The sequence below is a fragment of the Erigeron canadensis genome, chromosome 8 (genome assembly GCF_010389155.1).
Source record: "Erigeron canadensis isolate Cc75 chromosome 8, C_canadensis_v1, whole genome shotgun sequence".
Taxonomy (NCBI): Eukaryota; Viridiplantae; Streptophyta; class Magnoliopsida; order Asterales; family Asteraceae; genus Erigeron; species Erigeron canadensis.
In genome coordinates this window covers 31,490,878-31,562,966 of record NC_057768.1, presented here as the reverse complement: position 1 = coordinate 31,562,966, position 72,089 = coordinate 31,490,878, and the positions used below count along the sequence as shown (strand labels likewise).

Sequence of the window (72,089 nt, the reverse complement as noted above, 5' to 3'; positions counted from 1 at the left end):
CTCTGCAAAATCATGAAAGTTATTCGGCCTGAGAATGAAAAGTGAAGTATGTGAGCATACTACACCATGGTCTCATTCAATATCTATAAAAAGAAAGAACCCAAACACTTACTTTGGGAGTCCAATCTTGTCATCGTATCTACGACTTTTATAAAATTTAATTAGATGCAGTAAACCAGCCCAATCAGTTTCCTACACAAATAAATTGAACGATGGGCATCAATGACCAGTACAGTGATCTCGAGAGAAGTCAGAGAACAGTAAAATTCTAATGAATCAGCTTACAAAACTTTTTTTGGAAAAGCTGAAGTGACAAACATGTTCCATAAAAAATGATAGAAGGATGTTTTTACCTCGCATGCTGTGCTAGCCAAGGCAAAAGCCGCCTCAATACGAACCCTCCAAAATGCCTTTGACAAGGCAAATAGGTCACCATTAAATTCTCTATAATAAACTAAAAGCATGACTAAACAGGTATAAGAATATATGGTAGCAAGAGCGAGAGAGTACCTGAGAATCACAAAGAAGACTGCTTAAAGCATTGACGATAGAGAGAAGTCGAGGAAACAACTCTAGTGCTGAGATTGCTTGTGCTTGGGCAATAACATCCTTATCCCTCTCCAATTGATTTATCTGATAGTACATTTATATTTATCAATAGTTCGTTTAAAAAAGGAATGGGGGGGAAAGGGGGCAAGGGCATATCTATGATATAAATGTTTGTATCAGAACTTATCCTCATTTTTTTTCCAATAGAAAACAATTCGGTTACAATTTGGTAGTAAGTATAAAAAAGAGAGTTCTTTTGGAGTTCATGTAATCATCATTAACACAGTATTTAGAAACTCGAATCAACTAAGCATATATCAAATGGCCCAAAAACAATTTCAATACTTCATATAGAAAATTATAATTCAACAACTTGATTCATAACAAAATGATTTAGGAGGCCTTTTGCATTAAAATACATATTAAACTTTCCATCTTTACCGAACTTCGGTTGTTTTACCATTTGCCCCATTAAGACTAAACATACCCAGAATCAAACCTTTCAAAGATAGATGTTGCAAAATGGCAACCTTTAACCAGTTAGTACTCGTTAACGGACAATCAGATACGAGAACTTACCCACATCTGTACAGGTTGGTTAAAATGAATCTCAGCAAGATACTCCATTTCAGGGTCTGCCCTGAGCCATTGCAGGGGGGAGTCAATGCTGCTAATAAATCATCACATGAAACTAAGCACATAAAAAGTAATATATACCTTACTTAAACTAAATGCAATAATTACATACCTGGAACGCATATCTACAAACGTGATTGTGTCTACATTATCATCAGACCCGTCATGCTTCGACCCTTTCTTTGGCTTTTGGAATCGTTTAGCTGCAAGTTTTGAATGGCATTGTATTTCTAGCAGCTGCCATGTTTCTCCCGCCATTGGTAAAACGGGATGGTCATACATTCCATCAAGTTCATGAACCCGTATACTCATCACTCCAGGCCAGCCGACGTCTATTTCCCGCTTTACAAAATCCGGTTTAGCATTGGAAATTGAGGAATTTGAATCTGGTGTGGCTGTACATCCCCGCAGTGCTGCTAATTCGACTAGGTTTTTCCGTTTGTTATATGAAAATCCCATCCTTGAAATGACCAAATGAAGAGAACATATTAGATCATAAGCATAAAGGTGGTATATATAATAAAAAAACAGAGAAGCGTGCTTCCAGTTTATTAACTCATACTTCAGGACAGGGCAACCGCTAGAACCCACCCAACGAGAAAAAAACTCTCTAAGAAATGGACTCTCAAGATTTCCAACTTCATTAGCCAAGTGGCGAAACTGCATTTCAAAATTTCAGCTTGAGTAAGTGAACCTTTAACGATAAGACAGTAGGGGTAGCAAGATGACAAGTCAAAACGGGTTTAGACTGAAGCAGGTTATTTTTTTTAGTAAGGGTCTAAATGAAACGGACCTGTCCTAGTTGGATTGACCCGCAAATACTTTTGATCTATTTGAGTATTTATAAGTAGTTAAAGTGCTGATTATCATTACAAAACCAATATTATTGCAGTTATAACTTTAAAAACATAAGGCTTTTAGCTAGATTCTCTGATTTGGCTCGTTTAACCTATTGAGATATAACAAAACCAAACATCGACCTATTCATAATTAATATGCCAACTCTGATTTAGACACCTCAGCTAAAGTAAGGAATAGATCCAATTCCAGCATATCGCATATACATAATACCATGTACAAACAAAAATCTGCAGTATCTGTGATTTGATGTAGACATTGATTGCTGACAGCATAGTTAAGAAGAATCTAGAGATATAAATGTGTGTGTCAAGTAATTTGATACAAGACCATTAACTAGGCATTATCGCTACCTGACCTGAAAAAAGGTTATCCCTCATTGTATACCTATTACACGTTTAAGCAATTACTTTCATCAACTAGACAAGAACGAGTAGCAGAGAGTTTCATGATATACGCGATTACACACCTCTCTTGTGCTAAGAGTCCTCAAAGGGCGAGTTGCATCTTTAGGAGGTGCGACCAGATTCTTTAAAACCTGGAAAGTAGGGGGAAAAGCAACCAGAGAAATTTAATAAGCAAAATGAGAGAGAAAACTAGAAGTGGATGGTATCATGGCATCAAAGGCAATTCAGTGTATATACTTTTGATCACTATAATATCTTTACATTAATCAATGATGTTTAAATTTATCATCTTACTTTACAAAATGACTCAGGGCCCATCTGCTTTTCCAACATTTGCAGAACTGCCACCTGCAACGAGGAAGCAGCAATCAAGAGTAAGAATATATTCGAACAAAAAAAGAGGTTTTGGATGTAATCTACTAAAACTATACAAAAAAGAATAACAGAACACTAGCTTACAGATTTACAAGACCGGATTTTCCCATAAAAACCAATGCTCTGTGTTCCATACAGAGCCTTGGAAGCATCAGATGAACTCAAGGCAGTTGCAGCACTATCATCTGCTTTGCAGACAGCACAATTTGCCTTCATTCAAGATACAAAGTAAGCATCAAATTAACACATATAACATTCAAAGCCGCAACACTTCAGCAAGACGTTTCTGAATCATATATTCAAAATACAAAAAGCAATATAGATCTCAAAGCCAACAGAGAAGAAACCATGCCTTGTAACGCCTGTAGCGTGCTTCATTGTTTCCAAGAAATTGCTTAATGAATGAGTCTGTCAAGAACCCAGCGAGTCCCTCCAATAACCACTCTGGAAAAAGAAACTAGATGACAATTGCATATTTGCATTACTTCACGCTATGAATACACAAAAGCAGAAATGTGTTACCATCATTTGGTGTCTCTGCAGTGATATACACTCCAAACCATTGCCTTGCAAGACCATACGCAAGTTTTACTCTTGTATCTATCGTCTGCATAAATGATGATTAAAAAATGAAGATATACTTAAAAGTATATAACTAAACTATATTACTCGTTCAGCTATAAATAATTACTTGATTAATAATCTTCTTGTCAAAGAGGATTTGTGAGCTAAAGATATTCATTGATGCACCCAGGCTTAAAGAAGATACTGCCATTTCTGGATCAATAAAAACTTGTGTGTATGACCCAAATGGAAATTCGGAGGAAAGATAATGCTCATAATGGCTGTTACATAAGTGAACATAAAAACACAAAACATGAGACAAGAAAATTAAATTGAGTTAAATCTTATGCTACAAAGTTAGCAACAAGCAAACCTATATGCGGTATGGAGAAATCCCACAGTGTTTCCAAGCTTTTGTAAGTCAGCTGGTAAACACATGTGTGTTACAAGATTTTTATAACGATCAGGAACGATTTCAAATGAAGCAACAGCCAGAGATATCCACTGAGCCGCAACAGGTACACTCAATTTATAGACGTATGTTTTACGTGGAGGAACATCATTGGTCAAAACCTGCAGGAAGTAACAAAGGTATGACACACCAAATGGACAAAAAAGGTCAGTTACCTAATGTACTGCATGCATTCGTCTCTATTTTCTTGTGTTACACACACTGAATAGTTATATGTGTACGTATGTTACGTCTCTTTGAATTCTATATGATGAATCAATAATTCAATATCAGAAGTATTTTAAACAAGTGGCAATAATGATGATGAGTAATAATGTAGAATTCTTAGTCACGCTGATCACTAGATGTTGTCTAGTATTTGTTCTATGCGATCTAAAAAAATTTGTAATGGCAATTGGCATGTCTTCATATGGAAAATAGTCCCATGTTGTACTTACTATACTAAGGATACCAAGTAGAATAATGTATGTTCTTTTGGTATGCTTGTAAGCATTTCAATGGTTTCCATTTTTAGGTCATTGATCCTTTTTATAGCATAAGAAAATGTATATTACCCATGAAATTTCGGTATATTAAATACTAGTCCTAATACCCATACGATGTACGGAATGATTACAATTTAAAAGCAAAAAATCATTATACATACATAATAAGATATTAGAGAACATTAAACATGATAAAATTATGGTGTCAAAACTGTTGAAAATTTAAAACTTGCTTTTTTGTAACACAGCTCATCCTAAATCAATTAGTTTTTTATCTTATTGAAAATTTGGGAATATGTTGGATACGATATGTTTTTTAGAATTTCTATAAGACGTTCAGGTAACTAATAATTGAATATATTTGCAAGGCAATAAAATGCCAAGAAGAAAACATAAGTTACGTATAAATACAACTTATTATCGACATAAGATATATACCATATTATTATTATCATAACTTCCTACATATGGTAATATATAGAATTATTTTAGTTAAAGATACGTACTTACATAAAATTATATTTTAACTATTAATATTAGTATTTGATAATTCTAAGGAAACTCAAAATTAAAATTTAAAAGGGGCACATGTCGTTCAAAGAATAAGCCAAGTGTCCATCAAAAAGAGTTTCAATCCTGTTTTAATATATTGGTATATGTCTTGAACATGAACTGAAATATCCAAACAACAAATTAAGAACAACTAAAATCCACAACTTTCAAAAAGCGAATTACAACACAAGTCCATGTGCCAGCGTGCACACAAAATTATACATGGAGAAGAGGTAATAAGATATGGTCAACACGGATACCACAATAATATCCATGGACAGGTGAGAACAAAACCATTAGTCAATCGTGGTCCTTTTTATTACATCCGGCACATGACAATATCATAAGAGTCCTATTCAGATACAGGAGACTATAAAGATGTTTCATATTTCATTTAGAACAATCAGATAAACTACTTCACATGAACATGTAAGAGGAAAATACTGTTTGGTTACCATTGGTCTAGTTTTCTACATTGAACTACTTTTTCTCACCTGATACATCAAGGTGCCAGTGCTAGCGGCAACAAGGTTGCTAGCCACCGTGAACTCCAAGTCAAAGCTGAATTGTAGATAAACATCAAAGTCTAAAGAATATGGTAAAGCAATATGTGAAAGAATCAAATCAAAAACATTACTCTCTTACCAACAACGCTGTGAATTATCATCCATGCAAGGAAACCAACAACGAGCACGTCTTATCTGGTTATTTGTGTGCATAACATCTCTATCAATATGTATTCCTGTTTCTATCTTCTCCACCCAGTAGTCAATATGGATCATTTTCACATTCTGCAGCCAGCATAACCCACATGAGAACAAATTAATATAGATAAACAACAACATAATCTAAGACTATACAAATCATATACTGCAAAAGGATAAAAATGGTATGTCGATTTTTTTACACGTGTTCAAGTATATACATGACATGTATGCAACTGTAAAATTCTTAAGCTTATGGACACTAGTTACCAAGAATATGGCACTTGGAACTTTGGATGCTAGAACATTAAGCAAATTCTGGTACACAACTTTTAACATGGTACAATGTTTTTAACATCAAAATGTGATAACAAGTGGTAACATATACATATTAATATAGCAACCTAAAACCAAAAGCCCAAGGTTTCTTCATAATGAACAGAACCCAGGCATCATTTCTACACTTCTAATGCATTCCAACCCACATAACAAAATCAATTTGAATAACCTGCTTGGGTTCATTCGCTGTTTGTGTCCCATTTTCTTGCACCGTCTGATCTGGCAGCTCTGCCACTGGTTTCTGAATCTCATTCGAACACATTATCAACAAATTAGGCACCGGTTCTCTTTCAAGATTTGTAAAATAAACTAAACCCGCAGCATCAGCAGCAGAGTTAGCTGAAGAAAGAGAGCACCATCTGTCCCTATCCGTTTCGTGGTAGTGTGGGAATATTTCAAACCTTGCTGGCTCTCCATCCACCATGACATTCTCGATCATCAAATTATCAGCATGTAATCCTACAATACCATTCTCTGGTACAACTACTTCGAGCTCAGTATACCTGACCAAACATAAACACATAAAAATCATATATTACTAGATGAAATTCAACATTACACTTCTGAGAGCAAGTTTTGCTCCTGCTGAGTCACTTACATTACAATTTCAACCATTGTACATCTGGCAATCAAAAAACAAGATTTACAAAGGAATATACAGTCATTCAAATTTATTTAATGCAGCATATCACAGTTTTAAGCAGCTAGTCCTGCTCTCGCTACACCATATATTAATAGTCGTAACTTCCTATTCCAAAAAATTGCACATTTCATTGAAAATCTAAATGCCCTGACCATAAGATACCCCCTCAACATTTTTAACCTTGATAGTAGCTCTCTCTTCTTGGGGTAGACTCTAAAGTATAGAGTTCAATCCCTCACATAGGGTAGCTTAAAATTATTTGGCATGGTTGAGTAGAGTAAACTTGCTCTTCAAACAAAATATATACATAGAGGGAGATATCATATAATATATAATCCCTTGCGCAAACTCAACTACGACCTTCCTAGTGTTCAAACATCATATTCTGCCACACCAGTTCCAACATCCGATTGGTGATCAGTTCAAACATCGCTAAGTAAACATCTTAGAGGTAGCCAGGGGTTCATAATCGATCCCGTTAATACCTAGGTTAGGTCGTATACATCTAATTCAAACACTCTCCCTCCCGTAATACATCTCTCTGAGCTCCGGCAGAAAGACGCATACAAAAACACCGCTTTCCTATACTTTCCGCTCTCGAATTCAAGTTAAATAACTAACATTTAGCATTATATCACCAAATTAATTACTGTAACCTAATCCTAATTTCATCAGTTTTATAACCTATACTCTACAATAACTTCCGTACAGTTGAATATAATTAGGGCACAAAACCTATACATACATACACACGTATATATACAAATTATATGTATAAACACCTTTTTATATTTCAAAAAACTTAAAATGAATAAATAAATTCTAACCCGTATATACGACGCTTTTCTATATCGATTGAAAGGCAGAGCTTCTGATGTTTAACCACAGCTTCTGAATTATTATTGTTATTATTATCGCTTTTCTGTTCTTCGTTTTTCTGTTTTTTAGGTTTCGCCATTTTATTTTTACATATACAGTGTATGTATATGCATATATATATAGATGCAGAAAAACACACGAAGCGCTGGAAAATGGGGGAGATTTATAGAGAGAGAGAGTGGGGATTTTTGAATCGGATCGGGTTTGGGTTTGGGTTTTGAGTTTGAGCCCTAGATTTAATTGGTGAATTGTCACCGTTGATCTGATATTGTGTGTGATCGGACGGTGGAGATAGGGTGTATGATGCGAAAGTGGATGCAGTTGGGCTGGGCACGACCGCAATGTATCACGTAAGTGGGCTGATGTTTTGATTACCAAAATATTTGTAGCATGAGTAGAGCCTGGCCCATTAGTTTATTTTTAACCCATGTTTAAGGGAGTTGGGGCTGGGGGTGGTTCAAGTGTTCAACCACCGGACCGGAAAAATCGTACCTTTATTTTTCTATTTTTAGATTTTTGCCTTAAACTCTTGATTTTAATCTTTGGGATGACAAACCTTAGGATTTTTTTTCTTCTAAATATTTATAATGGCTCATGTTCAAAATCTTGTTATTACTTATTTATGGTATATATAAGACTTCCTCATTATACGATGGAATTAACCTAGGTTGTATGTCGATTTATACTTTTAAGTATACATAATTATAACCACTTAATAGTTAGACCAATTATGCGAGACTCGACATCTGATCTAGTTCTGCAAATTCTTTCATACATTGTTAATTCAATTTTTTAATAAGCAAGGAAGGGATATACTATTTAGATGGGGTTATAAGAACTCCCTTTTTTTAGCGGTTGACAAGAAGGAATTTTTTAACTCCTGTATCAAATGTAATACATTTTAAATTTTTATATTCATTTCAAGTTCAAATAATCAAATTTTAAAACTTCAAACTTTTTTATCTGAATACTTTGATTTGTTATTCTAAATATTGAAATTATACATAAAAAAGACCTCATTTAAAACAATTGGCTTAAAACTTTTATATTGTAAAAGGCAAAATAAATATAGTGAATTCACTGCCGGCTCAACGTTTTTGGGGGCCTCAAGCGGGATAAATTTTAGTGCCCTAATTAACGGCATGATAAACTACGGTAAACATAGAAAGCAAAAGAAAGGCACCTGCCTTATGGTGGAGATACATGTGAAAGACTAAAAACGTTTGTACCACTAGTCTGAATACTGCCTTTCATTACTCAACCAAGTATATTGCTGCCTTTATTGTTTATTTGTTACCTGCTATTGTGATTATAAAAAATACAAAGATAAGCATAAGAACCATCCACTTTAATTGTGAAATAAGAGATTACAAAAGATTAAAAAGAGGAAGAGATGAAGAATAATGACATGAGATTAAAGAAGTGGTTGTTTTATGATTAAAAAAAAGCCCTAACTATAACTTCATTTAATTTAAATATATAAAACTGAGTATAGTAGTGATTGCCCACTCATATTGGTGGGCCTTAGGTTTGTGCCTAGCCCACTTATACTATCGAGCCGGCTCTGAGTGAATTAGTGATTGCCAACTGTTTTTTGATCGAGTGGTGGAGCCGTGCAGGGTTGTTTCACTTGGATGAAGTCTCGGGTTCAAGCCCCATCTTGTAGATGTTTCTCCTTGTAGTAGCCCCGAGTTCTTGAGGTTGGTAATGAGTATAGCATGAAAGTGTGAATTAAGATTCGCATAGTGCTTGCTAGATGTCATTGTGGACTTTTGAGCTATCAAATTACATTAAACTCGTCGTTAGAAAAAATAGAGATAGTAACTTCTTGAATGAGTGAGCTTTCTCGTAACTCTTTTAAGGGAAATGATCCATACAACAATTTTTAGCGTAATACAACACTGTATGCATTACACAGTCGTATAGTACAACCATGTAATGCATATATTTGTTGTGTATGACAAAAATAAGATTTGTAGGGATCACTTTCCCTCTTTTAATTGTTTCATTGGCTTTTTTGTTTTTTTATATATTACTTGTATATACTTAATTTCTTATAGTAAATTATCTCAGTTGATATTACTCCAATAAATATGTCGCTTGTTAACACTCATTTTTTTGAAAACTTAAAAAGTGTAAAAATAATTGTTTATTTTGTTTACACTTATAAATGTGTGAAAAGAACTCACATTTAAAAGTGTGAATAAAATTAAAGAGTCGAAATCTTTTCACACTTATATATGTATATACAATAAGTTCACATTTTTAAGTGTTTAAAAATATATAATTGTTCACACTTACAAGTGTGGAAGTAATTTGTGACACCAAAATTAGCTTTCACACTTTTAATTGTGAACATGTTGTCTATACATTTATAACTGTGAAAAAAGTAAAACTTTTTAAATTTTTTCATACTTTTAAGTGTGATATTTTTTTTTTACATAATTTTAAGTGTCAACAAATTAACATATTCGTTCACAGTTTAAGTATAAGGAAATAACATTTTTGTTGTAGTATGCTGATTCAGTTTCATTTTTATTTTCATATATTCAATATATATAATAACATTTTTGTTGTAGTATACTGATTGTAACAAAGGGTATGTTTAATATAAAGAAATGATATCATGTCTTTAGTTTGATCAGAAAAATAAATATTAAACACAGAGAATTTTTATTGTGAGGAAATCGTTTTGGTTGCATTTTGATTTCTCAAAAGATGGATTCATATCCAATTTCTTAAGACAAATGCATTTTATTTTCAAAATCACTTTATGTTAATTATATATTCAAAACATTTTAAGTATACTTTATGTAAAAGAATATTAAAAAAAAATTAGAAATATACGCTTATACATAAAACCAACACCTAATAAAAAAAGGAATAATAACATCTGTAATTATCCTTGGTTAGCTTAACAGGCCTATAAATTCTATGTGGTCATGAGGTGGGGGCACATGCGTTACCCACACAGTCACACACTTGTGGGTGGTTAATGGTGCATACAAACGGGAAAAAAGGTGCACTTTGCCCGACAAATACCTAACCCATCCTTAAGGTGGTCTATAAAGTTTTACATATTTCCGTATATGTTGGAGTAGTCCGGGCCGGGTTCATGGAAGACTCTTTACCAACTCTTATTGCAACTAACAATTAATATTCTTACCCGATGACTGATATCTCTAATATTATAGCAACGCGTAGCCATAGCGTCAAGCTAATTCGACACTTTTTTTTTGTGTTCTTTTGCTAGGTGTGTGGTTACTCCACTTTGATGTGTCACGAACTCACGAATCCACATAGAGCAAGATGAATTTCCAATTAAGTTAGTTTAGCTTCACAGCTTAAAAGTATCAGTGTATCACAACTTTAAAAGTGCATCAAGACACATGTAAACTTATCTACAAAATGTAATCCATAGATGGGTAAAATAATTGATGAGATCTTTCATGTTCAGGAATTATCAGGTTAACATGAGAGGCGAGTTTTTAATTCGGATATAGATGATTTAATCGACTCCATCGAAGTATCTACTTATACTGTTTTTTTTTTTTTTTTATAAAACTTCAAAGTTCAAATATATATTTACTTAGTAAAATTGGAGCATGAAATCTCCAATGAAGACACTACACGACTAAGTATATATTAAGCCACGTGGTTATCATAAGCCAGATACATGAATTGAAATTTCGAAACTATATAGCGAAATGTGTCAATATATAATGTATGCCCATGCATAAATAAGTGTGATTATACATATATTGATCGGTAAAAGATTCAAAATTAGGAATGGAACATTAGAAGGAGAAGTCAAAGGTTTTGACAAAATAGCTAGCAGGTTGCTTGAAATCAAAGGAAAGACTCATTGGAAGAATGGTCGGCACACACATCTTAGCTCTCAAATTCCACATTTCCAGTTTTCCATCCACATATTAATGTTAGCGTGTGTTTTCTTTCTTCTTTTATTTATTTAACCATAATAATGGCCAAAGAAATTTACTTAAATCAAGTACTTGTCTAAGAACTAGTATGGATGCATGAAAGGTTTTTGTGGTCAGAAATCTGATTAAATTTTATAGAATTCTTTCTATGAAATTAAGCTATATATAAGTTTATTAATTTTTTTTAAAAACATTTAACTATAATAATAATAATAATAATAATAATAATAATAATAGGATAATTAGTAAATGAACCATATCTTGTGGCCTTACTAAAAAGATCAGAAAGTTCTTCATGATCCAAAACATTGAGCCACGTGCTTTTACTCATATTTTTCATAGGATTAGTTTTACTATAGTTTAAGGTGTGGGAGCTCAAATATTATCGTAGCTCCCCACTAATTTCTTATAACTTTTATGAATTTTTAATAAAAATGATGTTTATATACTAATAATACTTCATTATTATTTATTTATTTACTGAATTTGCATAATATAATAACTAAGATCTTTATTCATATACATATTTATACTCACTGTTCAAAAAAAGACCCACTGTTGAAAGTTACAGAGAAGAAAATATGAAAAATACCCTACATTAAAACAATACACCCCAATAAAGATCTTGTGCGTCATGCTTATTAATTCGTATAAAAAATATAGTAATCATTATTTTTATTGTATTTTGTATACTTTAATTAACATCGTCTTTGTCAATTCTCATCGACACTTATGAGGTATACATTTATACAGTAATATTTTTGGTAATCACGACATGAGGAAGCTTGAATCATAGTATCTACCGCGACTCACAGATATTATGCTAGTATGTATGTGTGTGTATATATATATATATTAATCGTAAGTTAACTTTTAGGGTCATCATACAAACGTCAATATATATAAGTCTTTTAAACTTATATAACATCATATTGTAAGGCCGGACATTTATTTTTATTATTTAGATATAACCTGAAATGAAAGTAGTCTCTTATTTAGGTAGAAATAAGACTGTCTATATTTTAACCCCCTCCTATCGTTGATGTATTGAGATTAAAAAACTCGTAGAAGAAAGACATCGGGTGTTAGATTTTTTCATTTAATAAACTATGAAACATAAATACAAATAACAAGTTAGAAATTCTATTAATTAGAAAGAAAAAACACTAACTTATTTAACCATGCAACCACCACATTTTGCCTTAAGTATTTCTTTATTCTGTTAAAGGCTTAATTAAGCAAGACATACAACGTATCATAAATTCATAATTATCTCCCTGTCTCAATTTACACATTCACTTATTTCTCCCATGCCCTCTTTATCAATCTTCTTCTTCTCCCACCCGCTATGGTAGTCGGAGCTCAACGCATACTAACAACACTCTTTCTAATTGCTCTGTCCCTTCTCTTATGGTTCACAACCACCTCCACTTTTAATCAGCTAAGATATTTCGAAATCGACAACGTTCATATCCACAAGTACAATCACCACCATCATCCATTGGCTCGTCGTGCATTACACAACAAAAAAGCATCACCATTATCACCCGTGAAATTTGACTTTTCAGTATTCGTTTCTAGGCGGCCGAACCACCATAGGAAAATTTCTCCTAGCCCTTTTGTGGCACGGTCTAATAAGATTGATCCGCGATATGGAGTCGAGTTGCACCTTGTTCCAACTGGTCCAAACCCGTTGCATCACTGAGGTTATATTGAAGATTTCATGTTTTTGTACTTGTTTACGTACGTTGTTACACATAATTACTTGAGAGTATTCATATATTCTTTTATATAAGTTTAAACTAGTTCATATATATATAATTGTTTCGCTTCGTAAATATATGTTATGTTCTTTATAATAAGTCAGTCATGTTTTGATATAAAACTATCATTACTAAAGAAAAAAAGTGTCATTGTATGACATTAGTTTTAGTGACACACTCAGACATACACATTACACAGACAGATTTACAAGAATTTGAGTTTTTTAATGTTAAATTACACAAAAAAGTTTCATCCATTTAATTCGCATATTTTGCAGACAGTGTATATATATATATATATATATATAGCTGTTACTTTTTTCCAAATGGGTTTTTGACTTTTTGTGCCACCTGAAATGAAGAAATTAGCATAAGGACTAAATCGATTTAAATGTACTTCCGATATCTTAAAAGGCATTAAAACAAAAACGAAAAACCTAGGATCCATTTTTTTAAGTCACTATTAAGTAACTGAATTATTTATATATAATATTTGTATGTATTAAATAAAAAATAAGTAATTGACGGTTATTTTTTATTTATTAAATAAAAAAACCATGAAATTTGACTAAATGCATCAAATTCTTAATTATTAAGTTTATTAAATTTTTAATTATTAAGTTTATTAAGTAAAAAAAAAACCTTAGTTATATAAATTGGGTATTATGTATGATCTAAACCAATCTAAACCATTTTCATACTTTTTTTTTCCTATTTTTTGGAAAAAACTAATGTTATACTACAATGTTCTTATCTTCTCTTTCATCTTTACAAAACCTTCTTAATTAACATCAAAATTGATGAATTTTGTTGCACATTGATGGAAAAATTGTGAAAATGGGTGTGTATATATATATATATAGGAAAAAAGTGAATATGGGGTTGTTACTCATCTAAGCTTAGATGGGAACACCTCACATTCAAATATTTTAATGATTTTTTGTATTTTAAATAAGGGATTAGTTTCCTAGAATGTAACTATCTTTGACCGAATGTCTATAGTAGGAAAAAACTAAAGTTATGTGTATTGTATGTAAGCAACTCGAAAAAATGTTTATTGTATGTAAGAAAACATACGTGGCAACCATATACAGGTGTCACTTGTCAGATTTTAATTGGTTGAAACGAAATTCTTACATACAATAAACATTATTTCGAGTTGTTTACATACAATACACACAACTTTAGTTATATCCTACTATAGACATTCGTTCAAACCATGGGTCTGCATGAATTTTATGATTAAAAAAACCTAATGTGAGTTGTTCCTCATCTAAACTTAGATGGGGGACAACCCCATATTTACTTCTTATATATATATATATATAAAGGAAGTGAGTATGGGTTTTCCCCCATCTAAGCTTAGATGGGGAACCCCTCACATTTGGTTTTGATAATATTAAAATATTAAAATATTTGTATGTGAGGGGTTCCCCATCTAAACTCACTTTTCCACACACACACACACACACACATATATATATATATATATATATATTACTCGTATGAAAATAAAACGTAGATAAATATGACTATATATATATATATATTAGTGGTATGAAAATAAAACGTAGATAAATATGACTATTACGTAGTGATATACCAAAGAAAATGTGTGAAAGTGGGAAAAAGGTTGTCGAAAACGTACATGAAGTCTTCCTGAAATTCACTACTCTACCTGATCAAACGTATTATATATGCACAAATTTTGAAAGTTAAATGAGTTTCAAATCAAAAGATCACATTTACAACCAAATATATCGTTTATGACCAGCTTAATCACACTTTAAATAAAATGTGTTGTTAATTTGTTATACGGCTCATTGTAAATATTCTACAAAGAAGAATTTTCTAAAAATGGTAGTATTACATACGTATATACAATCAAAAATCTAATTTAATACTAAAGGTATCATATATGGACAATGTCTCCATTTTTATAAAAAAAATCTAGATGCCTTATTAGTTATTAGCAACTAGCACGGTAGCTGGGCAATATGCGGTGACAACGATATGATAATGATGGCGATGACTATTGATGGTGATGACGTTGACATGTATTGTAAATTAATGTAAAGATGTTAGTGGAGATATTTTAGATAATAAGGATTTAATGTGTAAATTATTAATTAAGATCAAATCGGGTAATTTCTTATAATTAAATCTTAAAAGGGATTTACTAAGATCCATTTTTTCAAAATAAAATTCCTAAAACTATTTCTGACATTTAGAAGGAGAGGGGTGGGGCCGTGGGGGTAGTGTTAGTGTTAAGTATTAACTATATAGTAGTACCGATATGGCTTTACAAAGGTTGTAACGAAGGTCATTTTGAAATGCTATCGAAAAGAGAAGCCCAAAAGACCCAAAATATTGGGTCCAGTATATATATTGGGTTGATTTTATGAACAATGAGACTTTAGAAATGTTAAGTTTTATCGACGTTATATGAGTATGTTTGAAATTTATAACATCATAAGGATAAATAGATTATTTCTTAATCTATATTCATTTTCTAAAAAGATATATTACTTAATATTTTTTTATTTTATTTTTTTGAAAAGTGTAAAAAGATATATATATTAGTTGAAAAAGTTGAAACCCTTTAATTTTATGCAAGCAAAGTAAAGACTAAAAAGTATAATTAAAAACCTATCACCACAAGAACTTCACGATGTGATAGTGATATATTACATGTCGAATAAGGAAACACCTTAATCCATAATTGAAAGTTTAGTATTTTTCTTTGAAAGGCAGCAACGGATAAATGGCTAACATCCTCCACGCGGATGTGCCCACGCTGGTTCGTCTCCTGACGATGGCTTAAAGGGTTTGCTTCCCATGTGTTAGATGAGCAACAATTATATTGATTTAGGGTCTGTTTTTTTTAGCCATTAAGTAATTGAATTGATCAAGTGACTAAATGGATAAATAATGTCTGTATATATTAAGTAAATACAGTTGTTTTTTGTTTATTAAGTCAAGAAAACAAGCACTTTTGATGACTTAATGGATTAAGTATTTTTGGTTAAGTCATGACTTAATCTCAAACAAACACCACCTTAGTATTGGCTCCGTTCTTTTTTTACTTAATATACTCCGTACTTAATAATTAAAAACTTAATGCATTAAGTTAAATTTCATGTTCTTTTTTTGACTTAATAAATAAAAATAACCTTCAATTACCTATTTCTTACTTAATACATTCAGCCAATATTTATACATTCAGTCACTTAATACATTCAATCACTTAATATTTATACATTCATATTTATTCGGTTGATTTTAATTTACTTTTTAGCGGTGATATTATTATAGGTTGTCCTTAACGTGCATAAATAGTTGTACATTTTATCATAATATTTAAAGAGTGAGTTTTTGATATGAAATGTATAACTTTTTTTATACATGTTAATGACATCTCTTAAGGCTTTAGTTAACATTTCCACAAGAGAAATGTTAAAAGATATTACATCAAATATCTAGGACTATAACGTCATAATTGTCAATTTGTCACGATAACTTAATCTTATGACGACGAAAGGGAAACCATAGAAGGTACGCTAGTCTCCGCCACAAAGTTCATTACACTAATACTAATATCTCCTTTAAAGAGAAGACAATTTAAATCAACTATACAGCAAGTATTACCAATACAAGTAATGAATTTAGTAATTTAACAAAATTAAATTGTACATTTTAAGCAAAACTTTAAACATGGGATACAACACAAAAGTGGATAATGCTAAGGAATCAGTTGGGGAAGTGGGTCAACTAGATTAATTGTTGCTGGTGGGATATGAGGATTGAGGAGGATGCAAGAAGTTCGCCTAATCTATCCAAAAGCCTAATCTATCCAAAAGAAGTTGACTCCAATTTTCAACTGTCAACAACCTTTTAACATTTAATTATTCTAATTTTTTTGTAGAAAAGTACAATTTTCCTTCTACAATTTTTTTCTTTTTATTTCAATTTCATGTATCAAGTTAAATACTTGAAAAATTTATAACGAATTTAATACTTATTGCAAATAAAACTGTGATTTTGACTTTTAAAAAATTGAATATGATAAACAAAGCCTCAATGCTATGGTTATTATACATGTATAAATCTATTACCTAACACTTTTATACATGACCTAACAAGTTAATTACGAACTGTTGTTGTCTATTCTCATCCCTTGTTTACATATACATATATGGATAAAAACTTTATTAGTTTATATTTTTGTTTTTTTGTCGAATAGGTGTTGTGGCTTTGTCAATTATTTCCCTTAAATGTTGATAAAGTAGTACGAGTATATAATATAATGTTAAATCGGGACTTGATATAATAAGATACCATGTTTCATTTCGGACTAACTCGTGGTATTAATATTTAATTTCCTTGCAGTTGTTTGGTTACCCTCAAAGTGACCAAAAAGTTGCATCCATGACATATGTTCTAGAAAAACAAAATATTTATGTACCAATAATTAACGTATTTAGGCTTTTATTATTAAAAAGAAGTTATATTGGTACAATAAATTTTAGCCATCTACAACAAATCCTGCATAATACAGATATACACTGCGTAATACAGTTTGTACCTTTGTTTTAGATGGGTAAATTTTATTGTATAAATATCACTTCTCCAATATTAATGGTAAGAAGATCGACCTGCAAGTAGACAAGTAGTAGTAGTACTACTGTAGTAGTAGTAGTAGTACGTAACTTCATGAAGGGCTTCAACTTTAATCCCCGTACGTTATGAGTCAAGCAAGTCCATTGACTTCATCAGTTGATACTTCTTGTTACCAAATAATTAAATCAAGTTGTCAAATTTTTCCGTTAAAATATATATATCTATACTATCTTATAAAACATTTTGTTCTTTTTTTAAATCTTAAAAAATGATTTGAACTACTTAAATTATCCATCTTTTTTTTCCCACTAAATTAAACATCTCTACCTAATATACCTATAATAGCCTTAAATCTCTACCACTCATTTTCTTCTCTCTCCTCAATTCTCAACCACTCATTTTTTATCTTTCCTCCATAAATCATTTTATTCTTCTAATGCATTCAAAATCGTTTATTTCAAAAACCGTTTATCGATAAATTATAAAAAATTGTATGGGTGTTCTTAAAATTTCATGCTCTTTCGTTAGAGATGTCATTTGATATACTTTCGACAATTTTTTAAATCCGAAGGCAGAGCCCGCACGGCTAAAGCATTTGACTATCACAATTTATAACTTATCACCTCATAAGACCTATCACCCCCACCATCTCACCGCCGCAACGCGCGGGCACTTTCTCTCGTAAATTTAAATTAACATCTGAAGATCGTATATTTCCCCAAGATAAAATTTTTCCAAAGGTATCACCCAACAAAACGGGTGAGGATTCCCTCAAGTTAATCTCAACTTGAGGGGTAAAGTTAGGAGGATTATAACCATTAGATTTAAATCAATGGTCAAGATTCAATATTCACCTTTAAATCTCAACCAATGATTTTGATCCAATGGTCAATATCATTGCAACTTTACCCATCAAGTTGTGATAACTTGAGAGAATCTCTACCCGATACCGTTAGCTCCTCAGCATCACCAATTCACCATCGTTTTTTTTTTTTATTATTAATGTATATATTTTTTTATCATTTAAATTTTATCCACTATTTTGATCTCATGTTTATTCACTTTAATATCTCATATACCCCACAATTTAACCGACTCAATCAAAATAAACAAAACAACCAACAAAAAAAGCGGTGAAAGAATCACCCACCCTTCATCACCTATGTCATTCACCCACCCATGGTAATTGTTCACCCTCTTTGCTTATACGCTTTTATGTCACATTAGAATCACATTCTCATTCTCATTGTCTTTTACCCTCCTGACGACTTAACATTCACCTTCAAATTTAATACCTAACAATATATCTAATGAAAACTAGAAGAGTGCCCGCGCAATGCAGCGACAATAAATGCGACGGTTGGAGGTTGGGTGGTGGCGACAATGGGTGGTGTTATTAACGGCTTCGGCAGCGGCGGTAGTGGTTCGATGTGATTAATGTAAAGTATTTAAATAAATGAATGAGAGAGAGAGAGAGAGAGAGAGAGAGAGAGAGAAACTGGAGTTTGTTGAAAGTAAGGATATTTTGGATTTTTTAAAGATAAAAAATTTTTAAAAAAAATGAGTGGTTTGTTTTATAAAAAAATACCTAATATATTAGGAATGTTTAAGGTTATGGGGTATTTTGGGTATACAAAAATGTTATATTGCTTATAATAAAATAGACAATTTGCTAGGATTATAGATAAATTAAAACATAACAAATAATATAAAACAAAAAATAAACCCATGATCTCGCCTAACAAAACCAATTCATCTAACACTTTTCGTTATTGATTTCACATATACCCTTTAATGCTTCACTTTCTGACCACCTTTACGTGTTTACCTATCTTTTCACTTAGCTTTTAACAATGCTCTTATAATACATATAGGGTTTGGGTATTATAAAACAGATATTAATATAAAATAAGTAAAACAAGATTTTGATCCTTAGATCATGATTAAATTGATGCACGAAGATTCACGAAGAAATTGATGCCTGCTGATTTTCATGATACACGATAATTTTTTGTGAAGAAAAATCTATTATTTTATTTGTTTTACTTTAATACTTGTTTTGTTTTACCTAAAACCAATACATATATATGTGCATACAAAAATGATAGGAAAAAAAACTAATGTATATGTTCTTATATGATTGTTTAAAGGAAAAAAAATATGGATGTACAAAATGTATAATAAAAAAAGAAATTTGAAATAAACTTCAAATAAAACAAAATAACTTTCGAAAATTCAATTGGAAAAAAAGTCTTTATATTATTTAAACTAGAGGTGAATCCACATAATGCAACAATAATAATGTTGTTGTGGTGGTGGGACGATCGGTGTTAGCGGCTACGGTGATTAGTGTTGGTGGCAACGAGAGATGTGAGTAATTGATGTAAAAAAGTAGTGTATGTATTTTAGGAATTTAAGAATTAATGATTAGATATATAAAAAGGTGTTAGCCATTTAAAACAAAAGGAGGACATATTGATCATTGCATATATATTTGACAAATGTAACTTTCCAACATGGAGATCAACACATTTTATATTTTATATCTATATAATTAGTAAAATAATAGTTAACCTAGTCTTTTAAAGGTCTCTTCAAATTTAAAGCTATTTTTATAATTTGTCACATAGGTTTTTATCCTATGTGACATCTCTATAATTTTTGACAATATTTATCTCTATTTTATATATGTCTTTTACAAAATTCAAAAGCAAAGAAAAAAAAAATCATAAACTGTATAAACTTAAAATATACTTTTAAAACTGAAAAATATTTAGTTTTCAAAATAGTTATATTCAATCCTACGTATTATAAACTCTAACTATAACACATTTATCATTTGATATATTAATTTAGTTTTCTTTTTTATTATCTTTTTCTTGGTGATCATGTAAAAACAATTTTCTTTTTTATTTAATATAAGGTTTTTTTTTAAAAGGTTTTTCATAAACATGGAGGACTTTTCTTTTTAATTTTTATATATGTTCTTATTATTATGATTAAGGTTGAAGGAAATGTTCATCAACTTAGTTGGTAAAAACCTCCACAATGCCCAATGAATATTTTGAAAATATTTAAGTGTAAACATCAATTGTTTTCATATTTATCTTTAATAACATTTTGATAGTGATATATTATACCCATATTTAACATTGTTTTATTTATATTCACATGCTTATGAAATTAATAAGAACAATCACATTGAACTAATTAAACAAAATATTTGTTATTGTGTATGTCTACATCAAAACATTTAAATCAACACTAATTGAACAATAGCTTATAATAATATGTGCATTGCGCGGGGTAAAATACCTAGTAATAGTATATAAGTGTATATATATAATACTAAAAATAAACTGAGTAATTCTCATAATAAAAGTTTAAACATTTTAACAAAGGTGAGAAATCATTATAGATAACTAATTGGATAGTCACGCATTACTGTGGTCTCAAATATCTCGTGTAAGAATCCGTTTTCAGTTTCATTGTTATAATTTGTATAAATGGAATATTTGACAAAATACTTAAGGTAAGTATTATAAGTAATTAATATTTAAAGAGTTGACTAAATGTATAAGGTAAGTATTAATTACTAGTAAGATTTTGTTGAGGTAATGATACAATAGTAATTTTCATTATACAAACTAGCATTGTACCCGCGCGATGCGGCGGTGGTCGTGATGGCGACGGTGTGGTGGTGGAGGCGAGTGTTGGTGGTGGATGCGACGTCGAGTGCCGTAGATAATTCATATAAAAGTAATTGATTTAAAAGGTTAATGACTTAATGGAGATATTTTAGAAAAATAAATGATTGATAGTGTAATTTAATTATTAATGTTAAGAGAATAGTGTATGTGAAAATATTTTAAAAGGTTGTAGCCTTGTAGGTGAAAATATTACATAGGAGAGCATTTTAGACATTTCCCCCCATGTAACTTTCAACATGAGGGGTATTTTCTTTAATATAGAATATAGATTATACTATTTATAAAGATTTTATTAGGGGCATGAATTGAAGGGGTTTTCCACACATTTACGACTATAATTGTTATGCTGTGAATTTTTAAAATGTAATTTTTATAATTTTGACCTTAACCAATATTTTTTAGGTTAGATAATACATGATAAAAACTACTAAGTATATAAATTGACTGTTTTTTATAAGTGGTTTTACTGATATACTTTCCATCAAAGTTATAAAATACTAAAGAAAACATTTTAGGTCAAAGTATACAAATAAAGACTTTAAATATTTAAATATTTAAATTAAGACACTTTTAGTGAGGCGGGAAAAATATTATTTTTCTCAGCTAAAATTAGTCTTTAGAAGTTAGAATTATAGATAGCATGTATTAATATTAATTTTAATATGTTGTATAATGAAGTTTTTAGGACTTCGCTTAACATGCATAAAGAAAATTATACTTTTTTGCATATCAAAATCACATCTTCTGAATTTTATGATAATTATATCACTATAATGCATTTTTATTTTTTATTTTTAAAAAACATCATTTAACAAAACCCACAAATATAATCATTAGTTTGATATGTAGAACATATAGCTTTTATAGAATAGCAAACTCTATTTTATTGTTTATCTACCTTAACTTTTTTCAAAATATATTTTATTTATTACTGTTAATATATACTCATAAATTACTACTACTAAGCTAAGAGTACAATCTAAATCAAGTTATAGCCTTACAGGTTACATACTGCTCTAAGATTTTCATGCCTGTATCACACAATTATAAGTTTTGTGATTATCTATATACGGAGTAATATTATTACGATTACCATACTATTACGATTTACGAATACCCGATTATATAGCTATATATTTATTATATTTATATTTATATTTATCTTTATAGAAGTCAATTCAATGGAACAATAATTAGACTTTAAACATATATAATATAGGATTGAATTATTTAATGTTAGAAAAATATATAAAACGCTTGTTAATTATTTTAAGGACAGAATAAATCAACATGATGGCTTTATATATTATTACTCACAATTTCACTTCATATATATATGAAGATGAAGATGATGTAATGTAATGTAATGAAACACTACAAAAATTTTGTTCAGAAAATCAACAATAGTGCAACTTGAGTCAGTCAAACTTTACAAAATCACCGGCTATAGCCAGTCACCTGTTACATTCTGTTTTTCCCCTATATATAGTAGTATAACACCCTTCAATTTCTCATACTACAATATTTTCCAATCACACTCTTTGCCTCCAACATGAAAACCATAACCTTACATCGTTCTTCCGGCCAAGACTCCACCGGTGGCAAGACTAAACAAATCGCTAACGGCTTGTTGCAATCGATCACAACCTTATGGTTTCTATGTGCTAGACAAGCGGTTATAGCATCAAGAAAGTTTAAGGATAACTCAAAAATCTCCCCTGACTCACCTATGATTCGAAGACCCAAGAAGCTTATTGCTTCAATAAGTAACAAGGCGATCAAATTGCGCCAACGGAGAAATAGGACACGAGAAAATGGGAATTTCAGAGATGATCATAACATGGTTGGAGATGAAGGGTTATGGAAAAGGGAGATTTTGATGGGAGATAAGTGTCAACCATTGGATTTCTCTGGTGTTATTTATTATGACCGAGATGGAAAACGGACTGATGAGTTTCCCATGCGGTCTCCACGAGCTAGTCCACTTCCTAATTATGTCCCAAAGTTTAATTGGGTCCCGCCCCATGAGCGATAATTTTACAGAATCGTTAGGATTCACTAAATTATCGCTCTTTTAATATGGTTTTGGATTGTTGTTATATGAAATTGTAAGTTTTTCGCAATTTTTTTTAGTGAATTCGTTTGGTATTTTCATCAAGCTAACACCTTTTTTACTCGATCTCTAATTCCGCTTTATATGTTGGATGAAAATTAAAGCTCGATGTAATTCAAGCTATGAACACGAAATGATATTATGTAATTGTGGTAAAAGTATTTCTAGCTTAATTAGTAGTAGTAGGTTTTAATTAAAAAAGAAAAGAAAAGAAGAAGATAATAATAAAAATATCAAAAAATTAATTTGGTGGGAAATTGATGAGAAAGTCGTTGATAATAAAAGTTGAAGTCAAATAAAGGTTTGCGAAGTTTGTGTGTCACCACAAGAATACTCCTTGTAGGGATGGGATATGACTTGTTCAAATTGATCAAAAGCACAAACCATGTGTCAATAAATTTATTAAGTTCTCCAAAACTAAGAGTAATCAAATCTTTTAGCTTTAAGTGTAATTAAAAGCTTGAATATTGATATTAACTGATTTATAACTTAAGTTGTATTTACAAAACAAAATGAGTGAAGGCGGATAGATTTACCGATGGTTTAAAGATTTTTCGAACTTCAAATTAATTTGATTCTTGAAAAAATATTGTTTATTTATATGTTAACATACATACAATTAATTAAATTTGATTTTGTAATAATAAATTTACCATATTCATAGTTGATAAGTCAATGGTATATTTTTGTGTTTTTAAATTTATAGCACATTCAAAATCTAATAGTAACTAATTAGCTCGGGTTCACCCCGGACACATATCAATAAAAGTTTATGAAAACATATCTTCGTCATTGAAGTTGCGAAAAAATTGATTGAGCCTATTCCTAAGTATCTATGTGACAATTTACTAAAAAAATACATATGGTTACCTCGTTTTAATCAAATATACTTAGCGTACGTAAACAACAAATATAAATATATTACTCATAAGATCTTGAATAATCTACCTTATTAAACCATGTGTAAATTAATAGAGTTTTTAAAACAAATTAAAAAAAAAATTATAGAAAAAAAAAATTTAATATCATAAATAATAAAAATGAAATAAGTTTTAAGAAGAAAAATGTTTATGACATCAAAAGTATTTAAAAAAAAAAGGAATGAAGCTTTAAAAAAGAATGTAGAGATGACAAATAAGCTATCTATACTCCTTTATAAAAGTTATCACAACCCTCATTTTTAAAAATAGTTATATATGGATTTTTCTAAATTATCCTTAATAAACACCCACTATGGAAAGAGTTTTTATAAAATACCAAATTTGTTCTTAATGAATTAATTTACAGTCTAAATCTTTATTTTAATATCTAACACTTTAAGTCTTTATTTTTTAAAAGTTTCTACTATCACAATTACATCAACCTACACACACTTGACACTGTCACCACCACCAATAGTACCATCACCGACATCATTAGACCGTCTTCCTCACCACTATCATCGCATTGCGCGAATACAATGCTCGTTTTAATAATTTTTTATTATTTAATATAGAGATATGGATTTAGATATATCATCTATATCTATATCTATATCTATATTATGTTATAAAACATTTGAGCTAGTATCTAATACGTATTGCACACTAACCAAATTTATTGTTGCTATATCAATAAGTAAAAAAATAATAAATAAAACAAATATTTAACATATTATCATAATTTAAAAAGTCAACAAAGCAATAAATTGTAATGTAAAAAACTCCGAATGAGAATCAAATCTATAACATATTACTAGATTTTAGACCCGTGTCCAACACTGGACACGAGACTTATGACATTATTAATATTAGATATTAATACATGTAACTCATAAAAGTTTATAAAGTGAAAGTTGAAGATATAAGTAGATACTGAGTGTTCGATTCAAATGCCAAGAATGTTAAACTTATAAAAGAAAACTAATGTAATAAAAGAATATTGGAAGTATATACTCTCCTTCATCATTTGAAATACTTATTTATAGACGAAATTTGTTGTAGTGTTTTTTGATTTGTCATCTTTGTCATATATTAGCACCTTAAAGCCCCATCTCGACTTAACTCGAGATACTGTAATATACAATTGTTCGTGTGTGAAAACCGGACTCTATAGATAGAAACCAGTTTTAATAACATTGTAAAAATAATTATTTTAGTTATTTGTTTTTTAATAATTAAATAAAATTATGTAAAAACTAAATGATGAAATCAACGAGAGTCAATTTGATGAAATCGAGCCATATGATTGGTTAATAAGTCATTAGTTCAACTGTCTTTTAATATATATTAAAATTAAAATTGTACAATTACTGCTAAAATCTATTTACAATAAGTTTAATTTATTTGTATATAGTTAATTTTATATATATGATAGAACATATTATTGGATATATATTAGTTATTATTTTATTAGATAAATATTAGCTATTATTTTATCGGATATATAAGCTATTATTATTTATTTATTATATTAAAACTATTAGGTAAAAAGTGTAAATTTGTGATGAAAAACAAAAAAGTGTAAATTAAAGTCAAAATTGAAAAAAAAGTCAACATTAAAAAATTGAGAGTTGTGATTGGTCGATAAGTTATTAGAGCAACTGTGTTTTAGTATAATAAAAGATATGAAACTTTTATATGTTACAGAACTATCACGGACATGGATGAGGATTCCCTAAAGTTAATAACTTAGTTAATAACTTTAGGGGTAAAGTTGAAAGCATTTTAACATTTAGATTGAAATCAAAAGTCAAAATTCAAAGATCATATTTAAATCTTGACCTTTGATTTTAATTAAGGATTGTGATTAACAACTTTACCTCTAAAATTACAAATAACCTACTTTAGGGAAATCCCATCTTACGTACATTAGACAAATCACCTTGAATAGTTGCATGGAGCATTTAAAATGTGAATTTACAAATACAAATTAAGACAAAGTCTAGCCCTTGAAAAAAAAAGCACTTCTTTGGGTTTTGGACCGATTTTGTAGCCAACAATTTGAGGTATTGCAACTACTTAAAACCATACAAAATTGTGTATAGAAAACAACTTCCATTCTAATTTGTGTATTAAAAACAGCTTCTACCCAAATGTAGGCCAGCTAGATTTCTTATGGAATAACATGTTCTTGCTAACCAACTCTCCCGCTATACAAACTCCTAACACCTAGGATTATGGCAATCTACAGAATCTATTTAAGTGGATAAATTATCTAATAATTTCTCATAGAAAGATGGTGGTACATTATGGTTAAAGATTTTAGGAGCTAGCTTGTTACCATTACATACTTGTATGGACGTATCAGTTTAAAAAGCATCACAATATGATACCGATCTTAATGCCATATGAATCGATACTGGTTTGAAAACAGTAAGAAGGTTGGGATGATAAATCAGACACGATAATAAGACATAACACGATAAGACATGACATCTATATACGGGTTACACACAAACTCAACACGATAAATATTTGCATTATTTTTTCTAAACACGAAATATGTTGCACGATAAGATCTGTTAATAAATATCTAATTTATTTAAATTTTCAAGATGCATATTAATTAACTTTTTTTTTAGTTTCGATTCGAACGTGTTGGAGGCAATTTTAACCAACAAATCGCTGGACCTCCAACCCATTCCTCATGGAAAATACCTTGAGATGAGAAATACAAGACTCGAACCCGATACCTTAGAGAAAACTCACCTCCGGGACCCACATAATAGATTTAGAAGATAACTCTGCCCAACCCACTTAAGTGGAGTTGGTTATTAACATTTAGTCAAAGTTTTTCTTGTTACCATATTGAATTGCAAACAAATGTTTTTACAACTTAATTATGATTCTTATTTATGAAAACCATCTATCTATCTATATTATAACTAAAAGAAGAGGTTGAGGGTACACCATCTATCTATCTATCTTTGTCAATAACTACAATACTTTTTTTACATTAATTAAATTTACATTAATAATCACGTCATTACCATAGGTCGCCAACGATTTCTGTCTCTGCTATCACCACATCTCCGCATCTCGTGAATATAAAAACACATATATTTAGTTTTGAAATTGAAGAAAATGTAGTGGACTTAAATTAATCAAAAGAACTATTAGTCGGGTATTCTTGTTGGTACTTTTTAAATGGTACATATATTTATATCAACTTGTAATTGACAAATATTTTAATCAATTAAATTGACCATAACTTTCACAGTCATGAAACAATAAAAAAGAAATGACATATAGCGGTCAAGTAAAGGTTCGAGGAGACCAAAGGCCAGGCTTGTCAAAAAATTTCGTAGTAAACGACGGAACAATTAAATCATTGAGTCTCTAAAGCTCATTTTGTTCAAGAGTCATAGACATACATAAGTTGCTAGGTATGGTGGTGTAATGGTAGTGGCGACGATAACAACAGACGGTCTGACGCTGGCGGTGTGTGATATTAACGACCCCGACGAGCCGACGATGGTGGTTATATGTGCAAATTAATGCTTTGCATCTACTAATGGTTTTATTCCCATGTTGAATATTATTCATTGTGGTATATGACTACATCCAAATTGTTTAAATTATTCTTAATGATTGAATTACACGAAAAAATATTTTATTTGATTGAATTACACGAAAAAATATTTTATTTTTCCATCATCAGTCGCTGTCATTATTATCGGTCGCCCACATCATCATACTAATACCGCATTATGCCAAAACTTTTCTCTATGCTTAGATCTTTATATATTCTTCTCACTTTTTTTTTTTGAAAGGTAGAACGGATAATGGCTAACACCTCCAACTTTGATGCGCCTACGCCGGGTTCGAATCTTGGCAATTCCCTAAAGGGTTTGTTTTCTCATGTGTAGATGAGTATAACATTGCTAAGACCCCTCACCACATTTGCATGTGACAAGATTTGCACCCATGACCCCCTAGAAAGAAACTACAAAGTGAAAAACTCCCTAACCACTAAGAGCGCGTTTAGTTCGAGAAAATATTTTTTAGTTTTCTATTTCCAATTTCTAAAAAATATAAAGGGTTTCCAGTTCTAAAAAAACCTTGAAAATTTTGAAAACGCGTTCGAAAAAAAAGATGGAGTTTTCATTTTCCATTTTAAAAAACTAGATTACATATTAGGAAAATAGAATAGTGAAAACAAAACTAAAAAAACAGTTTTCTAAATTTAGTAAAAAAATTTGAAAAACAAAATTTTCATATCTAGGAAAAGTGTTTTAGGAAAATACAATTTGACCGTGTATTTTGTTTTCTATGTTTTTTTAAAAAATAAAAATAAAAAACAAAAAGTTTTATTAAACTAAACGCACTCTAAACTATTACCCAATGGCTATTCTTCTCATTCTATGTCATGCTTTATAGTTATTCCCTTTCACATTAAGCGCACGTAATTAACACAAGACAAAAACATTATGCTAAGAGCAATAGTAATTGTAATGTTACCAGACAAGGTGGTATTTCCACATGCCCAATCATTCATCATTACGAGTTTACAACATTACATTATAACTATATCACCTCCATTTTAAAAAGTATAATTCAGAATACTCTAATAACCAATTAGAACAAGAAAAATAATTGAAAAAAAATATAAATCACACCACAACCACCTAAGCATTTAAACATTCGCAAAGTGTACACACCCATTTTGTCCACCTTACTATACAGCTTATGCTAGAGATCTATTTTTTTTTTTTTCAAGTAAGAAACAAAAAAATATTTGCTAATTCTTTTTTTTTTTTTTTCTTCTTTTTCATTTTCATTATTCTATCCCTCACAACACGAATTAGAAAATCCTTTAAAAAAAATAGAAAATTCGATGGTTTGAAAGTCAAAGATCAAAATCAAACCGTTTTGAAAGTCAAAGATCAAAATCACAAGTGACCCCTCATGGCAAGAAGACCTCCGAAATGCATGAAGCAGCCTTATACTTCTGGTCAGCGCCTACTATATATCGTGTATTACCTCTTTTCATATTTTTGTATTTAAATAGCTTGTCGCTTTCATTATTTATTAATAAAAATTGAACTTCTATGATGTGATCAATTGGACATTTTTTTTCAGAGATTTGTTAAGAATGTTTCATTTGTCGTTTTACATCTTTCATATATGAGATTGTCTATGATTAATCATCAAATAATTCAAAATCATGGAGGTCTCTCACTTTTGAGTATGTGTATTTCAAAAGAAGGGAGGAATATTTTTCTTTAATCGTATTAGATAGTTATTAGTTACTCATCCTAGCTATTCACTAGTCATTAGTCACATCATATATCTAACTTTGTTAATTTTTAAATTTAGAGTATATAATTATAAACTTTCCAAAACATACAATTAGATTGTGTACTTGTGTTTAATAAGTAGAAAGTAAAAAAGAAAAAGTTGAATATGCATTTGGAAATTGAAACTTCTTGAAAAGAATCATATTTGTTTATTTTATGCAACGGATTCGTGCTTTTGGCCTTACATCACCCGCATCGTCACCGTATTACTCACGAATAAACCATTCGACGCCTCCTTCAAGAACATACGCTCGTCTCCGTGAAATATGGATGGATGAACATCTTCGACGCCGCCTAATGCCCTAAAGTATGAACTTGTTGAATTAGGTTATTAGGTTAATAGGTTGTACCTTTATTTTGGGCTTGTTAAACAAATGGGCCTTAAAATTTTTTAACTAACAGAAACCCACCGCTTGGCATGCCTTTAAATTTGTCCAGAAATAATCCAAACATATTTAACATTGTTTGGGGCGTCCTAGTTGTAAAAGAGGTCCAAGCTCAATTTGAATCATAAAGATGGTGATTGAAAAGTATAACAAACGACCACGAGAAGATTTGTTACATTACATACATCAAGTTAAGTTGAAGACCCCTTCACGAATTCATCGAATGTCGTAAACAAGAATTACCATCCAAACTAATTAAATTATGCAAAAAAGGATAACATTATGATCAACCTTTTTCTACAAGGAAAAAGTTGATCTCAAGATGTGTCAAAATACAGTAAGTGATAATTAACATTTTTTTTTCCATCAATGCCATCCAATTAGTACCATCACACTAGAGCATAAACATACTTGCATAGTATCATAAGTAGATGACCAACTTAATTTTGACAATTTGGGTTTTATTATAAAATCATTCTTTTTTGCCCAAATTAAGTTCCGTGAGAAGGTAGATTTCATTCATTTTAAGAACATCCACTATATTTTATATTATCTCCAAAAAAAAAACTAAACTTTTGCACTAATGCTTAGGTTTATTCGCATGATGCCACCAACATATTCACACTTCATAATCATACAACCATTAACGCGATATGTACATCATGCCCATTTTAAAATACTTGTAAAGCTGTAATATATAAAACCGACATAGTAGTTCAAAACACTAAAACAAAACATTTACATCAAAAAAACAGAAGAAGATACGAACAACACATTTAATTATTGCACAAACTAAACCGGTTAATTCTCTTTCCAACCGGTTTACTATTCTTTTACCGGTTCAAGCACCAGGAGCCACATCTTTAACCTTACTTTGAAAATAGCCACCATACTCCCTAGCATAATCTTTAACATGGCTCGCGGTGTCTGCGAGCCTGCTTCTGGCATAATCCACCCGGTCTGAACCAACCGGGTGCAAACCTTTAAAATACTTGTACAACCAATACACAGTTGCAGCCGTGGCTAAACCGGTCCCAAAGACCGATAAAACCCCAGCAATAACAACAAACATAAGAGCTCCAAAAGGAACCCATATGGGACTAGTTAAGATAATTAACGGAGAGAAAAATACAAAAGTGAGGGCTGTAACGGTGATTGTGACCCCAGTGAGTAATAACAAAATAGAGCCCGAAATAAGAAGAGCCATGATGCCCATAAGTTGTGTTGAGTGGAGTGAGCGGTGACGGAGTCTTTGCAAAAATGGGGTGTTTGCAGTGTTATGCATGGCGGGTCTATGTGGTGGTGGCCGGTGGATTAGTTGGCCGGATGTTGTGTTCCGGTCAGCCATTTGTGGTGGTGATGATAAGTGTGTCAAAGGTTTGCTTTGTGTTTAGAAGGAGAGAAAGAAAGAAAGAAAGAACGAACTGAGAGATGTCGATGATATGGAGAAAGGGTTTGTAGACACGTATGGTTTGATCAAAAGACATGCAAGACGTTTAAACAACACGTGTGGTGAGATTATGTGACATGAAGTAATTGTCATTACTATGTGTTGTGTTATCTCCGAAGGCATTTTGAGTAAAATATAGTGGAAAGGTGTAGATATATTTAAGATTTTTCTAAGTGAGGTTAGTGTATTGTGATGTACAAGATTGATTGATTAAGATATGTATTAAAGTAATAGTTTATGTGATAATTGATTGTCTAGATGTAATCGTCCTAAGAAACAATTTGGTTTTTATAAGATGTAAGGGAGAATGATGCTCAAGTTTAGCAACCTTCCCAAAAGTTAAAATGGGTCATTTGATTGAGAAAAATATATTTTGAAAGACACTATCTAACTTTCAAACTAGTGTCACATGCGAAGATATGTTGAAGCCAGATAGATAATTTAAGCATTTGTTGGCTAAAAACTTAAGATCTAATGAGGACTCTACATGGAGTCATTGTCTTGTTACCCTTGATAAGCTTTTATAAAATCTGTTATGTTGTTTGTGGTGGGGATGAACAAAAACTCCCATATCCCAATCCCCTCCCGGTACCAGGAAGTGGTACCAAATCCCGACTATTACCGTGATGAAACATGAAATTCCTACAAGATTGGCTAGTATCTCAACCCACTGAAACTAATAAGCTCTGCGCCTTTGCACATGACTTGATAATAAAACTAGCAGCACCTTTTTTCTATGACCCTATCTCTTCATAATTCCTCACCTCACAATTCTGCAAATGAAAAATTGAAAACTACATTCCTTTAAATCGTCACCATTCTGACATGACGGTCAAATGTTTATTTGTAAATTGAAAGCTGTTAACATTGTATGACTTCTTTTTTTTCAGCTGATACAATTTATTAGTATAAAAAAGAGTGCAATATAAAAATGTAACATGTGTTTGGATGAAAGTTTCGAACATGCTTATATAAACACATATCTATATAGCATGATTCAGTAAACATTATATCTTATTTCTTGTATATACATTATAAATTTTGATGACTATTTCACCTTTCTTTCACAGTTTTTTGCCCTTTTAATCTTCCACACTTAACAGTTAACAGTCACTCACATACGAATAGTTGAGAAAGGTTTGGTTTTAATTGGGACTAGTCGGGATTTGGTATCGATATCCCGGTCCCTGTACGGTACGGTACCGGTTCAAATGGGTCGGGGATCGGTACCTTATTTTGATCAATTTCGGGATCGGTACCATCGGTACCGGGACCGGTACGGGACGGTACCAGTCCCACGCTCATCCCTAGTTTGTGGACATAAAACACGTTCTTATGAATTCATAAAGCCGGCAAGGTCATTTTTGATCGTGCAAGTGATGCAACTAAGCAGGGCTCGACCTACGTTTCACCAGTTTTCATATTCGGGTAAAGATAGTGCATTAGCAGCATGCCTGAAGACATTGTTTACTATCCAACGCTACATAGAAAACCAAAAATTATTGTTGTACGTAAAATTACGTTATGTCATATACTTATATTCTGTTTTTTTAATAAAAATTAAATGTCGTACTTGCTAACCAAGAAATTAGACGGCTACATTTAGCTATAAGATTTTGAGCCAGAATAATTGTGTTTGCAATAGTCATTAAAACTGTCAAACGTTTTATGGTAAAATACATTAACAGCCACTTCCTAGAGTTGCACCCATATATGATGATTAAAAACAAATAAGCTTCTAAACCTTTCATCATAAAATAACGAAACAGAATAACATCCCGAACCTGGTTCTTGACCGACTTTGAGATGCACTATTTTAATGCTGGACTTCCATTTAGACGTCTTGGCATTTAAGAGTTAAATGCCTCCTGCAAACAATGATGAACTTTAACCAGATGGAGGTGGTGGTTGTGGGACATTGTGCACAGGTGGTGGCATTGACATCTGCATCATAGGAGGATGGCCATGACCACCAGCCATCTGTGGAGGAGGTGGTCCCCTCCACACATGCTGGCCGGACATTCCTGCTGGAGGTGGAGGTGGCCTGTTCATCATCTGAGTCATGTTTGGATTCGGTGGTGGCATGTTTGGTGGAGGGGGCCTGAACTGCTGGAGGTGCTGAGGTGGCATGCCCTGAGGCTGGACCATCTGCTGTTGCTGCCATTGTGGTGGTGGTATCTGCTGCTGCATTTGCATTGGCTGATAGAGATGGGTGGGTGGTGGGGGGCGGATTGCCGAAATAGGTGGGACTGGAGCAACTGCACCATTTGCAAAAGGGCGTGGAGGAATTGGAGCACCATTCGGTTGACCAACTTTAGGAATGGTTGGAGGTCCACTTGCAAACATAGTGTGCGGCCTACTTTTCTGTGTGCTCGGATTACTGCTTGCCAGGGTCCTCTCTGCAGAGGCATAAGATTACGAATTTAAATTTCACCTTCTCAATCTTAAAAAGATTTTCGGTAGAGTTTATAAGGAGAACTTTACAAGAAAAATTGCATTAATAATGAGAAGACTAACCTGCGGGGGTGCCATGACGCTCTCCCTTAGTGTCTTTCTTGTAAGCATATGATACTGTTATCTGGCGATTACATAAATATTGTCCATTCATTGACTGCAAAAAGTATCAGCCAACAAGCAGCAACATCATTAACTTGCATTTTTAAAAGAATCTTAATAAACCAGAACACTTGAACGCAACAAGTAGGGAAGTAAAGGAATATCCAAAAATGGAAAAGTGCTGCAACTATGTCCGATTAAAGCGGATATGATCCGTATCAACTTCCATTGGTAGCAAATGCATATATAATGTCCTACATCTGAATACGTATTGGGATTATGACTGAGTATTCATCTCTAAATATCCGCGAAATCAACATTTTATATTAGATGAAGCATTGTTTAATTAAACTAGCATGGTACCCCCGTAATGCGGCGGTCTAATGGTGGCGGCGACTGGTAGTGATGGTGGCGACGGTGGTGGCATTGTTGAATTGTGTAGGTCGATGTATGTAAATTATGTAAAGGTGGTAGTGGAGATCTTTTAGAAGATAAGGGTTTAGGACTTTAGGGTGTAAAATTAGTTCATTAAGGGCAATTAAGTAATTTCATATAAGTAGTAAATAAGGAGGGGTCATTAAGGGTAAATTGGTCATTTCCGAAATCTTCTTTTTATAACTTTTCAACATGATGGTATAATTTTTATAATGTAGTAAAGTAGTAAAGAAGTAAAGATAAAGAAGTAAAGATACCCAACTATTTTGTGTAACTATGTAAATTGGAAATACCTTAGAGAAACCAATTCACCTGGGCTTTCAATTGAAAAATGTTAATTCTAAAGTTGTGTAACCTAAAAATAAGCATATGTTAAAGTAGTTCATGCTTTCCTAATTTGACTTCTTACTGGTCTATATGAGGAATGGAAAAAAGTATGACTGGGGTAATATGTTTACAATATATTTCATATGCCTAAATGGGGACACGGAAAAACTAAAAATGGGTAATCTACTTACTTCTATAGCTGCATCCGAAGCCTCAAAAGAATCATAGCTGATGAATCCAAATCCACGGGAATTCCCTGTCTCGGGATCTCTCATGATCTGCAACACATAATATATATTTAGAACATAGCTGAAGATAAAATAATGGTGTTCTCAGGGTAGTGTGCTTTATCACTTGCTGTTTTATATACAATCAAAACTAAATCGATGTCAGTTTCTTCAGTATACACTGCTACAATAATAAGCCAAGTTTCATAAGTTTATAACACAGTCGATTTATAGTAATTTTAAAACAAATACTATTGCTTAAATCTAATAATCACCGTAAAAGAGTATATATACACTGTTACACAGATTTCTGGAGTGAATGGCACAATATATTATGTGACGATACTGCTAAATGTATACAGCCACCTGCAGTAGACCTATAATGTAGTGTACGCTTACAGATGTATCGTATACGCTACGCTATTTAGAGGATATTCAACTTAAGATGACATGGAAATATCTATGAAGTATGAAATATAATTCTTATCTTCCAATCAGTTCAGAACGACAAAGGCTAATATGAGTGAAAGAAGAAAACTACCTTGGGATTTGAAACAATGACTCCAAAAGCACTGAAAGTATCATAAAGTAGTTTCTCGTCTACATCCTGCAAAGAATATAGTGGCAAATCAGAACTGATTTAAGTTTATGAATCTAAAAATGTTCTTTTCAAATGAAATGGAGTAAAAGTAAATACATAAAAAGATGTCTTAAGAATAATGAATCTATCTATTAATGTCTGTTGGCATAACAGAAGCTTACAGGATCCAAGTTTCCAACAAAAAGGTTCGCTCCTACATCCATGCTCTTCTTATCTTGTGATGCCTGCAATGTAGCAAAAGATCAAACAACACATTTCAAGATGATTTCTTGCACACACGACAAAGGGCCTGAGGGAACATATTCAAAAATTATTGGAGTCAATACCTTATTCACCCGTATTGGCTTCCCATATAGCTTGATCATGTTGAGAACCTTTATTGCCTGCAACATTTGCAACAAAACAACTTACTCACTTATAACTCATTATCTCAAAAAAGAAAAACAGGTACATAGCTCATAAACCTAATGAAGCTATCAGACATACAATCATAAAGAAGATATGAATGCTAGACGAACTTTATTAGTCTGCGATGGAGGCAAATTTTCTTTGGATAAATATGTAATAGACAGATGCGAAACGAATCACAAATTGCATTAAAGTAACACTTATTGCACATAAAATTTGGGTTTAGATGGCAAGTCATGTCATATGAAGGTGAGGGTGGTGAACGTGGATTGGCCTGAACTCGGAATTAAGACAGCCACACAACACAACTGATTGTTCAAGTCAATATATGCACTCCAACATGACCTGCACAACCCGATTATCTAGATGAGTTGGCTACCGAACTAGGATCCCGGAATATATAGAGATATATATTATATAAATATATATACCAACACAATATTTATATCATCCCTTAAAATTCATAATCATAACATAAACAAAACACTCATTCAATCCCAGCAAAGAAAATAATCTCAATTTTTAAACTCTGCACATTTGGCACAACCTAAAGTGTTTAATTTAACTATACAACCAATAAATGAGAAAAATGAGCTCACTCAATGATGAAAACATAACAGGTTTGGGTAGAAATTTACACTTTAGGCCTCAAAGTCACTTCCAAATAGATATCCAAAGAAGAAGAAACAAATGTACGCCATATTTAAGGCAAAACTAGAGATCCGTGATTCATATATGCAAATATACACAAACATAAAGTAAAGCGCTAAACTATAAGCTTACAAAAATCCTTAATTAGATCAATATTTGGTTACAAAACCTTAGTTAACTTCAACGCGACAACATGCACATTTTCACAATAAATAATTACTGCACATTTTCACAATAAATAATTACTGCACCTTTTAAATACGTTAGATGTAGGTTCCAAGAGCAAGTAATACTTACATAGTCTGCATCTTCTTCACTTCGAAATTCAACAAAGCCATAGCCTTGGTGAAGATTAGTGACTCTATCTTTTGGAACATACACATTAACTATAAAACAGATAGGAAAAGTCAGTACAGTTATTTATACATATAAAATGTTGTTTATGGTATGGTTGAAGAGAATATAATGTTATTCAGTGTGAATTTAGTAACACAAGATAAAAATAAAGGTAATAGAAATTGAGGCTAGAGATTGACGGAAAAGTTTCATAGACATGTAGCAACAAATTCCCTATCAGTATGCTTAGTTCAAATCACTTGCTACGCAATTGTAGTAACTGGAATCAAGCATACTGATTCTATTTTGCATAGATACATTTGTGTAATACTGATTCCAGTTCATATGCCTTGCTCAAAATGATTTTCATATAAATCAAAGAAACCTACCAACTGGACCAGCTTGAACAAATAATTCCCATAATAGCTCTTCGGTTGCCTGAAAAAGAAAGAAATGGAAAACATCAGTTACACCAACAGTAAAAAAAAATATGGATAGCAACAATCCCGCAGGGAGTGCACAACGTTTATACGGAAAAAAAATAAAAAATTTAGAGTCCATCCACTTTGCAAAGACAAAAACAAGTAATCCAATCTGTTTGGAAGACATATGTTCTCGACTTTAAACATCAAACTTAGTACTTGTTACAAAGCCGTCCCTAACATATTGCAAGTCTACATCACATGCCAACCTACATGAAATTGTAGCATTTATTAAGTGTGGTGTCTAACCCAAATTTTCAAATCCACACATCAGCTAACGAGTATAGAAACAACTATCCCATAAATCAGCTAAAAAGTAAAAACCTGATTGAATTTATGCAGCTTACGTTTCCTTGAAAATTTTCAACAAATATAATGCGTATGAAACTGAGATATATATCATTTAAGTTACACAAGAAGGCAGCATGCATACTAGTGAAACTTTAAGAAATCTGACGAGATTGCTACCAGCCTACCACTATCATAAGACGAACTAATCAAACTCTGAGTACTTAAACAAATTGGGGAATGGGGACAGTTGTGTGATAAAACGGTAATTCCCATTGTGTATCAGTTTCTCCGAGTAGGCAATTACACACAAAACAAGACACGAAAACAAACTGGTTTGGATTAGAAAATGGTCTGCTTCAGGTCTTCTAAGCTTTTTGACCTGTTTCCAGCCTTGTATAAAACTACAATTAGAAAAGTAAACTCCGCAACTATTTTACGCTCACTTATCTCTAGTACTTGCCATAACATATTATCATTAACAATAGCGATATTCAGACGATGAACTTACAACACTTTTAGTGTAACTTATGATTCTATTTTGGGTCATAAACAGGTTGACTAGACTACGCCGGTTTACCGTTCATTAAACGAGTGTGGTAATCATTCAGTTTCCCGGAACGATTGACTATTAGGGTGGGTCGTTTACTTACACCTAGCTAACAGTTTTAGCGATACAAATTCTACACACATATATAAGGAATTTGCTACACACAGACATATATAGAATTATTGAAATTTGAGGCATATATATTTTTATGATAACTGAAATTGATTGTAATATACATATTTAAAAAAAGAAGAAGAAAGAAGATGAATGTAATATACCTGAGGGTCGAGATTGCCGACATAGGCGGTGGCGTCTTGGTTGCGCTCGGCGGAGTGTTGACCGAGCAGATTTGCTCCCACTCCCGGTGCTATTCTTGTCGTCATCTTATTTTTCTGATGAGTTTATTGAAACTGAAGATGTATATATCTCTAAAACCCTAGGGTTTTTTTTTAAAAAAAAAAGGAGAAGAACTGAAATTCCCAAAAATTATTTATTTTCCAGCTAGGTCGCGGGACAAAAAAAAAAAGCGGTTAAATCGTTTTACAATGACTTGGGCCCCGTTTGTTCTCGATACTTTTAGTCGGAATCTAAATATCACTTTTAAATTTTAATTTGGTTAAAAAGGCAAATTTGCCCCTCTAGATACATCAAAAGAGCTATTCTGTTGCACTATTTTCCGTAAGGACTTATTTACCATTACAACTAATACATAAATGTAATTTTACCACTTTAAGTACATTAACGGTAACCCATATTGCTATATTTTGTTTGGAATTTACTTTGCTAAGATATATGATAATATTGGATGATCTAATGCTATTCATGTTTGTAAAAGACAACCAAAGTGTTCAAGGAAAAATATTCATGTTTGTAAAGAACAACCCAAAGTGTTTGAGAAAAGAAAAAATCAAAAACTAACTCATGAATGATCCACCCTAAAGGAAATAAAACAACAGGTTTTGATAGTCATGCAAACAGTAATATATAAGCTACAATTATGAACCAGTCAAGAGTCATTTTCGTTAAAATTAGAAATAGCACCGTACTAACCTCGAGTGCAACTTTTAGACAGTTGCCTACAAAAAGCAACAAAACAAGAGTTAGAAACAATTATTATTATTACTTCCTCTGTCCCATCAAAAGTGTCCACTTTTGAAATTTCAAAGTCTTTGTCTCGCAACTTTGACCTTAAATATTTTTATTTATAATATATAATATTTGGTGAAAGTTATATGAGTTGATAGAGGTTTCGATATGTTTTCATTGAGTATAACTTTCATCAAATATTATATAATGAAATAAAAAATATTTATGGTCAAAGTTACAAACAAAAAACGTTGACAAAATAAAATTGGACACTTTTAATGGGACGGAAAGAGTATTATTTTTTTTTAAAACTAATGGTGTCTGTTGTCATTGTAGTGAAATTTATGAGAAACATTGTCTTTTTAAAACTAATATTTAAAAACGTTGTAGAAACTAATGGTTTTGTTTGTATTCGGGTTTCGGTTTTGGTTTTTTCGGGTTTTTAAGTTTTGGTTTTTTCAGTTTCGGATCACGGTTTGGTCCAGAATTTCGAATTTCCGGTTCCTTTTATCACACCCCCTGTCACTAATGGCAAAATTACACTTATGTATTAATTGTAATGGCAAATAAGCCCTTATAAAAAATGGAGTGACAGCTCTTTTGATGTATTTTGAGTGACAAATTTGCCCTTTTAACCTATCCCACCCCTCATTTTCACACCTAAAAACCATATTTCTCCAGCACCTCACCCTTTCTCTCTCAAGCACGTCCCCGATCTGACAAACTCCGCCGCACGCCGTCATACGACGGTGATCATCCAAACCGCCGCATGTTTTCAATCATCTGAATACCTTCGCACGTTTTCAATCATCTGAATACCGCCGCATGTTTCTGATCATCAGAATACCGTCGAGGTCGTACTTCTCCGATGGCCGCCTCTGCCACTGATTCCATTACAATCACTTGAATCTGGTGTTACATTTGTAAGTTTTCTTTAGTCTATGTTATAATTTGATTCAATATTTATTTAAGAAAATATGAATCTAGTCAATTTTTGAAAGTCCCTTGCCACCGGATCAACGAGATTAAGTAACTAATGTATAAGTGCGGAAATTCTTATACAAAAGCAATCAACAACACGAACACGAATATGAATAAACTGGAACTGTATATTATTTCGGTAAATGCAATTACAAGTAATACACCAAGTTCGGAATATGAAAATACGAAAACAAAACGACTGAGAGATTCATGAGTTGCAACCAAAACTCTCTCTCTCTCTCTCTGAAACCTAAACCTTACATCTATATATACAGGCTTAAACATGGACCGGGCCGGGCCAACGTCTCGTGTAGGTCGAGCTCGACCAAGTCAACACGTTGACCAACTCGATGTTGACTTTATTATATGAAATAAAATAACGTTTATTACAAGTACATATTCAATAGACTCAAAACAAACTTCTATAATGATGTTGTCACCCGGAAATGCACCAACAATTTTAATTAGGTTCTCATAAATTTTATAATTATCTTAGTTTTTTTAGTTCGAATTTTGTATTATGCCTGCTTTTGTTTTTAGATTTACAGTTTTTTTTATGTATATATATATATATTTATGTGTGTGTATGTATATGTGTATATATACTTTGGATGCTTAGGTTTTTAAGTTATTTAAGCTAGCCAGCTAGGTATAGGTTTTGTTTGACTTTCGATGTGAAGTATTAGGTTGCCACTTTCGAGTTATTGATTGAAACTACGAGCTCTTTAGTGCCTGTGTTTGTGTTTTCGGAAAATTGAATATTGTTTCACTATATCTGTAATATGTGACCTGGATTCTTTTTGATTGATATCGTACTCCAACTTCTTTAGCTATATATCAATATATGGTCATTTTTGTATCACATTTGGGTTTTGCAGATTGCTTAAGATTTTATTTGCACACAATGCTAAACGGAAACCCTATCGAATTTTTGATGTACAAAATCTTTAAAAGTTGAAAGCATTTGAACCTCTGTCCATTATAGTTACAGTAAGTAAAAGTTTTGATTCGGATCACTATTGAACTTTCTTAATTTATAATTCTTCTGGAAAGAAAACAAAGGTTGCGTGATGCAGATAGGGAAACGGTTGTTACGTTCCCTCGCAACTAGGTGTTGAGTACTTTCTTTGTGCATGATTTATAAACGCCTAGAATACATATGCTATAATGAAAAAGGTATCAAAACGTATGCATTTTTCTATTGTATAGATTTGTAATTACAAAACTGATATCTTTTTTTTTTCTTTTTAATCTTAAGGTTGGGACGGCTGTTGTCCAAGATGATGGAAGACTTGCACTCGGAACACTACGAGCTCTTTGTGAGCAGGTAATTTATTATGGAAACTAGTTGAGTAACTCCGTGAAGCATGACATCTTCTTTTTTTGGTTTCGGTAGTTACTGTTCCGCTTATATTATTGTTTCCTTTATTTTATAAAGTCATACTTCATGCATTTGATACTATTCTACTTATCTTTTATATATAACAAATCAACAAATATTAACAGTAAGGAAATTACTGAAGGTAAGCCCATCCAATAATGGGCTTACACGTACGTTATTGTTTTTTTTTTCCCCATTTTATTTTGAAATTATTCTCTCCCTTCTTCTTCATCTTTCATCTGCTTTATCTCTTCTTTTGTTCTTATAGGTCTAGTAGCTCCACATCAGGGTTTAAAAAGTACCATGAAAACGTTGTTAGTTTTAAGGTAAGAAATAGAATTTTCCTGCTCCAAGAAACCTATAAAAGCTACTGCTGCTGCTTCTCAAGCGCTCAACATCCTCGTTAAGTTCAGGTAGTTATTTTCACATTTTCTTTCAGTTTTGTATCTGTATTATACGTAGTATTAAGTTATTTTGGGAATTATGAATATGAAAAGCTAGAAAAGATATAAAAACGGTGTTAGTTTTAAAGTAAGAAATAGAATTTTCCTGCTCCAAGAAACCTTTTTATGAATTTTACCTTTATCTTTATAATTATTCCACACATTAACAAAGATAACAAGACATTAACTGTAATAGAGTAACATTTTGTTAGACACATATTTTTTGATTTAGTATATCTATATTATATTTGATTAAATAATAGATAATTATCCTATTTTAAAAAAGTGCTAAAAAGTCAAAAAATGACAGGTAAGCCAAGATTCAAGGTGGCAAATAACCAAAAATATATCTTTTCATAGTTTTATGGAGAGAAGATGCAGATTTTTAGTCATAAAATTTCTTTTACTAATTTAGCATGATTTGATACAAAAGTGTTTTGAAATTTTTTACTAGCATCATCTTGAAAAAAAAAAACACATGATCAAATTTTTGTGAGAGGGTTTTGCTAGCAGGACATCATATTGGTTTAGCCCATTAAAAAAAATATATATTTAAAAGTATCACTTCATCTTTAAATTTACTTTTTAATAATTTATTTAATAAGCGTGTATCCGTAAATTTAAATTCTTTTTACCTTAAAATAGACTTTTCTTTTCCTTCTAATTTCGTGTTTTTTAAACTTAAAAATGCATTTATGTATATAGTCTTTTTTTTTTCTTCTTTCTTATCCAGTCTTATAAATTTTTTTTCTTTTAGTTTTACACTAAAAAATGCAGTGTAAAATTTCACATACCTTAATAAGTAATTGTTGTTTTGAATAAAATAAAAAAATGAAAGATATTTAATTTGAATTCCAATGTGGATTAAGATCCGTTAAGATTTTGATGTGATCTTAATCATTTAATTAAAATCAAAAGTCATAATTCAAAGATGAATTTTGAATTAAGACCATTAATTTTAATCCATGAGTCAAGATACCTTTATTTAAAGCTAAAACCGAATCCTCGTTGTTTCAATATAATAATCCATGATATGAAAGATCATATTGAGGCATCTATATGGAAATTAATTCCGCGTCTAACATTTGTAACAGTTGCTTCTTCTCTGTTGCCGTGTTTAACGCTTACATTCATCATCATTATTGACAATCAAAGGGTGTGCTCAACTTTTCTTTCTGCCAAACCTTATAACACCTAAAACAACCTTCTTTAACACGGCATAGATCAAAATCATGCCACATGCAAATATTAGGGAGAGGCTAAATAGTAAATATTAATAAGAGCCTAAATATCAAGAAGAGATAGGCTAATGTTTCAGCGTTCATGCCACACGCAACTTTTATATTAGATAGATATGGAATCAATGTCATAAACTTTCTGTCACTTTATGAATCATTGTGACAGCAGATTAACTTCGCTATCCGGTGAATCATTGTACTAAATCTGTAAATCAGTTGAAGGTTGATAATAATCACATAGTCATAAATCATAATACATCATAAAAGATAGCGATCACATAGGTGTTATAAAAATGTGCATAGCACCTAGCGAGTTCCTCTCAATTATTACAATTGTTTAAAGGCATTTAAGAGAGATTCACAGATAAACACGGGATGTCAATGTCATTTTCATCTTCATCTTGACAAACCGCTATCAAATCTAAGTGACGACGACAGGGTGGAATCCCCATTTTACACACATCCCGAGCCAAATCCACCACTTTCCTATCCATTCTATCTTTGTGATTAGGCATTATATCCGTGTATAACAAACAGCTTCTTAAAAAAAAGGTATGAGCATAAAGTCCCTTCTCTGCAAGCCATTTTATGAGCTCCCTCACCGTAGGGTTGCCCTCAATAGTCCACTTGTCCCACACTGTCCACTTCATGTGCCGGTGCTTCATGACTTTTGGTGGGACAGGCTCTGCCATGGAAAGAAAAGGGAGCGCCAGGTTCGCGAAAGTATTTCGATAGTCTTGTACCTTGTGTCCTCCATCAATGACCTTGTATAGCTCGAGACACACCAGACCAGTGGCCATTGTTGTTGAGGTAGCAATTGAAGGTATAATATTTCCCGCTATAATCTTGGCTTTCAACTTGTCAACTTCCGGGATACTGTAATTCCTAGCTCTGAGGTTCGCAAGTCCAGCAATGAAATCCATATGGTAATTTGTGTCATCATCCTACAAACATTATTGAATATATGAAAGTGTAAAATATGCAGGCATCGAATTTATCACCACAGGCATGCATATATATTATATGCGGCAATGTAAAAACCATTTACTCTAGATGGGTTCATTCAGGTTATGTGGTATTTTTCTGTATGTCAAAAAGATAATAAATTATAATATTAAGAAGAAACAATTTAATGGGTCATAAGTTGCGAGTGTATATTTAACTCATAAAACTGCCAACATTTTATTGAATAAAAAATGCATTATTATCGATATCATTTAACTCATAAAACTGCCTATATTTAACTCGTTACCCAACCCACCCTGCCTACCAACAACTCTCTCTATATTAATATTTATATGTAAATGGGTAAGTGAAAATGGAAACCTTCTCGAAAGCAATAGGCATCATGGTATATCCAGATGGAAGAAACATTCTCCGTTCTATCTTCTCAATTAATCCTTCAATTGCGGCACCTATTGAAGGAGACTCTATAAGAGGTTGGTTTGGGGGAAAATCAGAGATACGGGCCGGAGCAGCAGCCACAGCCAGTTTCATAGAACTTTTCACGCAATCAGGAATAGAGATTGCTGCACCTAATGGAAGAGACTTTCTAATAACTTGCTTTGGGTGAAAATCAGGGATACAGATCTGACCAACGGCCTGAGCCAGTTTCTTAGAATTTTTGGCCCAATCTGGAATAGAGATGCCGAATGTTTCAGCACGAAGAATGGAGCCCGCCATTACAAAACTTAGATGGCTCGGATCGGAAACAGAGAACTCAAGCGAGAAAGGGAAACGCTTTGGTGCTGACCAAAATGGAGCTCGCGTACCAGTAGCCCCTTCTGAGTATGTAGATTCTGCCGGGAATGTCGATATCAATTGCTTCACACGATTGGAGAAGTAATCCTCAAACCTAACAATTGTAAATTATGCATATGAACACAAGCATTATTGAACAAATTTTGGATCCAAATTTGCATAATGGAGGTGATAAGATTGCAGCATCGGACAATTTACACTGGTCAAAACTTGGTATGGTCAAACGAGCAAGATCGGATTGGGTTGACTCAGAAACACTTCCTTCAAGGATAACCTAATTACATCTATTACTTAACGCTCTATTCTTGAGTTTTATTTTGAAAAAAAAGAAATGATAACATTAGATAGTGGAAGAAAGGATAGGGAAAAAAACTTTTCCATCCAAATCAGGCCATATTGGCCAGAAAGTTTTGAGTGTAAAAACCATTACTTTTCCTTTCTTACACTTTCTTTTCTTGTAAGAGATAAAAACTCAAGAATACAAAAAGATCAACTTTCTTACCTTTTTCTTTTCTTTTAAAACACAAACTCAAGAATGTAGTGTTAATGTGTTCATTATTACTATAGAAACAAGATTGTTATGATAGTCTTATAAATCTTTGAATAAAACAATTTAGAAGGTTGCATGCAATTCAAATAGACTTTGGGCGAGTTAACCCCGTTTGACCCATTCCAGATAAATTGCCCGAAGTTGCAATCTCACACATACATACACACAATCTCAATCGTGTTTGTGTGCAGCTGGGATTAAGTAGGAATATATACTGCAAGAAGAAGAAGGAACAGGGTATTACTTTAGGCGAGCCCAAGAGATGCAATCTTGAAATGTTTCACATTTTTCCTTGTTGTCGAGACACTCAAAAATTCGTTCTAAATTCTTACAAGCCTGGGTATCTCCTTTATTCCTCATTGTAGATGCATATTCACCGGGATTCAAGAGATAGGCATTGACTTCTGCTGGCGTTGAATTTAGTAGCTCTTCAAACTCTGACCGTGCCCAGGTTAGACAGTGTTCAATGTTACGTGGGAAGCTGTGAATAGTCACCATGGATGCTCGCTTATCCGGAGGGTCCATAGAGGCCCCGTAGTTTTCAGTCAAGTGTGGAATAACCATTTGAGTGTGGCATTTAGCACCAAGTGTACCAGACTCTAGAAGCGGCTTCTGGAAATATAAGCATCTATTATCAACATAACGTCTCGCTTCGACACTGTCTAAAGCATTAATGACAACATTTAAATTTTCCCAGAAGGTATCATCAATGACGTTTTCAGTTTGTAGACCAACACGATTCTGCAATGCTTCGATCCGAATATTAGGGTTAATCAATGCAGCTGCAGAGGCAGCAATAGTCGATTTTGCCTGCCCAATATTCCAATCACGAAATAAAAATTGTTGGCAGAGATTGCTTTTCTTAATGACATCATCGTCGGTAAGGGTCAATTTCCCTTGAGTGCCACATGAAACACCCATCAAGGCTAGATTTTTCAAAAGTTCACAACCCAATGCGCCCGAACCTATAACAAAAGACTTGGTGCTTTCCAGTTTCTTCTGGAATTTAGCTCCAAATACTGAAATTTGGGCATCATAACGACTGTTCAAAGGCATATACTCACTAGGTTCCAGTGGCTTGGTGGGAAGCGACTCAACCGAGTCAAAGTAAAAGAACTGTACAAACATAATTACAACCATCAGAGAACAGCTCAACGTCCGAGTACAAACAATAGACTAGAGGTGGCATTTTCAACTCAATAACTTGTAAATGAGATGATTTGGGTTGTTTATATCTCAAATTGACAAGAAAGATAAATTTAAGCTAAAATGAATGAGGAAGCTTTAAGTAGAAAGGGTTAAAAAATTTAGACATAAGACCTCATTAATCGTGTCATTTCAATTTGTAGATTATAATAATACTAAAGCTAATGTTTTTGTACGCTAATTACGGTGATTGTTTATTTTAAATTTTTTTAAGAATCATGAGTGAACGGGAAGACCAACCCACTCAATTTTATCATGTTAACCCATATACCCATCCCATCTTGCCACATCTAGTGTTGACCTCAGAAAATCAATCAACAAGCAGACTCAACGGAGCTACAATAACAGACTTTTGAATACACAAGACGTAGTGTGTATAGACTAACCTGAAGAAGTGGATGGAACTTTCCAGAGCATGCCTTGACAACCTCTTGAGCAACTATGCCACCAAACATGGCAGCCATCGGATTAAGTACGGCTCGCGCCCCATAAGCAAAATCTCGCAAAAGCTTTGGATTGAGATAATCCAACTTTTCATCTCCTAAGCTCTCATTCATGGAGGTGGCTATAGAAATTAACTTTTGTGCATCACCTTCTGAACCAGCAACAGGAAATCGCCCAAGTTCACTGATGAACTTATCAAGTGCTTGAAATGCTAGATGCAGAAGAGGTGGGCGATCAAGCTTAGAAAAGTCACCCAACAGAAACTCGCCTGGAGTTTTAAGTGCATCTCCTAATGGCTTGAAATTCAGGACCTTTGGCTGTTTAACCTCTGTCACTATACCACCTTTCACATATGTTCCAAAGTTGGCAGTGTCTTCTTCAAGGAAAAAGGAGTATGGCGTGCAGCCTCTAACCTTTCTTAGTTTTCCATCATTAAGTTCTGTCATCCCGTGAATTTCAGAAAAAGTGACAAGATCATTATCTTGGAATTCCAGTCTTTCATCACCAACACATGTTACAAGTGCAGGGTTATTATTGCCGATAGATAAAATGATGCCATTATGTGGTTCCTCGCCGTCAACATCAACTACAGTGAACCCAGGACCAAAATCACAGAAAATGTTACCAAAAAGTCCTCTGACTTCAGTCTTGATGAAAGCGATGGGAGGCTGATGGTTGTGACAATAATTATCAAACTCGATACCTGTTTTCAAGTCTATATTGGTGAAGACTACCACCTGAAACATGATAGAATGATAAACCATCAATTATTGTAGAAAACAGTTATGTTATTAATCTAATGTCGCATAAGTTCCCAGGAAAACACCAGTCGAAGTTTTTAGCCCTGAATACTTAATTTATATTTACTTTTAGCCATTAACTTGAGCAGATTTTTTAAAATTTTTTTATAAAAAGTTACAAAAATAGTTTATATTTAATTTTTTTAAAGTGACAATTGTCACACTTAAATCAAGAGTCCTAATTGTTATCAAAAGGTATGAAAACAATCCTAATTGTTATCTAATTATTATAGGACAGGTGATCGAAAATAAACATATTCGTGTTATGGGCTCGCATCATGATCAAATATATATACTATGTCAAGTAGAGGATGACAAGTATGTTTTTTTTATTCTGAGTTATCTTTCATAATAATATCACATTATGAGTACAACTGGTTTCAAAAAATTTTATAACAGAGAAATTATAGTAAAATGTGCCTTGAGGAATTACTAAGAGAAATAATTCTATCAATATGTCTCGACTAATAACAACAGTGACGACCCTGTGATTATTGTACCACAACTTGCAAAGTATAACCCTGTGATTATTATCTTTAAAATTATAAGCTTTTATTGATTAAATGTATAAAAATCTAATATTAATAATATCGCAAACTCCATGTCCAGTGTTAGACACGGGTCTAAAATCTAGTCTATATACTAGACATCATATCTTCATAATCAATAAACAATAAAGTAAATGGGAACCTGAAAATTCGAGAGTTGTTCCTTGCTCAACTTGGCAGGAAAAGTGGAGACATGGACAGCTTTGTTGAGCTCCTGCAGCTTGTGGAGAGAAGCTGCAGCTCGATTCTTGCCAACATCGTCTTCTGACAATGTGAAATTACTGGACAAATCCCAAAGCTCCACGGACTCTTCATCGTGCAAGGTCACAGACTTGACACCAGCAAGTATAAGATTCTTTGCTGCAAACAATAAGAAAATGAATTTTTAAAATTTGACCAAGAAAAAATTACAACACATTGCACATTCTGCTCATTGAGGCTTAGCATGGTTGCAGTGCCTCCTGGTTGCTACTTAGCACTCTCTTCTTTATAATATATTTCAGTATTTTTGTAAGCAAACTTAAGCATTTAGTGTTTATCTATGATGATATAGTTTTAAACAAAACGGCCAACACAACTTAATCCCTTAATTGAAGCTAATACATTTTAGTAGGTGTTTTGATGTGTGCTTAACATGATTGACTTATGTGACTTAAAGCCACAGATCAAGTAGTTAGTAGTGAGAATTTTCAAAAGAGAGAGAGAGAATTTGAAAAAGGAAAAGAGGAGGGGGGGGGGGGGGTTTAACTATGTATATACCTATCTCCGCACCAAGACCTTGTAAACCGGAAATAAGGACATTAGACGCAAAAAGACGTCTCATCGTCTCACGTCCATATACCGCGAGTTGTCTGCTATGTAGATCCTCATCAATAACCTGCATATTCGGTACTACCTGCACACTACTATTATCCAATGCTACAGGTTCATAGCAACTACTACTGCCGATGTGTGGCTTCTTACGGGAATCAATGTCATCAACATGACTTCTTCTAGGGGCCATTTTGAAAGCCTGCAAAAAGCATAAAAAAATTACATATATACTCGTATCTACCAATATACTAAAACAGGGTTGCTCATCTACATGTGGCATAAGCTTTTAATCATATATGAGTTACATTAATAAAATTCTAGATTTTATATAGATAAAATATACCTTTGGGATAGATATTATATATTTTATATAGATTTTATCTTCTTAAGTTAATATATTTTTTTAGATGAAAATAAAACTTTCGGTTTTTCCATTTAGTTCTTAGCCGCCAAAATCAACAAAAAAAAATAGAAACCACAAACTGCATTGTTTTCTCTTAACAAAATAATAATAATAATAATAATAATAATAATAATAATAATAATAATAATAATAATAATAATAATAATAATAAGGGGCATTGTTTTGTTTATTGAGATTTGGTTGTCGAACCAGAAACCAAAGATAAAAAAAAAATATTAAAGCAAAAAAAGCCAAGTATTTGGTGATTCATGATCTAACATTGTTTGATGTTTCTTGAACGTGTTTGTTTTGACCATCTATAAAGTTAATCGTAGTTTCATACTTTTGAATATATCTTCATGCAAATCATATATATGAAAAAGTGAATATAAGATTGTCCGACACCTAAACTTAGATGTAGAACACCTCACATACTAATATTTTATTATGTGAGTTTTCCACACCTAAGCTTAGGTACGTAATAGCCTTATATAACCACTCCCATATATATATATATATATATATATAATCAATCCGTATATCGTGTATTAAAATTAATATATATATAGTGAAAAGTTATTTTAAGAACCCTTGAAAGGTTAGAAACATTTTACAATCAATCACAACCATTTAAATTTTTGATCACTGGCTATAATGATTTATATGGCTTTATTGTATATTTATATTATATAAATAAACATAAAGGAAAAATGTTCAAAAAATAAAAAGGAAAAAAAAAAAGGGTATTATAGTAAGGGAAAAAATAGAAACCGTCTCTCTTCCTTCTTTTTCTCAAATCCTAAAACATTATAGCATTAAAATTCAACAACCACACACACAAAACCGTAACACAAACAGCATTCAATGTGAAAGTACAACACTTTCAGCAGTTTCGACTTTAGAGGACAAAAAAGGATGAAAGAGTTGATCCAGGCTCTGGTCAGGGTAACGACAAGCATGATTTTGCTCTACATATATACTTTAGTAGTCTCATGATTTTAATCTATAATACTTGTGATGATCACTTTTCCCAATGATAAATATAATTGAAGGTGAAAGGCCTAATGGGTCCTGGTTGTCTCAGGAATGTTTAAGCCCATAATCCATTTTTTAAAGGTTGAGTCATAGTATGTATAATAATTTTTATAAATTACTTTTGTTATCTGGTTAAGATTTTTTTTTATCTTATACTGTATTAGGTATTGTGATTGTTATGTTTCTTTATAAAATATTTTGTTTGTTCATAGTAATGTGCGTATGCGTTTCGGTTGTTCATGTGTGCATCAAAATTATTTATTTTTAATATTGTTGTGAAAGAAAGTCCATAGTACAAGTTTATTCTTAATACGATTTGCTAATATTGGGTTTGTTCATATATGCATATACGTGCATTCATTCATCTGTGATCATATCATCAAAAGATCTTATCATATTGTCTGTTTTACAAATTACAACATGCCCCCATCAACCACGTAGGCTACAAGTACAACTATAATTAATTATAGGGAACTGTACCGTAACTTTTGATTAATCTACCTATAATGGTAGATGAATTAAAAAAAAAAACAACATGATACTAATATGGGTTCTTTAATTATAACTCATTAGAATAAATAACAAAGCCTTGGTGAATAAAAATTGACAAAAATTATTATATATATTTTCATTAAAAAGAATACAGTATATATGATAAAAAAAATTGAATTGAAAATCAGTAAAAGAATACTTACAACAACAAGCCGGTGCGGAACTCGTTACTTTGTTGGGGTTTAAATATCGAAGAGACCGCGGTTGGGTAAAAGTGTTTATATAGAGTTGCGTGCGTGCCTGCCGAGTATAATCGTGGAATTCCATTACTTACCCATAAACTTTTACTTTATACGATAAGCCCCCCCCCCCCCCCCCCCCCTTACTTTTACTTTATCCGGCGTATTACGTTTACGTGGGTAAACATATAACCTTTAGTACAATAACCACAGGTTCGTCACTATCATTATTAGCCGAGACATTGATAGAATTGTTTGTTATGGTCATTTTACAAAGCACATGCTACAATAATTTATCTATTCTAGAATTTTTTGAAAAAATCAATTTTACTCATAATGTGATATTTGTTTTTGGAAAGATAATTAAGAATAAAATATATACATATTTGTGATTTTGTACTTGACATTCAAGTATATGTATGTGATCATGATGCTGGCCTATAACACGACTATTTATATTTTCAATCACTTGTCTTATGATAATTAGAAAACAATTAGGATTGTTTTCATATTCTTTAATAACAATTAGGACTTTTGATTTAAGTGACAATTATAACTTTAAACATTAATACGCAAAACTAATATATAAAAAGGGGAAAAATTTTGTACCTTTTTTTATAGTTCATATTATTTTGGATTTAGTATTCAAGTAACCCTCATTTGTAAACCGTGCTTTTAAAAAAAAAAAAAACTATAAACTAATGAGGCTTTTTCTAAAAATATTAATATAAAATTTAACAATATAATGATTTATTTGGATAATGATTACTACGATCTCATGTCTTGTGACAATATTATATATGTTGAATTTTTTATTAATTAATTAAATAATTTAAAATTTTAAAAAATTCTTTCAAGTTGATGGCTAAAAATAAATATAAATTAAGTATTTAGGGTTAAAAGTAAAAATTGTTGATGGAAAACAAAAAAGTATAAATTAATGAAAATTTTTCTACAAATTAATATAAGTATTATTATAATAACATATTTGGATAATAATTATTAAGATTTTTTATTTATAATTTATTTAAATGATGACATAAGTGAAAGTTAAATTGATAAAATTGAACGATTTGATTAATTAATAAGTTGTTAATTCAACTGTCTAATAACATATATTAAAATTACAATATATTTATTAAAATTTCATATTTACCAATAAACTAAAACAGGATTGTAGTGTTTTTTAAACGGCATGTGGCATATTCTTTGATCAACACGTGTCCTTTTTAGTTTATTAAATAATATATATATATATATATATATATAGGGTAACATTCCGATGAGAACAGTGTTAAAATAAGAACGGTGAGAACAGTTAAAAAACATCATTTTGATGCATTAAAAGTCTATAAAACTAACATAATGCTTAACTAATTATCATTATTTAAGTGTTTAACAACACATTGATCCGTCAAAATCGAGACAATCACGTTGGATGCATATTCATCAAAATGATGCATCCAACAAAATACGTGATTTTTTCAATTTTGATGGATCAATGTGTTGTTAAACACTTAAATAATGATAATTAGTTAAGTACTATGTTAGTTTTATGGACTTTTTATGCATCAAAATGATGTTTTTTAAGTGTTCTTACCATTTTTATTTTAAAACTGTTCCTATTTAATTGTCCCCATATATATATATATATATGGGTGAGATATTTTGAGACCACCTCTTATTTTAGGACCAACTAGGACCATTGATTTTTGTACACCATCATAATTTACTATGATATACAAGATTTTTTTTGTAAAAACACTAAGACTTTCTAGCGACGGACCCACAGAAAAATCATGTGTATTTTTCTGTAGACCCGTCGCTAGAAAGTCTTAGTGTTTTTACAAAAAAAATCTTGCATATCGTAGTAGATGATGATGGTGGTGTGTAAGTTACGAAAATCAATGGTCCTTTTTTGAACTTTTTTTAGTTGGTTTCAAATTATCTTTCCTCTGTATATATTATTTATATATATATATATATATATATATATCTCGAGACTCGTCTATCGGAATTTATATTTTGAAAGTTAGATAATAAATTCTAAGACATTATTAATGCGAATGGGACCATACTATTCATTTAACTTGCATGGTTAAACTTTATGAAAGGATCTATAAATAGGCTTCAATCTTTATCATACAAATATCAACTCAACTGAACTACATATAAATCAAAATATCGAAAATGTCGTTTAAAAACGAAGTTGTTAATCGCCCAATTCGCAAAGTTGAAGTTCCTAAAAGTGTATGGGGAGACCAGTTTCTCATCTATGACAAGGTTTGTAAATAATCACATATATGGGAAATGATTAATCCTCATAATTCATTAGCTTAAAAATCTTCTTAATTTATTGGATAACGACATGTGAAAAATTAAGGGGGAAGATTAGGAAAGAGATTAAGTGGAATCCACTTGTCACATTCTTAAACTTTTAGTAGAATTTTTAGGCTAACTTTTAGGAGGATAAATCATTTTACATTCATAAAAGTATAGTTTGTAACACACTTCATTAGTTGTTATCATCACAATTATTATGGTTTAATTTGATTCTAATGGAATACTTTAATTGTGTGATATACATTGTACGCATGGGGTATTTAGTATGAGATTTATTATTATAATAGTTTTGTTGATTATATGTTACAATATTTGTTAATTATCAGTTTAGTTTAGTTTATTGGTAGATTTAGTTAATAGAATACAATTAGATTTATTAGATATAATAAGTTGTTTTATTTAGCTTTCACACTTTGTATGGAAGACATCGTTATTATTATCTACCTATTGGTAAATGATATTACTACCGAATCACTATTGATCCTTCATCTGTTTACGCTTAATTTGAACGTGAAAAATACCTTCCTTTTCCAATCCGTTGTTGTCTCTAACACTCGAGATTAGCTTTCTTGATCAACAAGTTGCATTACAAATTTTTTACAAATATTATACATAATTATTATAAATTAGTGAACTGTGCAATACGCACGGATATTAGTATTAGTTTTCCAATTAAAATATTGTTACATTTTTGTATTCGCCCATTCGGAGTATTGTAACTATTTGTTAAAACAAATAACAACACAAATTTTTCATGGCCTAATAGTAATAGTAATCCCTACTATAAAGAAGAGTACAGTTTTGACTTATAAGTTATAAGTTTCATCCAGTGATCCATACTCCAATGGGCTGGGCTCAACCACACACAGCCCGTTGGATCAAACCCTAATTCCAAAACCCTTTGACAAAAAATTCCCTATAAATTCACCACTCAGCTTGACTGAAAAATCCCCAAACCCTGCAAAACCCTACTCTCAACCAGCAGCTTCCTTCACCTTTTAATCGCCAAATTTTTTATCTTTTTTTTTTATCTTTTTTTTTTCAAAATCTTCGTATATGTGTAAATTTACTTATGTTGAAGTGAAAATAGGCCAAAGGATGTGTTTATAAATTGAGTTGAATACTTCACGTTTATGTAACGTGGTGTATTGTGATTCTTACTCTGTATAGGAAGATCTGATGCCTTTTTGTCACTTTTATTTTACAAATCTGTATATTTTTTTTCTTTTATTATATATATATATGTATAAAAATTTAGTGTTTTTTACTATAATATTTTGATAAATAATTGCCAGTGATGACAGTTTATAAAAATGGTTGACTGAAATAGCAAGTAAACTTGCTTGTTTGTTGAAAATCATGAACTAGGACGGTCTGAGGCTTGTTTTTTTTAAAAACTTTTGTTTAAAAGCTTGAAAATTCTCGACCTATCCATAATAAAAAGTCATTTAACTCAATGGTATAAGTCTTTTCTAAAGACTTTTTTCACAAAAAAAGCTTTACATCAACCTCTCGGAGATGACCTAAGGTTTTTTTTTTGGGAGCTGGGTTTGATGGGTTACATAAATTATTGTGATCATGTTAATACAATAAATGAGTAGATATCTGATTCTTTTATTATATACTGTAATAATCTTATGATTATTGATATTATTTATAATAAAGGAATCATATATTTACTCATTGTTGTATTATATACATGTTAAAAAATAATCTTATAACTACTACAATTTGTTTCAATTTCTTTAATGTTTGTTGAGGATGATGAGATCATATATTTACACAGTTATCCCTGTCTGATCAATCTTGATGTGTACATGTGATCTGACTCAACATCTTATGATTTTTTTTCTTTATGCAACATATACTTTTTATACATTATTGCTTTTTGCATTTTCTTAAAAAAAAAGTTAATTACAAAAAAGGTCTTGTCATTTATTTAAAGTTACAAGTTTTAATTGAACCCTTTAATATTTACGGTCTTGATCCTTGAGTTTGGAGTAAAAGTTGACTTGGGATAAAACTGTTATTTGTGAAAGGTACAATTTTGGTCAAGGATAACCATGCTGTTAGGGACAATAAACTTAACATATATGTTTTTCTAGTTTTTGCGTTTGCAGGTTGGTTTTCATAATGAAGGTGTGATTATCATGTAGTTTTTCTACATTTTGTTGATGTAATTTTAGCAAGGTGTTTAGGTCATTTTTGTTTTCTGATATTAAAACATAAGGAAATGTATGTTTTTATCGCATCTGTATAGAGTTGATTAGTTAAATTAGTATTATATTTTGCGTCTGATAATCAAGTTTACACCGTAAGTTGCTTATTGGCAAAGACAATTAACTTGTCTATGGATTTGTATGAAAATTGTCATTACTCGATTCTACATGAGAATGACTTCATTTGAAATCATGATAAAAATAAAAAAAATAGCATCATTGCTAATCTTACAATAAGTTCTTATATCCGCCTTTTTTTCTGATGTGTTAAGATTCATTTGCACCAAACGACACATGATAATTTAATACAAAATGCAAATATTGCCCCAATAGCAAGGTGATTTATTAGCTAAATGGAATTAGCCACAAAAATGCATGTTGTTCACGAGGATCCTCTGGAAGCACGAAGGTTCATTTGCAATGGGACTACTGACCCAGCCATGATGCATGACAGAAGAGAGCACAAAATATAAGTCTTGAAGCCATGATAAGAGAGCACAAAATATAAGTCTTGAATCAAAAGTTATGATTAAAGATCACCTTTGAATCTTGATCTTAAGTTATAAATATACTTAGGTTGAACTGGTTTTGATTTTCCACTCTGGCTATTATTAAGGTGATAAAAATCGACATCATTATATTGATTTCTGACATAATAGATTGCCTTTTGAGCTTTTTTTTGTCAGTTGAGGCCGCCTTGGTAGTTGTAGATACTGATTTGGCATCCCGTCATGACTACTGCTACTGGCATCTTCTTGTTACTGTTGTCCGATGGTGTATGTGCCTTACATTATGAGAAATTTGGGGCGGCATTGTTGCATTCCATTATGGAAGTATTACGTAGCTGAATCTAGTCATAAGAATGCATGTCCCTCACAGTCTTTGTTTCTTCTCCCAAGACTTGGCTAAGTTATTTTCTTGCATTAGCCACTTTAAACACACACCAAACGGAAATAAATGGGTCAATACGAGTTGTCACAGACCAGATTTGACCATACATCAGCCTACCTATTCGCTGACAGTATAGGATCAAGTAGAGTACCTGACTCCGGGGTTGCTTATGCCTCCCATTTTTGTAACTTTCGCTAGTTGAAACAGAACCATAATATCACACAATAATTATGAGTTGAATACACTTTAGCTCCAGGTGGCACTAAGTTTTTCTGAATCTTACTCTCGATGACATTAGTTAATCTGCAGTCCTCAATCTGGTGGTGGTTTGTTGTCAAACTGACATTGTCGCAAACAAATTATTGCGCTGAATGTATCGAAGGACATAGGTTCAAGATGTGTTAGTAATCTGTGTCCACAGCCAAATGCTCCTCTATATATCACCTTGCGATTTACACATAATCCCCCAAAGTCCATTACAAAAATGGTAAGGTTTTAATCTGCAACAAATAATTTACATGTTTTTTTAACAGACAAATAATCAACATTTACAATTTACAAAGTTACCAAAGACAAAAGTCGAAGATATGCCTGAAAGGGCTTGTTGCTAGCGGCTGAAACATTTTCCGCAAATGTGATGAAATCAATCCGGAAGCCTCATCTTGCATCCGACCACAAGATTGTTGAGAAAAGGAATGCTCAGATTATTCATGCAACCTAAAACATTTTCGGCCTTGATGACCAAGCCTGCCGACCTGTACAAATGCACAGCTGCACTCATGATAAATCTGTCAGGTTTTACAGAACCATTCATGGTTTCAAACAAAGATATGCCTTTTTCAACATATCCATAGTCCAAGTAGAATCTAAGCATGGTTTGATAACATCCAACATCTGGGGTTAACCCAGATGCGATAAGTTGTTTATAAATCCTCTCCACTTCTCCCACCAGACCTGATTTTGTGTGGGCAAAAAGTAATAAGTTATAATGAGCACATGAGGGGGATATCCTGCCTTCTTTCTCCATTAGACTAAAAACTTCCTCCGCTTCCACGTGTTTTCCACCAGCTACATAAGCTCGAACAAGGGCCAGATATGTAGATGAGTCGGGTGAGCAACCATCTTTTTGCATGTCAACAAAAAGTTGAGCAGCTTCTTGGTAGAATCCCCCAATAGCATACACATTCATAATGATATTGTAGCTCACCTAATTTATACAAGATCAAACTAAATAAGCTTCTGTCTCATCATACACAATTATCATTTTGACCAAAAAAAAAACAAAAAACGAGAGATTTCCAGATTCAGCCCATCACTTCCTGCCTACAGTCCCAATCAACACGATTTCTACATGGTTTGTCTTCCTCAACTTCACCTAATCAGTAAAATCGCTTTTTCAGTTTATCTTTTCTTCTTTATTATTCTTTGGGTTCTGAGAACAACTTTCTCTAATCACCCGAGTACCATTTCCCATCCATAGATCTTGTTTATGGGCTGAACTTAATAAATAATACCGACAATTGATCTATGCTCTCCAAACTTTACAAATCAAATATAGTCCGAATTGATTCAATAAACTCTCACCACTATATGACATGTCTCAACCAAAGTAAGAATCTTGAAAAGAAGTGTTCTGGGAAATTAAATAGCATAAGATGTTTCAGAAACTTTTACCCTTAATAGTCAGTTAGTCACAAAAATAATTGTATCTACTATTGGAATCGTGGATAATTTCCTATCAGTTGCATTAATTGCGATTGATTAATTAGTTACCTACAGGATTTTGCATCAAGTTTTTCAATTTAAGTAAGATAATTCTGGGATGTGTACCTGTCCGGGTTTTATTCCTTCTTCCTGCATTTGCTTAAACAGGATGGATGCCTCGTCACTTTTACCTACAGAATGTCAAGTAAAAACTTCATAAATGGCATGCCAGTATGTATCGCCAACAGCCAGCCAGCACTTTAAACTCAGCGTATATAAGAGTTAGATCCTAGCATGATAATATATCCACAAGACAAAATAGACATTTTAGAAGATAGTCTTGCGATAATACTCGAGTTAAATTCTAGTCTTTCAAGAAAGACATCAATGTTTCAAAATGCTTTATGATCTTTTTTGAGACCCAAATGTATTATATAAGAAGAGGCAGTGTATTACCAGCCTTTCCATAGTAAGATATCAAATTTGTGTATGCTTTTTCATCCAGAGCCACACCCTTTATTCGAGCAGTGTTGAACATCTCTACAGCTTTATCTAGATTTCGACTACGTCCATGCACTCTGCAAATGTCAACAAATGTATCATAAGAAAATGGCAGTGGATTCTTTTTCTTGCTTGTGTTATCAATTTTGTCAGGCAATGAAAGCATAACTGAGTTCTTACGTGATCATGGTGTTGAATGTTTGAATTGATGGAGCAACACCATTTGCAAGCATTCTATCATAGATGCTGGCAGCAAAATTCAATCTACCTGCACATTGAAATATTGGTCAGCCATACTCACTCCAATTTAAAGAAGAGATAGTCTAAAGAACGACAGGAACTTACCAGCATCAAGCATTGCCTTTATAAAAGTATTGTATGCCACGGTATCGAGATCCATGTTCTTATAGAAACAATCATTAATGACATTCCCTGCTTCGCGATGCTTTCCTAAAAAGTGAATAACAACAGTAAGAACTACTAGGCTATCAACAGTGACGATAAATGACCTTAAAGATGCCACATAGATCTGGAGATTAAAAAAAAAGGCAATAATAAGAGCACATCTCTTTTATATTTATGCTAGTAGCAGAATAGCAGCAGCTTGTATATATTACTCGGGTGTTGGTTCGGGGTCAAAGAAAAATAAACTCGGCAATGCTCCACACGGATACAAGGCCAGACAGTGGTAGAGCTAACAATACTACTCATGATTCTGAAAAGTTATGCTCTAATCAACGTGATTAAAAAGTTTATGACTTATGGTACCTGATGCTTAGTTCAGAAAAACTGATGATTAATTCATTAAAGGGTATAACTATTTAAAATATAAAGGTACTCTTTACCATCGTTAAAATGGGACGAATTTACAGGATCCAATAGGTTCTCGAAACATAAAAAGTGAACTTGTAAAGAAGGGGGCTTGGTGAAAAGTACATTTTTATCTCAGATGATTAGACCATAATTAAACGAATATTTACATAGAGTGAAATCAGCAATATCGGCTTGGTATTTCGTGTCTTACCACAACCATTCAATGCATTCACAAGCATGCTTATCGCAACAGCACCAACATCATGTCCTTCAGAAAATTCCTCTTTGTAAAATAAATATGCCTCGTCCACCTTAGCAGATCTGGTAAATACATCAATTATACAACTGTACAAATGTTTTTGTTCTGAAGAAGCATCTGCCACTGCTGCAAAAACTAGTTTGGCTCGCTCAACCTGATTTTGCTTTCCATATAAATATATCAAAGATGATAATGTAGAAATCTCTGGCTTGCAACCCAGCTTCAGTAATAGGTCAAACAGAGATTCTGCTTCAGATGTCAAGCCTACAGCAACAAAGACAGATTATAACGAAGTTTGTTGCCTAAACCAAAAGCATGTATCCTCAGTTGAACTAAAAAAAATGCCACCTTCTTTACAGAGATTGATAAGCAATTGACTAGCTACTAACAAGCCATTAGCAGTGTCTAACAATGATTTGAGTGCTTTTTCCATCTTATTTGAACTTTCAGCAGCCATATAAAGAGTCAGTAGAAGCTCAATTGCCAACGGATCTGAATCGGCTTCTTCTAGTCTTGTAAATTCTCCACCCATACCTATCAAAAGTGTCTGAACGAAGCTATCATCTTCCAGTAACCCGTTTGTAATAAGCTCGTGTATCATCTGCTCGGCATCACTGAACATCTTTTCCTTGCAATATACCTTCATGACTGTCTTAAAGAGTACCTTATCAAATTTTACTTTATTTCTTCTTATCTGGACAATCAAGTCTTTCGCCTTCTCAGTAAGTCCTAATTTCATATATAAAGTCAACATGCTGGTGCAAGAAGAAAGGTCGGGAAAACCACTCTCTGAAAGAGCTTGCAACGTAAGTTCAGCAGCTTCTACGTCCTCCTTAATAACGTAGCATTGCAACAAAACAGTATACGCAAACCTAGAAAACCCGACCCCTTTAGATCTCATCTGTAACATTACATCGAGTGCTTTATCACAACACCCTGCATTGAGATGGACTTGGGCCATAGTTACGTAAGTCTTTTCATTACTTAATAGACCAAGCCTCTCAACCTCTACAAATGTTATCATGGCATCCTCATATAGGCCAAGTTTTCCATAAATTCTAATAAGCAAACCATATATTACTTCATCTAATACAACTTTATATCTTTCCATTTCCGAGAAGAGGGATAGAGCTTTAGAATAGTTTCCACTTCTGTAATAGAGTGATAAAAGTGATGCACACGTAAAGTTACTAGGAACTATTTTTTGTTGTCTCATGTCTTGATAAAGTCTTAAAGCTTCATCTTGGAAACCTATTTTAGAAGCTACTGTAATAAGAAGGCTATAAGTAACCTCCTCTGGTACAAATCCCATACTCTTCATTTCCTTAAACGTGTTGAAAGCTTCATGAGTTAAACCGATTTTAACAAATGAGCTGATAACAAGTGTATATGTAAAATGATTGGGCGATACGGAAGTAGCTACCATCTGTCCCCAAATGTCGATGACACTTTGGTGAAATGAATTCTTGTGCAAAGAGGATAGCATGAAATTGTAAACAGCAACGGAAAGAATGATACCCCGTTCTTGTACAGCAGAGTAAAATGACAACATATCCTTGTGGCGAGACCATTTAGCATAAGCGCACAGCATAGTTCCACAAGCAACTTCATCTGGCTCACACCCAGCTTCAAGCATTTCCAAGAAACTCTCTTGGGCAAGCTTGATTTTTCCGGTTTGCCCATAGGCACGAATGACAAGGGTATAAACAATAACACAGGGCCGGTAACATAACTGTTATAAATCAATATATTAATATTTTATTTAGAATTAATCAAGGAATCGTAGTTAATAAAAATAACCACCACCAAGGTGGCCAGTGGTCAGGCATCCTCATCAAAGATCTCAAGTTCAAGTCTCCCTAGATCGGTGACTGTTTGTTCGGAAACGGCCACTGGGATAACCCGGTTAGGCCGCGTATATCCAAGTCGAAGACTCGCCCTCCATGGGTAACCTAAATAGGAAAACCTCATCAATTTTTTTAACGACAAATCTAATCTACTCCAATAAACGCCAAGAAGCACTAGTGTCAGGTAATGAATCCTACTCTTCTCCCTAAGCGGCAAGAGACTCCGCCAAATGGGCTAACCCCATATTGGCGAAAACCTCATCCATATACCCGTTTTCTATAAGATAAACCATTTTATATATATAAAACAAAAATTAAGATAAACAAACAAAGAAAGAGGGACCTGTAATTTCATCCAGGCGAAAAAGTCTCTGACTTGTCTCCAACTCTTAAGCTCTTTTAAAACAGTAGACATTTCTCTAAAAGTAAGTTTAGTAACAAAAGAAGCCATGACTTGCCTCATATCATACGAACCATCATTAGACAAACTCCGAACCCTTTGAATCGCCGCGACTACATGCCTACCATACAAATGTCCATTCCTATCGTCCTCTAAATACTGAATCATTTGGTCAGGTGACCTCTTAATCCACCTAGGTGTCAATGCTCGTGAACCCTGGTTACGTCTCAACGTACTTAAATACCGAGCTTTTGCTTTGATAATACGCCGGGCATTATCGTCTGAAAGAGGGTTTTTCGGGTTTTTTGATTTGGGTTTTGGTTTAAAGTGGTTTCCATCACTTAAAGACCACGGGTCTGGTGACACCGAACCACGACTACAACAAGTGATTATTACAGTTATAGAATGATTAGTTTTTTGGAATTTATAGTTTGAAACGGACCGACAACTCAACTCCGGCGTGTTGGTGTTTAGGTTTGTGTTTAGGAATGAAGATTTCAAACCAAATTCCATGTCTCTTTTTTCTGTCTGCCTGTCAGTCACATCATTTCAATTAGTTTTTGGTTTTGGAAAATTTGGCATATAAATAAATAGTTCCGTGTTTATTTCATTTAATAATTAATACTTGGAGTGCTACATAAACAAATTTAGTATTTAGAAGAAGGATATGGATTAGTAGTAGTAGTAGTAGTACATAATAATAAAGTAAAAACAACATAATAATAAAGTAGTATATCAGTGTTTATACAAATGAGTTAACAGAGTTTTGGGTCACTGACGTACGTTGTAGGCTTGTAGCGAGTTTGTAATCCAGGATGGGGGCTAGTGGAACCACCGGCTAAAATGGTTGGAAACGAAAACCAGAGCTTTTGGATTTAGGAATCTTTTTCAAGTCTTCAGTTGGGTTTTGAGGATAAACAAAAAACTGAAAAAGGCTGCGAAAATAAAATTTGTCAATTCATTTTTTGTTTTTGTTACTCGCATTAGTTATTTATTACTATTTTTTTTTATATTTAGCTTTTTGTTTCATAAAATAAAGAAAAGTGCGCTATTATTGTTATAGTTATTTCTTTTTTATTTTTTTTTTAACAGCTAATTAATAGTTAGTATAGTGAGATCCTATTTGGTAGTATGCGGAAATCGAATCACGCATGTCTGGAATGAAACCCAGGACTCTCGAAACCCATGATAATCCACTCCTCCAAATGTAATAAGTAAGATTCGAAACAATGAGACATTCATGCATTTAAGTTGCTTTTAACTTTACGGGATTCTCGTCTGGATTTTCGTTTTCTTTGTTTTTGACTTTATTTTATCTATTCTATACTTCTATACTCCTTATTAAAAATTATATAGGGGTATTGAAAAGTTTATAAGTTTGGGACATGCAATTTTACTCTTTTACCCTTTCTCTTAAAACAAAACATAAATATCCTCATTCTCTGTTTCTCTTTCCAAAATAACACACACAAAATATTCTTTCTTATGGTATACCAAAACAATACACACCCCTTTATTTCCGTGAATAACCATCGCCGTTGTCCATCATCACCAAGACCCTGGCAACCGTCGTCCATGATATCCGTCGTAACGCGCAAGTACCATGCTCGTTTTCATTAAAATAAATAAGTGAAAGAGTTTACTTTCTCAAAACAATAACAATGACATTGTATAATAAGAAAAGTATAATTTGTTTTGAGGAAAAAGTTATGATAAAAAAAAGTATTACAAAAAGGAAGTTTTTAGCTCCAATCTCTACTTACGACTATATATGCAACTACAAATACTTTTATCTACAACTAAAAAGGTTCTCGCGCAATAAGATGACGGTGAAAGACGACGATAAGTAGTGGCGATTGCGAACGTGGCAGGTAATTGAGACAAAGATAATTATTGTAAAAATGATATACTTATTTTAAGAATTAATGGTAAATGTATTTCTATAATGAGTATAACTAAAAAATAATTCCAAAAAAATTGATACAATAATTTTCCCATTATATTATTTGGTGAACACTTATAGGGCTGCCAACGAGCCGAGCTTTTTTCGAGCAACTCGAGCTCGACTCGATCGAGTCGAAAGATTATCGAGCTCGAGCCCTAAATTCAGGAAATAATTGTCGAGCTCGAGCCCTAAATTCAGGAAATAATTATCGAGCTCGAGCTTTACATAGTTTGGCTTGAATACTTATCGAGCTTTCCATATATTATGTATATATTTATATATAGTATAATTCTTAAATAGTAAATTTTATAATTCTACAAGGGCTATTTATATAAATTTTGTTATAAATGATATACATTTTGGAGCTTTCGGAGCTTTTCGAGCCGAGCTTGAGTTATGTTTATAAACAAACCAAACTCGAGTCTTTTTCGAGCCGAGATCGAGTCATATTGTAGGTACAACGAGTCGAGCTCAAGCCTACACACTGAAAGCTCGTCGAGCTATCGAGCCGAGCAAATATAGTTCGAGCCGAGCTCGAGTTCGGCTCGATTCGATAACAAAACTAAACACTTGTTATTTCGTGTATTGAAGGTGAAGGTCAACACGAATAAGCTTGAGATATGGTTTATTTTTAAACTCGATTTACCATATGAGTTTGGTGTGGTTTGTGATATATGAACTTTTTAACATGTCATTTTTTTTTGCATAAAATATTAAGTAACGCGATCAGCCATTAATTCAAGGTTCAGTACCTGGTTTAGATCTTATCTCTGAATACATACAAATCTAAATGGTAACAACATACCAATTCTTGTTCACTCAAACCAAAAACAACATAAATACCTAGACATTTTTACTTAATGGTGATGTACCTATTTGTCCCATGCTTTGCCCAATGCTCCTTTAGATCAACTGGATTCGACAAATCATGACCATCAGCAGCAAGTCGACTAATTAGTTTATTGAATACACTTCCACTCATTTTCCTTCCACCAATACGGGCATGTCGTTTGTTAGGAAGTGATGGTAAGGGATACATTGATATGGTGGTCGTGCAACAAGATGACTGCCAACCACCGTTACCCCATTTGTAACAAGGCCTAAACACCCCTGTGCAAGAGCACACAGGTATAGGCATGGTTGTATCATCATAAGACACTTGGTTGAGCCCATGGTCTTGATCTTTCCATTCCGGTTTAACCCCATGGTTGAGGTCATCAACACCACCATCATTCCAGTCATGGCTGTCATCATACATCGCCTTGTTCAAGTCGTCACATTCCATTTTGACCTTTTTTGATGTATTTGAAGCTTTCTTAGTGGTAGTTGATACTGATTTGGCATCCTTTGGGCGTTTTGTTCTTCTGGACTTGGGTTGTTCTGGTGCAGGCGGAGATGTTGGTGGTCCACCATCACCGTCACCATGACCGCCGCTACTGGTATCGTCTTGTAGGTACTGTTGAGGGTGGTGTATGTGCTTTACATTACGGGAAATTTGGCATCCTGGTGGACATGATGAGGATGTATTGTTGCTATTGTTCATGGAGTTCTCCCTGTATTGTAAAGTGGCAATGGCATTGTCACGTTCCATGATGGCGGTATTTCGTTCTGCAATAGCCGAATCCCGTTGTAAGAGTGCCATGTCCCTCTCAGCCAGTGCTGTCTTTTTTTCAGACATGGCTAAGTTTCTTTCTTGAATGGCCGCATCACGTTCAGCCATAATCGTCATTATCTGCTTCATTGATGGCTGTTGCTGCATCAACCACTGAAAACACATCCATCAGAAATAAATGGGTCAATACTAGTTGGATACAGTCCAGATTATGTACCATTACATACCAGGTTAAATCATGCCCCATTTAGTTGGGTCACAGGTCAGATTAGATCATGTAAGCCGAACTTACCCATTAACAGTATCGTTAAAACATATTAATAGAAAAGTTTAAAATACCTGACCCTGAGGCTGCTTTTGTCTCCCATTGTCACGATGCCCGTTGTCATCCATTTGGAATTCAAAAGCTACAACTTCTTATACAAACCTTAGTTATTCATGAAGCTACTACTCATATAGGATCAACCAAAAAGTATTTGCTGCTTCAAGAACTGTAATCGAAACTATATTATTACAAGTTACACACACACACAAAATATGACTTAAAAGATTTGTTTTTGGTTATACCACTGTACTAGATAGAGAATGCAAATGCCTTCTGCACACAAATGCTCGTCTCTTTCCTTCATTTCAGAGCTATATAAACTGAAACCCACAACCTGGCAAAAGATGGATCAATTGACGATTTACGGACATCAGCCATATAATACTTAGGGATTATTTGGATGTATTCTAATGTTATCATTTTATATACAACAATTTCAATCATTCACACTAAGAAAAACATGATAACATGCTGCAAATTGAAGTTCAAGACTTTTATGTAAGCTTAAACAAAGGTACATTGGTAAATTTAATCTTATTATGAGGTAATTAATTTGTTACTTTTGTATGGAAACTTGTTACCCAAGCAAACTTTAAAACCGATTAACCATAAGAATAACCAGATAATCGGCTCTAACTTCCAATTCTAAAAGATATGTAGCTAAGCATATTTGTAATACTTCTGAAACAAACTTTTAGGGACAGCTGAATTAAAAAAAAGATTCGCACACACACAAACTCATTACCAGCACAAAGAGATACTTAGTACCCAGCAGTTACGCATATTATTATGGACTCACAACAAACATACATTCATATCAGAGTACAACAACAACAAGACCCAATCCCTAACAAATATCAGAGTGTGCATACAAATATTACATATGGGCATATGACAGGAATCATTGAGCTCAAAACAGATATGCACTTAATTAAAATCTTTGAAAATCTTGTCATCTTTACAAACCAACTTTCATTTGCTAAAATTACAAAGATGAAAACACTATTTCCACATAACCCAAATAATACTACATCTTTAACAAAATAGATACAATTGCATTGGTAAAGTGTTTTTACTTTTTACATAACAGTTTAAATTCTTTTTAGGGCCATTATTTTATATTTTTATATACCAACATTTACTGTGTGTTAACCATAGTCATAGACCCTAAAATCAATGCTAACTAACAAAAAACCTTTTCACTTTATACATATCACCTAAATTTTCGGAAAAAATTATCTAAAACATCAACAACACTTAACTTTCACTACAGTTTTAAAATTAATATAAAAATTCAGCTTAACTAAGAAAAAAACACAAATCTAACTGAAAAAGTTATCAACTTTAGCTATAGATACACAAATATAGAGACAAATTGATAATATAAACATACACCCATGTCAAAATTAAGCTGTAAAAAGTAAAAACTGAAAGTTGGGTGTTGATAAAATCACTTACAGAGTGAAATCTTGACTTTAAGTAATGAAATTTTAAAGAAGAAATTGAAGTGATAAAAACCCTAAAAACAAGAAAAGAGGGGGGCAAACAAGTGTAGTTGGTGGAAGTGCAAAGAATGAGTGAGTGACCACTTGATTGATTGATTTTTTTTTATTTTATGTTTTTGCCAGTCACCATCTTTTTCTTTTCTTTTTCTTTTTTTGTTTTGTTTGGCTTTTTTATAATTAGAAAGGCTAGTACAGTAGTGATGGTGGTGCATGCTAAAGAAACGCATCGTGTTGGTAGCTACGTGAATGTAGATTCTTAGCTGTTTGATTTTGATGAGTGTGTAAAAATCATCTCCAACTAGTTTTTTACCCGGGCTTTGTCCCGAAAAGGCGTAAGATATATTTGTTTATTTTTTATTAAAACGTGTTGTCTGGAAATATGTATTATGTACGAATGTAAGATACATAAATCATTTACATGATCAATTTTATGAAATAATTGAAGAAATAAAAATTGAATGTTAATCATATAACAAGTATATTTGATTAATTGAAAAAAGGTGCAAAACAGGAAGAAAAACACTAAGATTACACTGTTATACGTGAAATACCAAAAAAACAGAATATACCATATAAATCATTGTAGAAAATAGAAAGATAAATGAATGCAGATATTGCATTAACTTTGTACAATAAATTATAAAATTACAAACAACTGCAAGAACGAATAATTTAGTTAAAAGTATAAGATAAAAATAAAAATGTAAAACAAAAAAAAAAAGCTCACGCTTTCTCGTTAAATTGGACGAACGATAGAAAATACTAATTTGACAACAAAAACAAAAATACGCTCCAATGCCCGTTAGAAAAATGTATGTGATTTGCAGCAGTTTTTTGTAGCTCTCTTTAGACGTAAAATAGCATTTAACAATTGTTTACACCTGTTTGAGAAAATGAGCTATTGTAGCTCTCGTTAGACGTAAAATAGTATTTAACGATTGTTAACACATGTTTGAGAAAATGAGCTAACTCGCTGTTAGAGAAAATGACCTGATTTGCAGATGTTATTTTTACTTTCGTTAAAAGTCAAAAAAGAAGCTAACAACCGTTATTGCTCGTTAAAGTTTTTTAATATTTTTTTAATGATGGGGACTATTATTGAAAGATATTAAACAACAGGGACTAATGTTGCCATAAAAACATGGCGCACAGAAATTCACGAACGGTATATATATATATAGAGAGAGAGAGAGAGAGAGAAAGAATGAGGTTTATAAAATGTCAAACAAGCCGGTCATTCAAGTAATATGTAAACAATTTTTGGCATGCTGAATCAACACGCTGAACTTATTTTATATTCAACACAACATATTGAAACTCAAATTGTCCATACCACATCATCATCCATATAAATTCAAACATAATATTAAATATTCATACACTAATAATAAACACATAATTTTATAATAAACAATAAACTATAAAGTTGGCCTCACAATCTCAACTTGAGATTGTGCATGCTTGGGAGCAAACTTAACAAGCAAACCGAATGTACAATGAAATTATACTTAAGTTCAGTATGTTGATGGTACTAGTTAAAGCATTTTGACCAATAGAGATAGCGTAAATACGTATACTATATTAGAGCATCTCCAGCGACACAAAAAAGCATCAACGTTTGCGTTGTCGCCCAATAGTCCAACACAAAACTACGCATAGAAGTAGCAAAGTGAGGCGTTCGCGGTCAACATTATTGTCTCCAAACAACTCCTCTTCCCCATATCTTTCAACATTTAAAATAACCTACGACCCAAGTTAAATTAATACTTCATATACGTAATCACACCCATTTCAACCACGTACAAATGTTTTTGTTATTGTATTTGTATTAGTGAATAATGATAATATGTTTTTAACTTAAAATAAGGTGTTTTTTTAAAGTGAAAAATGGTATGTAGACATGATATATTTAATATAAGAATTTAAATGGAAGGTTTATGATGAAAAGTAGTTAATTTTGAAAATTCAATGCCATGACAAAATAGGTTAAAACTAATCAATAGTTTAACACTATATTTGGGATTTTTGGGTGGAGCATTGGATTTAAAAAAATATTAACTAGAATTAAATTTTATTTAATTTATGAACATTACATATAGTGTCATCTCTTAGAGTACAAAAAGTTTTCATGGCCTGACTCGAGAATAAAAGGTAGGCCTCTAAAATAGTGAGTTAGTTATAAAATGTAATAATATTTTATCACAATGATAGATACTTTCGGCATTAAAAATGACTTTACGAACTTTTCAATTTCTCTATCTTTTCGTTTTTACAACCAAATAAGTACTGTAATTTTTGGGAGACCTTAGAATTTACATTCATAATATATTTATTAGCTTTTCAAGGACTAATCAACAATGTCTTAAACTATACGAAACATTAAACTATACGAAACAGTTAAATGAATTAATAAAATATATTTATATAAATATTGAAATTTAAAGAATGGATTGTCAATGAGGCGGAAGAAGTTGGCTAAAACAATATACTTATCATTTTAATAGTTTTATATTATGACGATGATGATGTGTTTAAGGGGACACAGAGAGGAGTACGGGCTTCAAACGGGTTGGCCCAACCCGTTGGAACACACCGTCGCCGGTGTTGCGGGCTCCAAGCAGGCTGGGGTTGGACGGCTATAAGCCAGGGGCGGGTATGTGTGTGGGTTGAGAGATTCAACCGTTGAACGATCAAATAAATGTGGGTCCAATGAGTGAATTTTGTCCATTTTTCAAATATTATTAAAAAAAAAAACACTCATCTATCAGAGTAGGGATGGAAAAAGGAAGAAGCAAAAATGAATGAGAAAGAGGAAAAATATCTTCTTGTTTTTGTTTTCTCATTTTTTTTAATCTGTAGTGTATATGTATAGATAAGATATGAGTTTTTTTCTTTTTTACTATCATAATTATTTTATTATAATTATTGTATTTTATGTCTTTAAATAAAAGAAGTGTATATAAATAAGTTTAAATGATACTTTATATAATTGTATATAAAAAATTTAATGAATTATTTTATTTAATTAAATAAAAAAGAATATAAATTTTTTTGAAAGAATTGAAAAAGTCATGAATGTCTATGGGATGGTTGGTTGGGAAAGTTAGGGGGTGTTTGCTATGAGGGAATCATAGTGAATGGAAATGTAATAGAGAATGAAAATAGTGAGAAAGAGAATGGATTCCGTTATTTGGTACCCACAAAGAATGAATATATATAAAAAATAAAATTTTAAATAATAATACATTTATTACATATAACATCTTCAAAAAAAAAATTTTTTTTTTTTTCTATTTTCACCCATTCTCTACAATTTGGAGAGAATGAAATTGATTCCTCTTTCTCCTTTCTCATTTCATTTTTTCGTCGCAAACAAACAAGGGAAGCATTTCCCATTCCCTTTCTCCCCTTTCTCCCCTTTCCATTTCATTAACCCAAACATCCCTTTAAGGTAAATGAGTTGGAGAGATGTAATTAGTGGCCTAGCGGGATTCGAAAGGGTTGAAAATTTGAGTGTAATGACTCCTTGAGGCCTAAAACTTAATATCTCAAAAAGAGTACTTATACAGATGTCAGCCTGTCAGGTCTTTACTACAATTGCGGGCCATTAATAACAGTGGGCCTGACTCACTTTTACCTCATGAGCCTTTTGAAAGCCGGCCCTGATTACATATATTTATTTGTAGTAAAATGCTAAGTATATTATTAGAAGTACTAT

At 32.3% G+C, this 72,089-nt stretch overlaps 7 protein-coding genes and 2 non-coding genes across 14 annotated transcripts in view; 3 read left to right on the top strand and 6 right to left on the bottom strand.

Annotated features, from left to right (window-relative positions):
* Positions 1–7,557, bottom strand: part of LOC122611074 (transcription initiation factor TFIID subunit 2) — a 12,177-nt gene extending 4,620 nt beyond the window's left edge. Inside the window, exons 1-18 of one of the 3 annotated variants that reach the window (XM_043784034.1) lie at positions 7,412–7,557; positions 6,111–6,444; positions 5,544–5,689; positions 5,393–5,459; positions 3,763–3,962; positions 3,517–3,670; positions 3,348–3,432; positions 3,178–3,269; positions 2,910–3,035; positions 2,745–2,798; positions 2,513–2,581; positions 1,748–1,845; positions 1,298–1,645; positions 1,129–1,219; positions 511–633; positions 354–410; positions 113–192; positions 1–28 (exon numbers count right to left, since the gene is read on the bottom strand). The exon at positions 1–28 is cut by the window's left edge and continues 15 nt beyond it. In XM_043784034.1, the coding sequence (XP_043639969.1) occupies positions 1–28; positions 113–192; positions 354–410; positions 511–633; positions 1,129–1,219; positions 1,298–1,645; positions 1,748–1,845; positions 2,513–2,581; positions 2,745–2,798; positions 2,910–3,035; positions 3,178–3,269; positions 3,348–3,432; positions 3,517–3,670; positions 3,763–3,962; positions 5,393–5,459; positions 5,544–5,689; positions 6,111–6,444; positions 7,412–7,542 (2,283 nt within the window). In that variant the 5' untranslated portion in view covers positions 7,543–7,557. The remainder of the gene's footprint in view (positions 29–112; positions 193–353; positions 411–510; positions 634–1,128; positions 1,220–1,297; positions 1,646–1,747; positions 1,846–2,512; positions 2,582–2,744; positions 2,799–2,909; positions 3,036–3,177; positions 3,270–3,347; positions 3,433–3,516; positions 3,671–3,762; positions 3,963–5,392; positions 5,460–5,543; positions 5,690–6,110; positions 6,445–7,411) is intronic. The other 2 variants (XM_043784032.1, XM_043784033.1) reach the window with 2 other exon arrangements.
* Positions 7,558–23,049: 15,492 nt separating this feature from the next.
* On the top strand, positions 23,050–23,532 carry LOC122610623. Its single transcript, XM_043783594.1, has one exon. The coding sequence runs from the start codon at positions 23,050–23,052 to the stop codon at positions 23,530–23,532; it is 483 nt and encodes a 160-aa protein (XP_043639529.1).
* A 7,585-nt stretch (positions 23,533–31,117) lies between these two features.
* Positions 31,118–31,647, bottom strand: LOC122609686 (oleosin G). Its single transcript, XM_043782634.1, has one exon. It carries the CDS (start codon positions 31,622–31,624, stop codon positions 31,118–31,120), a length of 507 nt encoding a protein of 168 aa, XP_043638569.1. The 5' UTR covers positions 31,625–31,647.
* A 1,693-nt stretch (positions 31,648–33,340) lies between these two features.
* LOC122578187 (splicing factor 3B subunit 4) lies at positions 33,341–39,087 on the bottom strand. The gene is made up of 9 exons (XM_043750092.1): positions 38,866–39,087; positions 37,657–37,705; positions 37,229–37,317; positions 36,199–36,255; positions 36,034–36,096; positions 35,813–35,878; positions 35,236–35,322; positions 34,244–34,337; positions 33,341–34,125 (listed from the first exon to the last, which is right to left on the bottom strand). Exons 1-9 carry the CDS (start codon positions 38,968–38,970, stop codon positions 33,614–33,616), a joined length of 1,122 nt encoding a protein of 373 aa, XP_043606027.1. The 5' UTR covers positions 38,971–39,087; the 3' UTR covers positions 33,341–33,613.
* Positions 39,088–43,937: 4,850 nt separating this feature from the next.
* Positions 43,938–49,942, bottom strand: LOC122579268 (ubiquitin-activating enzyme E1 1-like). Of its 2 annotated transcripts, XM_043751400.1 has the most exons (7): positions 49,785–49,942; positions 49,168–49,385; positions 48,381–48,414; positions 47,620–48,263; positions 46,272–47,143; positions 45,043–45,571; positions 43,938–44,660 (listed from the first exon to the last, which is right to left on the bottom strand). In XM_043751400.1, the coding sequence occupies exons 1-7, from the start codon at positions 49,906–49,908 to the stop codon at positions 44,064–44,066; spliced, it is 3,018 nt and encodes a 1,005-aa protein (XP_043607335.1). In that variant the 5' UTR covers positions 49,909–49,942; the 3' UTR covers positions 43,938–44,063. The 2 variants fall into 2 exon arrangements, with proteins under 2 accessions (XP_043607335.1, XP_043607334.1); XM_043751399.1 differs by having other exon boundaries at positions 47,620–48,414.
* A 5,698-nt stretch (positions 49,943–55,640) lies between these two features.
* Positions 55,641–55,731, top strand: LOC122580728. Its single transcript, XR_006320870.1, has one exon. It is a non-coding gene; the product is annotated as a small nucleolar RNA snoR20a (small nucleolar RNA).
* Positions 55,732–56,103: 372 nt separating this feature from the next.
* LOC122580720 lies at positions 56,104–56,185 on the top strand. Its single transcript, XR_006320862.1, has one exon. It is a non-coding gene; the product is annotated as a small nucleolar RNA R38 (small nucleolar RNA).
* A 1,674-nt stretch (positions 56,186–57,859) lies between these two features.
* Positions 57,860–63,923, bottom strand: LOC122578571 (pentatricopeptide repeat-containing protein At5g27270). Of its 3 annotated transcripts, XR_006320525.1 has the most exons (10): positions 63,768–63,923; positions 62,928–63,516; positions 61,086–62,469; positions 60,690–61,001; positions 60,011–60,115; positions 59,846–59,933; positions 59,621–59,742; positions 59,291–59,355; positions 58,052–58,667; positions 57,860–57,960 (listed from the first exon to the last, which is right to left on the bottom strand). XR_006320525.1 is itself a non-coding variant. In XM_043750552.1 (9 exons), the coding sequence occupies exons 2-9, from the start codon at positions 63,495–63,497 to the stop codon at positions 58,104–58,106; spliced, it is 3,210 nt and encodes a 1,069-aa protein (XP_043606487.1). In that variant the 5' UTR covers positions 63,498–63,516; positions 63,768–63,923; the 3' UTR covers positions 57,860–58,103. The 3 variants fall into 3 exon arrangements, 2 of the variants coding, with proteins under 2 accessions (XP_043606487.1, XP_043606488.1); XM_043750552.1 differs by having other exon boundaries at positions 57,860–58,667; XM_043750553.1 differs by lacking the exons at positions 57,860–57,960; positions 58,052–58,667 and adding an exon at positions 58,731–58,835.
* A 1,739-nt stretch (positions 63,924–65,662) lies between these two features.
* Positions 65,663–68,440, bottom strand: LOC122611275 (protein BASIC PENTACYSTEINE6). The gene is made up of 4 exons (XM_043784274.1): positions 68,325–68,440; positions 67,109–67,200; positions 66,881–67,032; positions 65,663–66,694 (listed from the first exon to the last, which is right to left on the bottom strand). Exons 3-4 carry the CDS (start codon positions 66,932–66,934, stop codon positions 65,783–65,785), a joined length of 966 nt encoding a protein of 321 aa, XP_043640209.1. The 5' UTR covers positions 66,935–67,032; positions 67,109–67,200; positions 68,325–68,440; the 3' UTR covers positions 65,663–65,782.
* Positions 68,441–72,089: the final 3,649 nt, after the last annotated feature.

Bases quoted from the DNA above. Each gene is read 5' to 3' on its own strand.
- LOC122610623 (XM_043783594.1), top strand. From the start codon at position 23,050: ATGAAAACCATAACCTTACATCGTTCTTCCGGCCAAGACTCCACCGGT.
- LOC122609686 (XM_043782634.1), bottom strand. From the start codon at position 31,624: ATGGCTGACCGGAACACAACATCCGGCCAACTAATCCACCGGCCACCA.
- LOC122578187 (XM_043750092.1), bottom strand. From the start codon at position 38,970: ATGACGACAAGAATAGCACCGGGAGTGGGAGCAAATCTGCTCGGTCAA. The intron at 35,879-36,033 runs GTAAGCTTCTGT...TATTCTTTGCAG, and splicing joins TTGTTGGAAACTTGGATCCT to GATGTAGACGAGAAACTACT. The intron at 35,323-35,812 runs GTAGTTTTCTTC...TATGTGTTGCAG, and splicing joins TCATTGTTTCAAATCCCAAG to ATCATGAGAGATCCCGAGAC.
- LOC122579268 (XM_043751399.1), bottom strand. From the start codon at position 49,908: ATGCAGGTTATTGATGAGGATCTACATAGCAGACAACTCGCGGTATAT. The intron at 49,386-49,784 runs GTATATACATAG...TATTGTTTGCAG, and splicing joins AGGTCTTGGTGCGGAGATAG to CAAAGAATCTTATACTTGCT. The intron at 44,661-45,042 runs GTTTCCATTTTC...TAATGTTTGTAG, and splicing joins TGCCTATTGCTTTCGAGAAG to GATGATGACACAAATTACCA.
- LOC122578571 (XM_043750552.1), bottom strand. From the start codon at position 63,497: ATGGAATTTGGTTTGAAATCTTCATTCCTAAACACAAACCTAAACACC. The intron at 59,356-59,620 runs GTAATACACTGC...GACATTCTGTAG, and splicing joins ATCTTACTATGGAAAGGCTG to GTAAAAGTGACGAGGCATCC. The intron at 58,668-59,290 runs GTACACATCCCA...TGTATAAATTAG, and splicing joins AAGGAATAAAACCCGGACAG to GTGAGCTACAATATCATTAT.
- LOC122611275 (XM_043784274.1), bottom strand. From the start codon at position 66,934: ATGGATGACAACGGGCATCGTGACAATGGGAGACAAAAGCAGCCTCAG. The intron at 66,695-66,880 runs GTATTTTAAACT...ATGTGTTTTCAG, and splicing joins AAAAGCAGCCTCAGGGTCAG to TGGTTGATGCAGCAACAGCC.